General features: G+C 40.7%; 1 protein-coding gene across 1 annotated transcript; it reads right to left on the reverse strand.

Moving 5' to 3' along the window:
• Window positions 1–1,055: 1,055 nt before the first annotated feature.
• On the reverse strand, window positions 1,056–51,778 carry LOC131962007 (NLR family CARD domain-containing protein 3-like). The gene is made up of 18 exons (XM_059326951.1): window positions 51,753–51,778; window positions 48,055–48,276; window positions 46,348–46,550; window positions 44,207–46,181; window positions 33,614–33,787; window positions 26,320–26,493; window positions 24,287–24,460; window positions 22,306–22,479; window positions 14,709–14,882; window positions 10,191–10,364; window positions 9,778–9,824; window positions 9,197–9,336; window positions 8,249–8,304; window positions 7,707–7,924; window positions 5,599–5,864; window positions 5,116–5,232; window positions 2,539–2,680; window positions 1,056–2,423 (listed from the first exon to the last, which is right to left on the reverse strand). Exons 2-18 carry the CDS (start codon window positions 48,264–48,266, stop codon window positions 2,014–2,016), a joined length of 4,830 nt encoding a protein of 1,609 aa, XP_059182934.1. The 5' UTR covers window positions 48,267–48,276; window positions 51,753–51,778; the 3' UTR covers window positions 1,056–2,013.
• Between the last annotated feature and the right edge of the window lie 8,222 nt (window positions 51,779–60,000).

Genomic DNA, 60,000 nt, shown 5'->3' on the forward strand with positions numbered 1-60,000 from the left:
TTGATTGCTCTGCTCTGATTGGTTGCTGCCACCTGGCCCTGGTTGCTCAGCAACCAAAGCCTGCCACCCCACCCCACCCCACACACACACTAACTGAAAATTGTCAGTTTACACTAACGGACAATTTTTTTTTCTCATTTTGATTTAGATTTTTTTCTTGTGACTTCGAGAGTTTTTTTTTCGTGACTTTGACTATTTTCTCTTTATTTTGACGATTTTTTCTCTTTACTTTGACAGTGTCAGACAGACAGACATGTTGAAAGTTTGATCCGTCATCCCTCAGCAACAGTAGAGATAATAAATTGTAAATTACTCGGCAGAGTCAATAATGTATGACTGAGAGTCAACACTCTACATTTATTTAAAAATGTTCTAGTTATTATTATTATATATTAAATGTGTTCAGCAGTTTTCAGCAGATTTATTATTATATATATATATTTTTTTATTATTATTAGGTTTAGTTGGTCCTCCATTAGTAGCCTTGAGGATTCCTTGAGAAGACTGACTCATTCACCCTTTCACACACATTCATACTGGTGGCAGAGGCTACCCTAAACGGTGCCACCTGCCACCATTGGGAATTCATTCTCACACCGATGCATCAGGAGCGATTTGGGGTTCAGTATCTTGCTAAAGGATACTTCGACATGTAGGCTGCCATGGTCAGGGATGGAACCACCAACCCTTCGGTTGGGGGCCAACCAACTCTACCCGTTTTCAAGACCTTGGCAAGGATGAATCATCCTTCACATGGTTCTGGAGGAGATTCCAGGAGGCCTTGAACAAGTTGAACTGAATCCTCCTTGTGCAGGTTCTTTCAGACCTGGAGTCCTTGTGGAGGATGTTGATGTTTCCAGGCAGTGAGGGAGGATTCTTCAGTTTTTCAAGGATATTGAGTCCTTGAGAAGGATGGAACCATCCTTGAATGGGTTAGAGGAGGAGGAGGAGGAGGAGGAGGTGGAGGAGGTGGAGGAGGTGGAAAGGAAGTGTTCAGGTCACAACTTCCACAATAAAACAAATCAGACAAAATTCTGAGTCTCAGAATCAGTTTATTGCAGTTTAAGTCGGTTTGTAACATACAAAGAATTTGTCTTGTTGATTTGGAACATAACAGTAAAAAAAAACAAGAATATAAAATGGAAACGTGAAAAACGTGTAAAACAACCAGTTGTTGGAGTGGAACAGCTGGACAGTTTGTGCAGGAATGTGCGACCCTGGTTTGAAACCCTGATTCGCCTCACTGGCTGAAATTATTTCACCAGATTGACACCTGAGAGAAGAGTTTCCAGCTCAGAAAGAAACCGAGTGAAACTCTCTTTTGGCACTAAAGTTCCCAGCTGACGAGACTTTAATTAAAGGGGAAAGGTTTTCAGGTTCTGCCTTCTCAAGTCCACATCTGAAGACTGAACGTGTTGCAGCAGCTGCGTCCCTCAGCCCTGGTATATATGTTCTAACATGATGCTAATGTTAGGGGACAATTATTACCAAACATGGCTCCTAAACCTACAAGTACTTGGATTAGTCTTTGAGTATGCATCAACCAAGAAGCTCCTTTCTGTCTGCAGATAGAAAGAGACCAATGCAGCAGATGGACCGACTCTCTGATTATGTTACATTATTTACATCACATTCACTTTCTGATCCTTTGACTTAAGTTTAGTCATTTAGCAGACGCTTTTATCCGAAGCGACTTACAGGAAGAAAAAAGCAAACAATCAAGGCATAGTGCAGTTAGAGCCATTAGTGCATCAATAAGTGCTAGAGACAGTTTACTTTCCCCTTAAGATTTTTGTCACCACAAAAAGAAATAAAGATGCAAAAACAAAATAAACAAACAACATTGCCCTGAGCCAGAGTTCCTGAGAAGCTGTAAAAATCTAAAATGTGCATATCAGGCGTCCAATGGTCACTCAGAAATCTGCTGCAGAGACGTTCTGCCTCCATCTAGTGGCTGAAACAGAGAACAACACTCTGACATCAGTTTGGATCGTCACACTTCAGCTTCTTGTTTCATCTGAGCCTCAGCACTGTGGAAAGGTGTGGATCCAGCTCCCAGAGAGCCTCCATCAGGACTGAGCTGGCTGCTCTTCCTTTTCTTCTCACCGTGTCCATCACGTCTCGTGCTCTGTCTGCTCGGCCTTTCGCTCTGAGTGACTGCATTTCTTCATCATTTATAACGTGAAGCTCCAGGAGTTTATCCAGAAGCTGGTTCAGAACAGGATCAGAGACTCTTTTTACAAACTCTGTCCGAACCAACAACAGCTTCTCTTCTGGTGGGTCAGCGTCCTCTGCTGGGACGCTGTCCTCTGCTGGGACGCTGTCCTCTGCTGGGACGCTGTCCTCTGCTGGGACGCTGTCCTCTGTTGGGACGCTGTCCTCTGTTGGGACGCTGTCCTGTGCTTGGAGATTGCTTCTTGCACCTGGAAGATAACAGATGTTTGTTTAATAAACAATGGTTACGTTAAAACAGACTTAAAATATGTGTCTAAAATTAAAGTTTTTGTCTGCTCTGTAAATCAGCCCTGTCCTCTGTACCTGTCAGACGAACATTACGTTTCCAGACTTCTCTCCTCTCTTGGTCCTGAACAATCAAAGTCATTGTCTCTGGGATTGTATCCAGGAAAACTTCAAATGTTGGATGGTAATTTGGTCCATACTTCAAGCGAAATCTTGCACTCTGAAAACCAGTAGTGAAGCGTCGGTTTCAGGCCTGATAAAATGTTTATCTCAAACTTTCTTGACAGTTTTCCACATGCAGCCAATCTACAGTAGTGTTCAATATAATATCAGTCCAATGTGACTAACCAGATGAATCCAGGTGTTTAGTATATTTTTATTGCTACATGGCTAACAAGCTACCAGTAGGTGCAGTAGACTCTCATTAACCCAACCAGACCAGTAGTGGTGTCAACAATAATCGATTCGGCGATGCATTGCAATGCGGGGCATGCACGATTCAGCATCGATGCGGCAAAGTGCCATAATCGATTATGTGCGCATCAACACATGGCTCATTTGAATATTCTAATGAGCCATGTGTTGATGCAGGTTAGCTAGCGGGACAAGCTGTTTTGATATGTTGTGACTGAAGTATGTGGTAGTATTTGACAGAACTTAACATTTACGTTTTTATAGAAAGTACTATTGATAGGTAATTACCATTGTATTTGTCTATTTAAAGTCGACTCGTTAACGTTACATTTTTGCATCATGAAAACTAGCGATAGCTAGCTAGGTGGGATAGCGCTAACTCTTCCCTAGCTCAGGGACAAGGGCTCGACATTTAGCTGATGTAGATTTCACCTCAGCAGGTTCCTTTTTTATGGCAGGAGGAGGCATTTCTCTTTCCTTACTCTGAGATGAACTCAGGCAGGAGATTCATTTTGCTATCTTTTCAAAACAGGTTCATTTGTCATTTTCCAAAAAGGTCCTTTCTAATATATTTAATATATTGTGCATTAATGTTTCTTGGTGAATGAGAATGTTCAGGTATTAATCTGAAAGGTATTTAATGACATTTATGTCAAAGATACAGGAGAGTGATGATACACACATAGCAGCCAATAAAATCTATTGTTATTAGGCCTATCTGACTGCTTGTATTGCCTCATGACTGACGAAAAATGTCCCTTGTTGTGTGCAGTATAATTGTGACCAGCATTGGTGATATGCAGCTCTTAAGGCTGTCACATTGGGCAATTAGTTGAAAGGGGTGTGTTCAAAAATATAGCAGTGTCTGGCGTTGACTTTACAAACTCAAAACTATTTTTTACAAACTTTTTTTTTTCTAGGATTTATCAATCCTGTGATCACTAAACTAATATTTAGTTGTATGACCAGTTTTTTATAACTGCTTCACATCTGTGTGATGGATCAACCAACTAGTGGCTCCTTTCAGCTGTTATTCCATCCAAGATCCTCTAACAACATTCATCAATTCAGTTACATTTCTTGGTTTTGCTTCAGAAACAGCATTTTTGATGTCACCCCACAAGTTCTCAACTGGATGAAGGTCCACTCCATAACATCAATGTTGTTGGTTTGAACCAGATTCTGCTGGTTTACTGGTGTGTTTGGGCTCATTGTCTTGTTAAAACACCCATTTCAAGGCCATGTCCTCTTCAGCAGAAGGCAACATGACCTCTTCAAGTATTCTGACATATCAGACTGATCCATGATCCCTGGTATGAGATCAACAGGCCCAGCACCATAGTAGAGGAACATATCATGATGCTTCATGTCTTCACTGTGTTCTGTGGCTGAATTCAGAGTTTGGAGTCGTCTCACTAACTGTCTGTGGCCCTCCGACCCAAAAAGAACAATTTTACTCTCATCAGTCCACTAAATGTTCCTCCATTTATCTTCAGGCCAGTTGATGTGTTCTTTGGCAGATTGTAACTCTTCTGCCTTTTTTAACAGAGGGACTTTATGGGATTCTTGTAACTAGATTATCTTCACACAGACATCTTCTACCTGTCTCAGCACTAACAGGTAACTCCAGACTGTCTCTGATCATCTGGAGCTGATCATTGTCTCTGATCACCTGGAGCTGATCATTGGCGGAGCCTTTACCATTCTGCTTGTTCTTCATCCATTCTGATGGTTGTCTTCTGTTTTCTGCCACGTGTCTCTGGTTTTCTCTCCATTTTAAAGCATTGGAGATCATTTTAGCTGAACAGCCTATAATTGTTTGCACCTCTTTATAAGTTTTCTCCTCTCCAATCAACTTTTTAATCAGAGTACGCTGTTCTTCTGAACAATGTCTTAACGACCCATTTTCCTCAACAAATGCTGCTTCATCCTTAAATAGAGGTCACCTCATTCACACCTGTTGTTTCACTAAATTGATGACCTCACTGATTGAATATTTTTGAACACACCCCTTTCAACTAATTGCCCAACTGCACAGCCTTAAGAGCTGCATAGCACCAATGCTGGTCTGGTTGGGTTAATGAGAGTCTACTGCACCTACTGGTACCTTGTTAGCCATGTAGCAATAAAAATATACTAAAACCTGGATTCATCTGGTTAGTCACAGTGGACTGATATTATATTGAACACTACTGTAATTCAGTTGTGAAACATGAAACATGTTGAGGTGACCTGACTCACCTCAGGTTGTATCTCGAGGCCCTCAGGTTCACAGTGGACACTGTAACTTTGACCAAAGCTGAGAAGACAGTCGGAAGAGAGTCTGACATGCTCAGAGCCTCGCTGTTTCTTTTGAACCTTCAGGAAATGTATTTTCTTTAGTTTATGCTCAGATAGTCAACTTACTGTTTTTTTACCAGATGAAATGATGCAATTGTAGAGAAGTATGTACAAATATGTTTCTGGTAACAGGGGGAAACTGGTGGAAAGTAACTAATACAGATTATTAATATGTTTGCCTTTTGGAGCCCATTATTTAAAACAAATGTCTTGAATTACGCTGAGTGAGGGGTGATAAGGGAAATGGCTTCTTCATATTGTAAGTGACTACATTATTGTGTGTTTGTGATAGTGACAGAGACAGGGAGGGAAGGGGAAGGCATGCAGCAAAGGAACCAGAGCTGGACTCCAACCCAAGCTGCCACATGTGACAGAGAGCTTTACCTCATCTACCAGGACGTTGTCAGGCAGCAGTAACACATCCAGTACTCGGTACTCTGAGTTCAGAGGTCGGAGGAACAGCAGGACTTGACCCTCTATTGGCAGTGAGATGTTCAGGAACCTTCTAACTAAATCCCAGACCAGACCAAAGGCAGAGAGGTGAGGAACCTTCACCATCACATGAGTGTCTGAGACCTCCAGCGGCTCCAAGAAGCTCATTCCATCATCAGTGATGTGGACGACAGACAACAGGCCGTCAACACGCAACGCTGAGAGAGAAAACACATGAAGATAGTTTTAACTTGTAGTACACATGAATCTTTGCAGTTTTATTACTTATTTGGGTTGGTTGATGGTTGATATAAATCAATAAATAAACTGTACAATAAATATATTTGGGGAGTTATATGGATGAGAAAAGGTTGTGTTAACCTCTTACCATTAAAGTCCTTTTTATTGAGAATTGGGGGTTGTGGGCACTGGGTGTTTAGGGGGAGATAGCAGGTCAACAATAAATGCCAGTGGTGACATCATCTGAAAGCTGTGAACCTGAAGATTAATTAGAGATACAGCTCAGCACTGTGAGTGAAGTTGTTCTTATCAATCGATTGATTAACTAAACTAAATTAAGGTGTCTAAGGGTTCAGAACATCTGAAGTCCATTTCCATGTTCAACTATGAACCATAAGTTGTTGCAGCATGTTTTGGGTTGATACCATTTGTTAGACACATTTGATGCTGAATTGTGTAATTTTATTCATATGGAGAATCGATAAATACAACAATATGCCAAGACCTTTGGAACAACATAGAAGAATCCATGCTGAGATTTGGGTTCATGAACTTTGGTCATTTTGGAGATTTCTGTATTTTCTTTAAATAGAATACTAGCCGAGGATATTAAATGTTGTCTTCTGCTGTTTACTGTTATTATTATTATTATTATTATTATTATTAGCCAGTGGTGCTGCCCGAATAGAAACATTTCCAATCAGTCACACGCTCCTCTGACTAGGACATCATTATTAGTAAATGTAAAGAGGTGAATAATATCTCTCCATCATCATAATAGCAATATTCTGATATTATATAGATTATTAGGCTTTATATATCACCATGTAATTACTCAAACCTCTCCAGGAGTTTAATAGTCGGCTACTCTGCTGACAGCACCACTGATTTCCTTCTTTTTCACTTTTTAAGCTGCCAAACTAAACCAGTTTGTTGTGTTGCTGCTGTTGGACGTCAGCGTTTCACTTTCTGACTGAGAAATTCCTCTTCTTTTAGAATTAAAACTTACTTTAAAACATTGTTTACCTCCTTCAACCAAAAAGCTGAAAACTTCTAAGTCCGTGCTGCAAATGTAAAATATTCACTGAACTTGTTTGAGTTTATAACTATAAGTACTTTTATTTCATAAACCTCCGTCGCTGAGTATTTCTTTAATATGTCTGTATTGCCCCTGTTGTTAATTGTAACGGTGCACTTTGCTAATAAAGCTGACTTTAGAGGGTGAAAATATCCTCTTTTTGGCCGTATTGCGCCCTTCGGTCCCTTCGGTGTCGTAAATTCTGAAGGCGAGTCTTCTGAATCGGGTATATATTATATATATATTATATATATTAGGATGTGGTATTTAAATGACGCTCGTTTCGAGCCGCCACATTTATCAACAGCCGATCATTCTCACGCTGTGATTGGAGAGATACGATCGTTTGATAAATCACACGTGAACCCTGTCGTAACACAAATATACGCTCAGATCTGCACTCGTTTCTACGCTGGCTTGATAAATGAGGGCCACTGAATCCACAAGAGTCTCAGCTTTCCACTGATACCCAGTTTATGTCATTCAGCCTGTTTAGGGACCTCGTTATGCACAAATACTCAAATACAGTATCCATGAATGTGAAGAGGAGGCTTGTGGGAACACGGAGAGCCTGTTTTCATTCAGATAGCATGACGTCAGAGGTCACATGACCACTTTGAAAATCACCAAAATATCCTAACTTAGCAGCGTTATTTATATCCTGACACCCTTGGGGCCTATAGATTCCTTAGATCTTCTAGTTTCAGATGATACCAGTATCTCCAGTATATTCTGTCTTTACCTTCCTCTGTTTCACAGTGTGGCAGGTGGAGCTGACAGACAGCAGCATCATCTGAACTCTCGATTCTGAACAGCGGCCCTGCAGCCGTCCTGCCAGCTGATTGGACGAGGCTCTCGTCCCATATGACAGTGTTGTACTGAAGCTCCGCCTCCTGAGCCAAAACAAACACCAGTCCAGTCAAAGCACACTGGAACACACCTGGACCGGGACACCTGAACCTGTAGGACACAGAGGGACGATTACAACCAGCTGGTGCCTGCAAAGTGGAATCACTGAAAGGAGTTGAAGTGACAGTTGAAGTGTGTGAGGAGGTGTTTCTGAAGATGTTCGACCATCTGACATGTTGTTCTGATCGAGTATACTGCCGCCTCAAACACTGAAAGGAGGTGAAGTGTAGGTTAGAGTGTAGGAGCTGAAAGGACGTGAAGTGTAGGTTAGAGTGTAGGAGCTGAAAGGAGGTGAAGTGTAGGTTAGAGTGTAGGCACTGAAAGGAGTGGGCTTGGTTGAAGGTAGAAGTCTTCTACATTTTGTGATCTGGTTACCTGTATGAAGTCTTTCCAGACTCAGTCAGCAGTTCAGGTGTGAAACTGAACTTTTCCTGAATTGAAAAAGGAACAAAGTTCATTAGAAACGTTGAGACGGGAGCAGAAACTGGACACCAACTCTCCCAGTTATGTGCAGGAGCTGTTTTTGGTTTATTGTCTTGAACGCATCATTTTATAAACTGTATAAAATAAACTTTTTATGACTTGTGGTTTTTATTGTAGCTCATTAGCGAATAAAACTTCTGCTTTCATCAGAAAGTCTTACTCTGTTGGAAACTGATATAATTTCACACCACCGTTTCCTGTTGTGAATCAGAGCAGTCAGTTCAGGGAGACTGAGTCGTCACCTTTTACAGGGAAGACGTCAAGTTTGACATTGATCTCACTGTGTTGTAACTGGGGACGATTTTAAACATAAAAGCAGAAACTTTAAAACTAAACTCAGTGTGAAGCATCAGGACGATGAGCTAATAAACTTTAGTAAGTCTCTGAATGTGTTAATGACAAGAAAGCTCTTGAATTATTTTCTTTACTTAACATGTTAAACTTCTGTCTCCGCTGGTTCTGATTGTGATCAACCTGAGGCAGAAGTGGATGTTTTTTTGAATATGAGATGAAAGTATGCCTTGTTGGTCTTTACTTCTTTTATTGTTTATAAAATGTATTTTTTTAAGTTGTATAGAGGAGACAGGATCCTCACTGCTTCACTTTCTGCTCCACTTGCACTCTTCACTCTGTGTCATCACTTCACTGTCCCTCGTCAAAATGATAAATTATTGTTATTATTCAGTAAATGATCCTGCAGGACAGCAGCCAGTGGTTTCACAGACGAGAGGAAGAGGAAATTGTAGAAGAAAAGGAATATTAAACCCTTGAGGGGTCGACTTGATGAACCCCAGTCTGATCACTGACACATTCATGAAAATGTTAAAGTCAAAAACTGACGTTTGCATTGAGAGCCTCTCCACACACCAGGTGCTGCTTGGACTTCTCTGGATCATCAGGACACAGCGGATCCTCTTCATCCACACTCTCCTTCCTGCTGTCCTCAGACTCATCCAGGGTTGGGTTGGACGTGGACAGATCTGATGGGTGATTACAGCCGTCAGATGGACAGAAGACACAGCAGATGACAAACACACATTTGGACTTCCTGATGACCAAACATTCATCAACCTGGAACAACAACGTCCCAAGTTCAAGGTGATCAGAGCCCTTTGTAGCATTTCTTTGTCCCAAAGTCAACATGAACAAAAAACATTATGTTTATGTCGGGATCAAATCAAAAGGGGTCGATGCCAAGATAAGACTGAGTCCATACAATATAAATGACACCAAAATGACTCAGACAGATTGAAGACATCATCTTTCCCAACATTGAAACCAGAAGAGAAGAGAAGTAAAGTTCTGCTCTGGTTACTGGGATCAACCAGTGCTATAAAACACACAGCAGCCAGACTCCAGTTATGATCCTGCTTTAATGACAGAATATGTTTCTTTAAGGTGTTACAGTGGCTTTTACTCACGTCCTTCATATCTGTCAGGTGGAGCCCTGAATACTCCGTCATCCACCCTGAAGGGAGAAACACAAATACAGCAGTTATCTGATGAGTTAAATAATTCACCTGAATCACTCTTCTTCTGTACTTTATTTAATGTGTCAGGTGATACTGAGACACCTGGATGAATATGATTGGATGTTACTGGTCAGCTGGTGGCCAACAAGCTGATGGATGAGCTGCTGATCAGTTACTGAAAATGTGACTTCAGCCTGAACAAACTCGATGCTCCAATCTCCTCTCACACCTTCAGCTCAGACTCGGCAAAGCATCACTGCAGCTGGAAATACTCTGACTGGATGATAACTGTTTGTTCCAAAATACCACCTGGAACCAACACATGGGTCAACAGTACGGACTGACTCCAACCCTCTACTGACCTCAGAGTCTCCAGTCTGTAGTTTGGACTCTGCAGAAGATCACACAGCAGCTTCACTCCTGAATACTGCAGCCTGTTGTCTCTCAGGTCCAGCTCTCTCAGATGGGAGGGGTTGGACTTCAGAGCTGAGGCCAGAGAAGCACAGCTGATCTCTGACAACCAGCAGCCCTCCAATCTGAATAAAGAATAAATGATGTGACTTTAGAAGACAAAGTTCCTGCTTGAAATCATTCAGTGTTTAATCATGTGTTCAGAGCTGAAGAAGCTTTAGAATGAACAAGTTTATAAAACTCCAAACAGCTGAAGTCAACAGGATGCAGGTTAAAAACTGTAAGATAGAAAAAGAGCTCTCATTACTATTAATGACAAGGTGCTGCCTGTCTGTCTGTCTGTCTGTCTGTCTTTCTCTCTGCCCGTCTGTCTGTCTGTCTCTCTGCCTGTTTGTCTTTCTCTATGTCTGTCTGTCTGTCTCTTTCTCTGCCTGTCTGTATGGCTGTCTGTCTGTCTGTCTGTCGCTCTCTCTGCCCGTCTGTCTGTCTGTCTCTCTGCCTGTTTGTCTTTCTCTATGTCTGTCTGTCTGTCTCTTTCTCTGCCTGTCTGTATGGCTGTCTGTCTGTCTGTCTGTCGCTCTGTCTGCCTGTCTATCAAAAGCAGAACATGAGAAATTAAATAAATTTGGTTTCAAAAACACTTTTCATAGTTCACACTCCAGTGGTCGGAGAAGAGGAGCAGCAATACAAGCAATTGTGAAAGGGATGAGGGGCCAAACAATGTTAGTGAACATTTATGCTCCATGTGACAGTAATAAGGAATTCTTCAAATCTCTATTTGACACCATTGCATTGGAAGCAGAGGGCATATGTATATGTGGGGAGACCTTAATGTGTTAATGGATTATGACATGGATACATCTAGTTTTAAGAGAAATAAGAAATCAATCACAAAACTGGTCAGGAATACATGGGATGAGATGGGCTTTTTGATGTGTGGAGAGATCTACATCCACTGCAGAGAGATTTTAGTCGTTACTCAACAACACACTCAGTCTACTCCAGAATTAACTATTTTTTATGCAGAAAGAAAACAGAGATATTATTAAAGACTGTTGGATTGGAGTGGCAGATGTGTCTGACTATAGAGCCGTCTATCTGAAGATTCACTTGAAATGTAGACGGAAAGATACAATGTGGAGATTGAATGTGGGGATATTAAATAATAAATCAGTCGTTGAGCAAATAAGGCAGATATACAGACTTATCTGGAGGAAAACAATAATGGGGAAACAGATCCAGCTATATTGTGGGATGCTTTAAAAGCTGTGATATGGGGGAAATTGATTGCAATTACAACTCACAAATCACAAAAGAGAAAGAATAAATCAGTCTAAAATGTTTACAGCAGAATTGAGACATTTAGAACAAAAACATAAGGAAAAGGAAAAGTTGAACCAAAACTCAAACAATGAATGAACGAGGTGAGAAAGGAACTTAATAACCTACTCCAATATGAAACAGAACCAAAAGCAAGATATTTAAAACAGAACTATTATGAATCAGGTCCCAAAGCAATTAAATTGTTCACGAGAAGTTTACAGAAGCAACGGGCAGAAACTACAGTCAACAAAATACACGACCCAAAAACAAACCAGCCCAAATATGAACCAAAAGGAATTGAAAATATTTTTAGAGACTATTATAAAGAACTTTACACTGAGCCATCAGCTTCAGATCAGAATGAGATAAAGACTTCTCGACTCTCTGGACCGACCCTCAGTAGGAACTCAACAAGATGGACAGATTACAGCAAAGATAACTATAGATGAAATCCAGAAAGAAATACGAAAATTAAAATCCAGTTAGGCACCTGGTAGCGATGGATTTCCCTCCGAGTGGTACAAGAACTTTAGTGTAGAACTAACACCACTGCTCCACACTACCTTTAATAGGATTATGACTAATGATAGAACCCCCCCTCATGGACTGAAGCAGTTATTACAGTACTCCCCAAACCCTTTAAGACAAGGAGTACTGCCTAAATTATAGACCGATTTCTGTACTAAATGTCGACTACAAAATGTACACCTCAATTATATCAAATAGACTCCAATCACTGGTACCAGATTTAATAGATGAGGACCAAAGTGGGTTTGTTATGGATAGACAAACGCAAGATGATATTAGAAGAACATTGCATATTATACACAACTACATAAAGACAGCATACAAGCAGCTTTGATCAGCTTAGATGCAGAAAAAGCTTTTGATGGAGTCAACTGGGAATTTTTATATTTAACTTTGGGAAAATTTGGATTCAAGTCAAAGTCAATTGAATGCATCAGGTCTATCTATGACAAACCTACAGCTAGAGTAAAAGTCAATGGATCTCTGTCAGAAAGATTTGTCTTGGAGAGAGGAACCAGACAGGGCTGCTGCCTCAGCCCCACGCTGTCTGCCCGATATATCAGCCGTTAGCCCAGAAGATCAGACAAGACCGCTCAATAAAAGCTATAGAAATTAATAAACAACAACATGCAATACGTTTGTTCCCAGATGACATCATGACTTATTAAAAAAAAACACAACTGCAAATTCATTTAAACAGCTTACACAAATTCTTGAAATATTTGTTTTTTATTCCGGTTATCAAGTAAATACACTTAAAACTCAAATCCTCATGTTTAACTGTTCACCAAACCAAGAACTTAGGGAATGGCAGATAAACTGGGAAGCAAAATGAATCAAACACTTGGGCATGAATATAACTAAAGATCTTTCTAAATTATACAGTAGTAACTATGAACACATTGACAAAAACACAAGGGGAGATATGGACAGATGGTTCACTAACCCACTGGGATTAAATTACAGGATAAATGTGGTAAAAATGAACATCCTACCATGTCTGCTCTATCTGTTCCTATCTTTAACTGTGGATATATCAAAAGACCAATTTCTTAAATGGGATACGTGCATATCAAGATTTGTATGGAGAGGTAAACGGCCCAGAATACGTTACGCCACAGTACAATTATCTAAAAACAGAGGGGGAAGGGCACTCACACATTTAAAAGAAGACTTTCGTGCTGCACAACTGCTCCAACTAATCTCCTGGTGTGATGAGGGATATGTATCTCGATGGAACGATATTCAAATGTCTACATTAAAATACCCAATTCAATAAGAAACAGATACCCCCACTTATATAAAAGATCATAGAGCATAATTTCAACCCAGTGATATCCTTTACTTTAGATATATGGTATTCCACAGTGAAACTATTAAAAACAGGAAATGGGATTATTAAAATGGATTGCATTTGAGGATGAATTTGCACCAAGAAAATATGATGTTAGATTTAAATATTGGGCAGAAGAAGGAATTACAGCCACGTCTACAACTATTAAAAGCTTTTAAGAACTAAAGAATACACATGATCTAATGAATCAGGACTTATTTAGATATTTACAAATGAGGAACTATTATATCAAAAGTGTTAAAACAACTGAGGATAAAATACAGCCCATCATAAAGCTACTTGTCAAAGCTTATAGCCAAGCTCTTCCCAAGGCTGTGGTGGTTCTGTATCGATGTTTAATGGATTCTAGAACAGATTCAACATTATATGTTAAAGCCAAATGGGAAAGGGAGCTGGGTGAAGGGATTCCAGAGGGGATATGGTATGATATGAGGAAAACACACCAAATTACAACACAATCTCTGAAATGGAGGGAATTCAGTTGGAAGAATCTAATTCGGTACTTCATTACACCTAAAGCCAAAAGTAAAGTGATAAATGCTCAGCAGCCATGTTGGACATTATGTAACCACATGGATCCAGACCACACACACATTTTTTTGAAATGCACCAAAATACAACCCTTGTGGGGGAAAGTTCCTCAGTTCTCTGTGATGTTCTGGGATATGTGATTCCTAAACCCTGTCTTGTTCTCTACCTTGGTCATTTCGAGGGCACGGTGCATGGAGGTGACCAGGATTCTTTTGGTAGCTGGGAAGAAGACCATTACTAACAACTGGCTTAAGTCTGACACTCCAAGTTACAGACAGTGGACGTCCATTATAGAGGACATACTAGTGATGGAACAGCTCACAAATGATTGGAAATGAAAGAAGATGTTTTTATAAAAAGTTGTGGGAAATGGTTGACATATAAAGGAAGACATGATTAATCAGATGGCCGTAACACTTACTAACATAATTTCACACAGGCTCTGTTCTTTTTGTTTCTTTCTTTATTGTTGATTTGTCTCTTTTCTTTTCTTTTTTTTCAGTCCATACTATCATGAGAATGTCTTGCACAGTATTGTCAACACTGGAAACTAAATAAAGATTGTTATAAAAATTCCTAAAAATGAATAAATAAAAAAAGAATAAAAAAATATCTTCATATTAATGTTCAGTAAAATCAATAAAATATATGGACCAAAACATGTAAACATCAGTCAAAGATTTGAACTGAGAATAAACCAAAAGAGGACATAATCTACAGCTTGTGAACTGACCTCAGAGTCTCCAGTCTGCAGTTTGGACTCTCCAGTCCAGCACAGAGCCGCTTCACTCCTGAGTCCAGCAGGTAGTTGTTGCTGAGCTCCAGCTCTGTCAGATGGGAGGGGTTGAACTTCAGAGCTGAGGCTATGACTTCACAGTGAGTCTCTGAGAGCCGACAGTCAGAAAGTCTGTCATGACAGAGAAATGACAAAATGTTATTGTGGAAGAGGACACTTTCTATGTTCTTCATGCAGCTGATGATAAACCCTTTGACCTGTTTGGATGAACATTGGCTCTTCAAAGGTTCTGCTACTCTGATCTCAGTGTGTTTGAGATGAAACTAGAAGTCTGATCTCTCTCTCTCAGACCTGCAGACTTTTGTCTTTGTTTCTCTTTAATCTTGTCAGATGAAGGCTTCAATAACGCCAGCAGTCTGTCAGCTGGTCTGATCTCATGTCTGTCTCCACAAAGTTTACATGACACGTCTTCCCTAGAAAACCATGTTCAGAACTCAGTGAACAATGAGAGCTGGAAAGAGGATCTCTTTGTTAGCTTCCAGCTTCTGTCAGCTTCATTTACAGCATCAGACCTGTACAGCAGTAAATATTCATATCTGTCAATATTTTGGGACTAAAATGTATTCAGCAACACATTTGATGATGAATTTGCACCAAGAAAATATGATGTTAGATTTAAATATTGGGCAGAAAAAGGAATTACAGCCACGTCTACAACTATTAAAAGCTTTTAAGAACTAAAGAATACACATGATCTAATGAATCAGGACTTATTTAGATATTTACAAATGAGGAACTATTATATCAAAAGTATTAAAACAACTGAGGATAAAATACAGCCCATCATAAAGCTACTTGTCAAAGCTTATAGCCAAGCTCTTCCCAAGGCTGGGGCGGTTCTGTATCGATGTTTAATGGATTCTGGAACAGATTCAACATTATATGTTAAAGCCAAATGGGAAAGGGAGCTTGGTGAAGGGATTCCAGAGGGGATATGGTATGATTTGTGGAAAACACACCAAATTACAACACAGTCTCTGAAATGGAGGCAATTCAGTTGGAAGAATCTAATTCGGTACTTCATTACACCTAAAACCAAAAGTAAACTGATAAATGCTCAGCAGGAAGACTTCCGGTTATGGCGGCTCAGTGAACGGTCGGTTAAATTCAGTCCTCCAGTATACTTTGGGATTTAATAGCGAATGAGCTCTATTAGTAGCATTTGTGAAATAGAAGCTCACTAAGAAGAACACAATGTCGACACTGAGAGTCTGTGGACAAGGAAACCACGAAAAGAAACCGACCAACAACCCAAAGGATCCTAAAATGCCAGCCGCGGTTAGCAACAAGCCAGAGCTGACACCTGTAATGGCCGCTAACGACACACTACAGACATCTGAACCACCGTCTCGGTTCTCCGCTGAAATGCAGAAGTTCGCGGCAACAATTCAAACTTCCATTACGACCCGACTACACCAAGTTGACGCCGCACTGGAAAAGATGAGTGAAGCCATACACTCGACCAACACGAAAGTTACCGTACTGGAAGCTAAATGCTCCGACCAGAAAAAAGTGATGGAGCTGAAAGACAAACTGGACGATTATGAAAACAGACAGCGCCGTAAAAACCTGAGAATCGTGGGCTTCCCACATGGAGTCGAGGGGACCAACGGCGTGGACTTTTTGGAGGAATGGTTACCAGAAATCCTGGGACTCCCCGGCCCGATAGAGATAGAGAGAGCCCACCGCACGCTACAGAGACGCCCGAGCAAGCAGGGAGCCCCCAGAGCCTTCGTTCTCAAACTCCTTCGCTACAGGGATGTGACCCAGATACTAGATGCCGCCTGTAAGAGGGGAGAGCTACAGTATGGCAACTCAAAGATCATGATATTCCCCGATCTCTCGCCCAGGCTACACCAAAGGAGGATGACATTCACTCCCCTAAAGAAGCAGCTCCGACAGGACGGTGTAAAGTACGGGATGATATACCCGGCTACACTCAGAGTGGACATGCGATCGGGAGGAACCAAATCGTTTGACTCGGCGGAGGCAGCCTCATCGTTCCTGCGCAGGGAATACCCGGAGGTATTCTCATCAAGTTAAACGGGACATTCACGGTATTTATGTACATACGAAAACACACAAAACCCCATCAAGCACACACATGGTAGATTATAAAGGAGATCGCCTGTCAGGTTAAGTTTTGTGAATACTTGTTATGTATATCCGAAAGACTATGCCGCCGGACTGGGCTTTAATCCCGTTGTTAAAAGGACTACTAGGTATATATTTTCTGTGTCCTTAGACGCAATTACAAAGACAATCTTCCACATGTTCCACTAGGCAGGTTTTGAGAATAAGCTACGCCCTCCTAACGTGATTATGCGAACGGGGATTTTTTTTTTTTTTTGGATTATTGTTATTATTGCTGTTATATGGTTTGGGTTGATTGACAGCTTTCAAGTGGTTTGGCTGCACGTTAATACACTTGTCGTTCTTAATTGTTAAGGGTCTATTCAGGATTACATGTTCTTTTACTGGAGGGCTGATGCAGCCTAGAGTTTGTGATGCTTTCATCGCCGTGCAAGTTCAATGTAGGTAAAAAGACCTCAGCAGGGAATGAGGTCAAAGTGATAGGGGTTAGCTACTACTGGTCTATTTAGGATTCAAGGTTTTTTTCTTTTTTTTTTTTTTCTTTATTGTTGTTGTTGTTGTTGTTTTTTCTCTCTCTGGTATCACCTATATTACATCTTACCCGCTCTGCTGTACAAAAATTCAGTTGCCCCAGTCCCCACATTAATGTCAATTAAATGATGACAAATACACTCATGCAATATAGATGTTTAACCCTCAATGTTAAAGGTATCAATCACTGTATAAAAAGGAAGCGTATTATTAACTACTTGAAGCAACACCAGATTGATATAGCTCTACTGCAGGAAACCCACCTGAATGATACAGAACATGCCAAATTAAAACAAGGGGGTTATAACCAGGTGTTCTTCTCATCCTATATCTCGAGAGCTAGAGGAGTGGCCATACTAATTAATAAAAAAATCCCTTTTCGATTGACTTCCACCTATAGAGACAAAGGAGGGCGATGGGTTGTTGTACAAGGCTCCATTTTCTCCCAATCCATCACTCTAGTAAATATATATGCACCCAATTATGATGATCCCCAGTTTTTCCACGACATTTTTTTCAATTTAACAAGCCCCCCCGTTGAAACTTTTATTGGAGGAGATTTCAATCTAGTACTCGATCCTATCCTAGACGGATCATCAACCAAGAAGACAACTCTAACACAAGCAGCAAAAGCATTGAAAACAGAGCTCCGTAACTTTGGCCTCTGTGATATATGGCGTAGGCAGAACCATCTAACCCGGGAATACTCCTTTTACTCCCCAACCCACGACAGTTACTCAAGAATTGATCTCTTCCTGGTTCCTTTGGCTAAAGCCCATACAATTCCTTCATGTGAATATTTAGCAAGAACTATTTCTGATCATTCAGGGCTTTTGATCACAATCCCCTCCACTGAATCTTCTGTCTCTCTTAAAAGATGGCGCTTCAGTTCTCACCTACTGAATGATTCTGAATTTACTGAGTTTGTTAATAAGCACTTAGATCTTTTTTTTTTTTAGAAAAATCAGAACTCTGCCTCACCTGATGTTGTTTGGGAATCAATGAAGGCTTACATAAGAGGTCAAATCATATCATATACATCTGGCAACAAAAAAAACATAGATTAAAAGTGGAATCCCTAGAAAAAGAAATAAAACAACTCGAGAGGGAGCATCTAATCTCACAGAACAAGGAAATTAGACAAAAACTAAGGTCAAAGCAACTAGAATATAACACCACGACCACTCAGAAAATAGAGAATGCAATGAGAAGGATGAAGCAAAGATTTTACAAGCAAGGAGATAGAGCTGGCAAACTTCTTGCCTGGCAAATTCGTAGAGAAGAAGCCCAAATGGAAATACATATCTTGAAATCAGGCTCTAATACAATTACTAACCCAAAAGAAATAAACAGTGTTTTTAAGCAATTATATGAAGTACTCTATACAACCCAAGGTAGTTTTCCTGAAAAAACAAAATTATTTTTAGATAAATACGACCTTGAGAAGCTTAATGAGGGAGCAAGGGAAAGCCTAGAGGGAGTCATTACAGAAAGAGAAATATCAGAAGCCATTTCCAAAATCAAGTCAGGTAAATCCCCTGGCCTGGACGGTTTTCCTGTTGAATTTTTTAAGGCTTTTCTACCCAAATTGCTTAACCCCTTACTGTTAATGTATAATCATGCTATTGAAATTGGAAAACTGCCAGAATCTCTAGAACTGGCACTAATAACAGTTCTACCTAAACCAGGGAAAGACCCGAAATTATGTAGTTCATACAGACCGATCTCACTCCTATCTACAGATTTTAAAATATTCTCTAAAATACTCTCATTACGCTTAGGAAAACACATCCCAGATTTAATTCATTTAGACCAAACTGGATTTATCCAGAATCGCTCCCCAATTGATAATGTCAGAAGGCTTTTTAACATCATATATGCCTCTGAAACAGATAGTTCTCCAACAATAGCCATATCTCTAGACGCGGAGAAAGCTTTTGACCGCGTAGAATGGCCTTATCTTTATGAGGTAATGAATAGAATGAATTTCGGCCCCACTTTTTGTAAATTGGTTAAGATGCTATATAGAAGCCCTATGGCTCAAATTCAAACAAATAATGATGTTTTTCAAAATTATACTCTCACGCTCCACAAGACAAGGTCGTGGCCTCTCACCCTTGTTATTTGCACTAGCAATAGAACCACTAGCGGTGGCAATAAGATCTCACCCATCAATTAAAGGGAAACAGATAGGAGGGGCCACTCATAAAATTTCATTATATGCAGATGATGTCTTAATTTATTGAACGGAGCCTGGGTCATCAATACCCGCATTATTAGAAACACTAACTGAATACAGTGTTATTTCTGGATACAAGATAAATCTTAATAAAAGTGTAGTCATGCCACTTAACGCAGCTGGGACTAAAATATCAAGACACAGTATACCCTTCAATGGAGTCAAGAAAAATTAACATAGCTAGGCCTTCAGATTCCCAATGCACATTCAAGGACCTTCTCTTTGAAGTATTTACCTTTACTTAAAAAAACTGGAGCAGAACTCAACAGGTGTCTTTGATAGGTCGTATTAATTGTGTTAAAATTAATATCCTGCCAAAGTTTCTCTTTCTGTTTCAAATGCTACCCATTGTTATACCTAAACACTTTTTTAGACAGCTGAACTCAACGATATCTAGGTTTATATGGAAGACTAAGACCCCCAGAATCAAGTTAAGAGTCCTCCAGGGTACACCTCAGGAAGGGGGATTGAAACTCCCTAACTTTGAAACTTATTATTGGGCAGCACAATGCCGAACAGTCTGGTTATGGAAAACCAACCTACAGCAACCCCCCTCCTGGCTACAGATGGAACAACACGATATAAATTCTATGTGTCTTTTCTCAATCCCATATGTTCCCTCACTCAAACAGCTTCATACGCTGACAACAAACCCATTCATAAAACAAACTTATAAAACATGGTCTGAATTGCGTAAAAAGACCCAAAGTGATCAACCCCTATATAACCTTACCCCCTTTCATACAAACCCCCTTCTACCTAAAGTTCTAAGAGATGGTATCACCCATGTATGGTTTACAAAGGGCATCAAGACGTTCGGGGATTTGTACAAAGATGGGGCCTTGGAGTCATTTGAAGACCTTGCAGATAAATACAGCCTTGACCAGAGACACTTTTTCAAATTTCTACAACTTAGGCATTATATTCAATCGGAACAGGGTGGCAGACTTTTACCTATCACAACACAACCTGGGAGGTCGATCTATGTCACAATTTTGAAGATGATGACTGGATCGAGTTATGTGAAAAGGCCCAACGCTTCTCCTACAACAGTAAACACATAATAACTCAATACAACTTGATTCACAGAATTTATTATACCCCGGAGAGGTTGCATAATATAAGTCAGACAATCTCTCAATACTGTCCAAGGTGTAAATCGGAGGTTGGCTCTCTTATCCACATGTTCTGGTCTTGTTCACAACTGTCCAACTACTGGGAAACAATACTTAAAACCATATCCAAAGTAACAAAAATGAATATACCATCCGAACCAAGGTTAGCCCTGCTAGGGGACACTTCAATGCTATCTGTGGAGGGCAGTAAAGTCAGGTTAATGAGAATAGCTTTGACCATAGCCAATAAATGCATAGCTTTCAAATGGAAAAGCAAGGACGCGCCCCTACCCTCTCTTTGGCTTATTGAATTAACCTCCTGCATCCCCAGTGAGAAAATAATGTATAATCTAAAACAAAGACCGGACAAATTTGACGGATTATGGGGTAATCTGATTGAGCATTTGAATACAGCAGACATAGATAATTAAAGAGTGAAACCAAAATAAGACATAGTTGCTGATGAGCAAAAGGTAACTATTATTATTATTATTATTATTTATATATATAGAGAGAGAGATTTTTTTCATTCGTGACTTTACCTTTGGATTTTTATATACCTTGAGTTAATTTCCATTTTTATATTGGTTTATTTATTTATCTTATTGTATTTTATTTTATTTATCCATTTGCTTTTGAAGTTTTGATTGTCTTGCTGTTTTTTTTTTGTTTTTTTTGTTTTTTTTTTAACTATGTGTGTATATGTATGTAGATGTATGTATGTATATATGAACATATATGTATATGCATATCTTTATAACTATGTGTACCAGTAAAGGGAAATGGGGGGAGGGAATGGGAGGGGGGGGGCAGGGTAAAACAAAATAGGATGTTCAATATATGACTTGCCATGTTATAAATCCAATAAACACAATGTTCAAAAAAAAAAAAAAATGCTCAGCAGCCATGTTGGACATTATGTAACCATATGGATCCAGACCACACAAACATGTTCTGGGATATGTGATTCCTAAACCCTGTCTTGTTCTCTACCTTGGTCATTTCGAGGGCACGGTGCATGGAGGTGACCAGGATTCTTTTGGTAGCTGGGAAGAAGACCATTACTAACAACTGGCTTAAGTCTGACACTCCAAGTTACAGACAGTGGACGTCCATTATAGAGGACATACTAGTGATGGAACAGCTCACATATGATTGGAAATGAAAGAAGATGTTTTTATAAAAAAGTTGTGGGAAATGGTTGACATATAAAGGAAGACATGATTGATCAGATGGCCGTAACACTTACTAACATCATTTCACACAGGCGCTGTTCTTTTTGTTTCTTTCTTTATTGTTGATTTGTCTCTTTTCTTTTCTTTTTTTTTCAGTCCATACTATCATGAGAATGTCTTGCACAGTATTGTCGACATTGAAAACTAAATAAAGACTGTTATAAAAATCTGAATAAATAAAAAAAATATTAAATAAATGTCTTCACATTTAATCTCAGCAAAATCAATAAAATATATGGACCAAAACATGTAAACATCAGTCAAAGGTTTGAACTGAGAATAAACCAAAATAGGACATAATCTACAGCTTGTGAACTGACCTCAGAGTCTCCAGTCTGCAGTTTGGACTCTCCAGTCCAGCACAGAGCCGCTTCACTCCTGAATCCTGCAGGTAGTTGTTGCTCAGGTTCAGCTCTGTCAGATGGGAGGGGTTGGACTTCAGAGCTGAGGCTATGACTTCACAGTCAGTCTCTGAGAGCCGACAGTAAGAAAGTCTGTCATGACAGAGAAATGACAAAATGTTATTGTGGAAGAGGACACTTTCTATGTTCTTCATGCAGCTGATGATAAAACCCTTTGACCTGTTTGGATGAACATTGGCTCTTCAAAGGTTCTGCTACTCTGATCTCAGTGTGTTTGAGATGAAACTAGAAGTCTGATCTCTCTCTCTCAGACCTGCAGACTTTTGTCTTTGTTTCTCTTTAATCTTGTCAGGTGAAGGCTTCCATAACGCCGGCAGTCTGTCAGCTGGTCTGATCTCATGTCTGTCTCCACAAAGTTTACATGACACGTCTTCACTAGAAAACCATGTTCAGAACTCAGTGAACAATGAAAGCTGGAAAGAGGATCTCTTTGTTAGCTTCCAGCTTCTGTCAGCTTCATTTACAGCATCAGACCTGTACAGCAGTTAATATTCATATCTGTCAATATTTTGGGACTACAATGTATTCAGCAACACATTTGATGATGAATTTGCACCAAGAAAATATGATGTTAGATTTAAATATTTGGCAGAAAAAGGAATTACAGCCACGTCTACAACTATTAAAAGTTTTTAAGAAATAAAGAATATACATGCTCTAATGAATCAGGACTTAATTAGATATTTACAAATGAGGAACTATTATATCAAAAGTATTGAAACAACTGAGCATAAAATACAGCCCATCATAAAGCTATTTGTCACAGCTTATAGCCAAGCTCTTCCCAAGGCTGTGGCGGTTCTGTATCAATGTTTAATGAATTCTGGAACAGATTCAACATTATATGTTAAAGCCAAATGGGAAAGGGAGCTGGGTGAAGGGATTCCAGAGGGGATATGGTATGATATGTGGAAAACACACCAAATTACAACACAATCTCTGAAATGGAGGCAATTCAGTTGGAAGAATCTAATTCGGTACTTCATTACACCTAAAACCAAAAGTAAACTGATAAATGCTCAGCAGCCATGTTGGACATTATGTAACCACATGGATCCAGACCACACACACATTTTTTTGAAATGCACCAAAATACAACCCTTGTGGGGGGAAGTTCCCTCAGTTCTCTGTGATGTTCTGGGATATGTGATTCCTAAACCCTGTCTTGTTCTCTACCTTGGTCATTTGGAGGGCACGGTGCATGGAGGTGACCAGGATTCTTTTGGTAGCTGGGAAGAAGACCATTACTAACAACTGGCTTAAGTCTGACACTCCAAGTTACAGACAGTGGACGTCCATTATAGAGGACATACTAGTGATGGAACAGCTCACATATGATTGGAAATGAAAGAAGATCTTTTTATAAAAAGTTGTGGGAAATGGTTGACATATAAAGGAAGACATGATTAATCAGATGGCTGTAACACTTTTAAGATTATTTTTTGGGCATCTTTGCTTTATTGAAAGTGATAGATAGAAAGGGGGAGACAGAGGGGAGGACATGCGGCAAAGGGACCTCAGGCCGGATATGAACCCGGGTCCGCCGCAGGAAGGACTCAGCCTTAATGGTACGCGCTCTACCAGTGTGTGCCACCGGGACGCCCCCTGTTTCTTTCTTTATTGTTGACTTGTCTCTTTTCTTTTCTTTTTTTTCAGTCCATACTATCATGAGAATGTCTTGCACAGTATTGTCGACATTGAAAACTAAATAAAGACTATTATAAAAATCGGAACAAATAAAAAAATAATGAATAAATGTCTTCACATTTATTCTCAGCAAAATCAATAAAATATATGGACCAAAACATGTAAACATCAGTCAAAGATTTGAACTGAGAATAAACCAAAAGAGGACATAATCTACAGCTTGTGAACTGACCTCAGAGTCTCCAGTCTGCAGTTTGGACTCTCCAGTCCAGCACAGAGCCGCTTCACTCCTGAATCCTGCAGGTTGTTCCAGCCCAGGTTCAGCTCTGTCAGATGGGAGGGGTTGGACTTCAGAGCTGAGGCTATGATTTCACATTCAGTCTCTGAGAGGTTACAGCCAGAAAGTCTGTCATGACAGAGAAATGACAAAATGTTATTGTGGAAGAGGACACTTTCTATGTTCTTCATGCAGCTGATGATAAAACCCTTTGACCTGTTTGGATGAACATTGGCTCTTCAAAGGTTCTGCTACTCTGATCTCAGTGTGTTTGAGATGAAACTAGAAGTCTGATCTCTCTCTCTCAGACCTGCAGACTTTTGTCTTTGTTTCTCTGTAATCTTGTCAGATGAAGGCTTCAATAACGCCGGCAGTCTGTCAGCTGGTCTGATCTCATGTCTGTCTCCACAAAGTTTACATGACACGTCTTCACTAGAAAACCATGTTCAGAACTCAGTGAACAATGAAAGCTGGAAAGAGGATCTCTTTGTTAGCTTCCAGCTTCTGTCAGCTTCATTTACAGCATTAGAGCTGTAGAGTAGTAAATATTCATATCTGTCAATATTTTGGGACTACAATGTATTCAGCAACACATTTGATGATGAATTTGCACCAAGAAAATATGATGTTAGATTTAAATATTTGGCAGAAAAAGGAATTACAGCCCCGTCTACAACTACTAAAAGCTTTTAAGAAATAAAGAATACACATGCTCTAATGCATCAGGACTTATTTAGACATTTACAAATGAGGAACTATTATATCAAAAGTATTAAAACAACTGAGGATAACATACACCCCATCATAAAGCTACTTGTCAAAGCTTATAGCCAAGCTCTTCCCAAGGCTGTGGCGGTTCTGTATCGATGTTTAATGGATTCTAGAACAGATTCAACATTAGATGTTAAAGCCAAATGGGAAAGGGAGCTGGGTGAAGGGATTCCAGAGGGGATATGGAATGATATGTGGAAAACACACCAAATTACAACACAATCTCTGAAATGGAGGGAATTCAATTGAAAGAATCTAATTCGGTATTTCATTACACCTAAAACCAAAAGTAAACTGATAAATGCTTAGCAGCCATGTTGAACATTATGTAACCACATGGATCCAGACCACACACACATTTTTTTGAAATGCACCAAAATACAACCCTTGTGGGGGAAGCTTCCCTCAGTTCTCTGTGATGTTCTGGGATATGTGATTCCTAAACCCTGTCTTGTTCTCTACCTTGGTCATTTGGAGGGCACGGTGCATGGAGGTGACCAGGATTCTTTTGGTAGCTGGGAAGGAGACCATTACTAAGAACTGGCTTAAGTCTGACACTCCAAGTTACAAACAGTGGACGTCCATTATAGAGGACATACTAGTGATGGAACAGCTCACATATGATTGAAAATGAAAGAAGATCTTTTTATAATAAGTTGTGGGAAATGGTTGACATATAAAGGAAGACATGATTAATCAGATGGCTGTAACACTTACTAACATCATTTCACACAGGCTCTGTTCTGTTTGTTTCTTTTTTTTTTTTTAAAGATTATTTTTTGGGCATTTTTGCTTTATTGAAAGTGATAGATAGAAAGGGGGAGACAGAGGGGAGGACATGTGGCAAAGGGACCTCAGGCCGGATATGAACCCGGGTCCGCCGCAGGAAGGACTCAGCCTTAATGGTACGCGCTCTACCGGTGCGTGCCACCGGGACGCGCCCTGTTATTTTCTTTATTGTTGATTTGTCTCTTTTCTTTTCTTTTTTTTCAGTCCATACTATCATGAGAATGTCTTGCACAGTATTGTCGACATTGAAAACTAAATAAAGACTGTTATAAAAATCTGAATAAATAAAAAAAATATTAAATAAATGTCTTCACATTTATTCTCAGCAAAATCAATAAAATATATGGACCAAAACATGTAAACATCAGTCAAAGATTTGAACTGAGAATAAACCAAAAGAGGACATAATCTACAGCTTGTGAACTGACCTCAGAGTCTCCAGTCTGCAGTTTGGACTCTCCAGTCCAGCACAGAGCCGCTTCACTCCTGAATCCTCCAGGTTGTTGTTGCTCAGGTCCAGCTCTCTCAGATGGGAGGGGTTGGACTTCAGAGCTGAGGCTATGACTTCACAGTCAGTCTCTGAGAGCCGACAGTCAGAAAGTCTGTCATGACAGAGAAATGACAAAATGTTATTGTGGAAGAGGACACTTTCTATGTTCTTCATGCAGCTGATGATAAAACCCTTTGGCCTGTTTGGATGAACATTGGCTCTTCAAAGGTTCTGCTACTCTGATCTCAGTGTGTTTGAGATGAAACTAGAAGTCTGATCTCTCTCTCTCAGACCTGCAGACTTTTGTCTTTGTTTCTGGTAGTTAATAGTAAATATTCATATCTGTCAATATTTTGGGACTACAATGTATTCAGCATTCAGCAACACATTTGATGATGAATTTGCGTCAAGAAAATATGATGTTAGATTTAAATATTTGGCAGAAAAAGGAATTACAGCCACGTCTACAACTATTAAAAGCTTTTAAGAACTAAAGAATACACATGATCTAATGCATCAGGACTTATTTAGATATTTACAAATGAGGAACTATTATATCAAACGTATTAAAACAACTGAGGATAAAATACAGCCCATCATAAAGCTACTTGTCAAAGCTTATAGCCAAGCTCTTCCCAAGGCTGTGGCGGTTCTGTATTGATGTTTAATGGATTCTAGAACAGATTCAACATTATATGTTAAAGCCAAATGGGAAAGGGAGCTGGGTGAAGGGATTCCAGAGGGGATATGGTATGATTTGTGGAAAACACACCAAATTACAACACAGTCTCTGAAATGGAGGCAATTCAGTTGGAAGAATCTAATTCGGTACTTCATTACACCTAAAACCAAAAGTAAACTGATAAATGCTAAGCAGCCATGTTGGACATTATGTAACCACATGGATCCAGACCACACACACATTTTTTTGAAATGCACCAAAATATAACCCTTGTGGGGGAAAGTTCCCTCAGTTCTCTGTGATGTTCTGGGATATGTGATTCCTAAGTAAGTAAACTTTATTTATATAGCACCTTTCACAGACAGAAGTCACAAAGTGCTTCACATAGAAATCATACACATAACATAAAAATGTACATACAAGTTTTAAAAGACCAAAACAACAGCAATTTAAACAACCATAGCAGTCCCAAAACAATTAATCAAAAGCCTGAACAAATAAAAATGTCTTCAGTTGGCTTCTAAAAGTGACAACAGAATCTACTGAGGGCAGTGAGGGAGGGAGACTGTTCCAAAGCTTGGGAGCAACAGCCTGGGAAGCTCGATCACCTCTGGTTCGAAAACGGGTGCGTGGAACCATGAGCAGATTCTGATCTGTAGATCTCAGAGCCCGAGTGGGGGTGTAAGGCTGTATCAGGTCACATATGTAGGGTGGAGCCTGGCCATGTAAGGCTCTGAATGTTAAAACCAGAATTTTAAAATGTATTCTATAGGAGACAGGGAGCCAATGTAATGCTTTAAGAACAGGGGAAATGTGAGACCACCTTTGCGTGCGGGTCAGAATTCTCGCTGCAGAGTTCTGTACTACTTGCGGACGCGACAGCTCATTTTTGTTAAGACATGAAAACAAACTATTGCAGTAGTCTAGCCGAGAAGACACAAATGCATGAATAATGATTTCTAGGTCATTATGCGACACCATTTTTCTGAGTTTGGAGATTTTTCTCAGTTGAAAAAAGCAATTTCTAGTGAGCTGTTTACAATGCTTTACTAGGGACATGTCTTTGTCAAATATGACGCCCAGATTTCTCAGGGTGGGTTTAGTTGACTGGCTTAAATCACCCAAGTACTTGTTTATATCTGGAATTAAGTCCTCTGGGGCAACAACCAGGGTTTGGGTTTTATCAGGATTTAGCTGTAAAGAATTTTTACACAGCCATTGTTTCACCTCCACTAAACACTGGACTAAGGAGTCAAGCTTCTGGACCTCCGTAGGCTTAAAGGAACAGTAAAGCTGTATATCATCGGCAAACAGGTGGAAAGAAACATTGCTAAACCTTTGGATGACCTTACCCAAGGGGATCAAATACAACAGAAATAATATAGGGCCCAAAACGGAACCTTGGGGGACACCACATAACAGGTCCGCTGAATCAGACCTTATTTGGTTTGCTGAGACACTAAAACTACGACCAGTTAAATAGGAGGAGAACCAATTTAGAACCAGCCCTGACAGTCCTACTAGGTCCCTCAATCTTCTCAGCAGGATGCGGTGATCAACAATGTCAAAAGCTGAGGACAGATCCAGGAGAACTAAAACAGAGCATTTACCAGAGTCAGCAGACATCATAATGTCGCTGGACACTTTCAGTAAAGCTGTTTCCGTAGAGTGGAGTTTGCGGAACCCAGATTGGAATGTCTCATGGATGTTATTTTGATCCAGAAAAGATGACAACTGTTCAGAGACCACCTTCTCTAAGACTTTAGACAAGAACGGGAGCTTGGAAATAGGCCTGAAATTTTTTAGGTCTGTCGGGTCTAAGTCTACTTTTTTGAGTAGAGGCTCCACCATAGCATGTTTAAAAGCACTGGGAAACACACCAGTGGAGAGAGAGAGATTCACCATTTTGGTAACCCAGGGGACAATTACATTGAACACAGAATCAAAAAGCCTGCAAGGAAGGACACAGGACACAGGGGCGGGATCTTATCCTTAATTGTCTTAATTTTGTTTATGAAAAATCTTTAAAAATCATTGCTATCAGCATCACAGGAAACAGGGAGAACTGGAGCAGTAGGATAGACAAGACAATTTATAGTGTCGAACAACACTTTAGGGTTTCTCTTGTTTGCCATGACCAACTGACGGATATAGTCAGATCTGGCATTCTCCACCATCTCATTGTATGAGAACATGAGATCCCTGAGATAAAGCCTGTGCACCTCAAGGTTTGTGGATTTCCACAGACGCTCAGTCTTTCGACAAAGTCTCCTGAGATTTGAGATGCGTTCATTGATCCAAGGGCACCTTTTCTTCTGAGATGACAAACTGGATTTGACAGGAGCCACCTGATCCATGATTTTTACACAGTGATCGTCAAAACAATGCATGAGATTGTCCAGATCAAGGCAGTCCGTGAACAAGAGAGGGTCAAACAGGGAGGAAAACCTGTCTGCAGTATTAGCAGAGATAACACGTCTCTGGGACCTCACTTTTGGAGACCTGGGCTCAGGGCGGAAGAGCAAATCAAACAAAACAATACTATGATCACTCACATGGACATCATTCACAGACATATTAGAGATGTCCAGGCCAAGTGTAAAAACTAGGTCCAAAATGTGGCCTTTATTGTGAGTGGGCTTAGAGACATGTTGTTCAAAATTAAAAGCTTCAGTCAGCGATAAAAGTTCCATTGCAGAGCGGGATGAGCTGTCATCAACATGAAGGTTAAAATCCCCAAGGATTAAAACAGATTCCAACTTTAATATAGAACATAAAAAGTCACTAAAATCCTTTAGAAAGACAGCAGCGGGGCTAGGAGGACGGTAGATTAAAACACAGTAGAAAGGGTTTGAAGAGCCCACTTTAATCATCAGTGATTCAAATGAGGTGAATTCTTGGGCCTGGATCACTTGACAGGTGGAATTATCTTTATAGACAAAGGCAAGCCCCCCACCACGACGAGAGGGGCGGGGCTTCCCAACAGCAGAGCAGCCAACTGGGCAGAGTTCATTTAGATGAATAAACTCTTCCTGTCTCTGCCATGTCTCTGAAAGGCACATAATATCCAGTTTTTCACGTGTACAAAGCTCATTCAAGGAAAATGATTTGTTCGCAATTGAACGGGCATTTAGTAGGCCGATATGAATCACCGGTGCAGAGGCCATGTCCACAGAGCACGGTGGGATTGGTCGCAGTAAACTGAAATCCACCCCACGTTTTCCAGGCTGCCGCCCCAGAACTCCCGGGCTGCAGTTTAAAAGTCCTGGTACGCCGCTCTTCTGATGACGAGACAGATGACGCAGCATGTGCGCGCCAGAACGAGCCGCAGTCCACAGGCTTGGAATCGAGCCATCAGCCCCCGTCCCGGAATAAACAAACTGCCGCTGTAATCGCCAAAGAGGAGTGCCTTGGCTTCTAGCCTGGCGAAGGTATGCCTTGACTCGGACAAGCACACCGGCACGTTTTCCGCGCCTCCTAGCGCGTCTCTTCTTAGGAGTGCATGAAGATCTCCAAAGAAAGTCCGGTATAGACGCCAAAGTGGACGAGCGAGAGCTGGACATCTGGCCTCCAAAGGTGCGTTTTAGAAACAGATCGTGAGACACTTTGATCTCAAGCAGTGACAGGCGATCGTAGATAATTGTCTAGGCTGACAGGTCAATACAATAGTAGCCAACTAATGAACAGAAAATCACAAATAAGGCAGACAGACGGAGCGCCGAGCACAGTGCTGGCGCCATCTTGCTGCTAAACCCTGTCTTGTTCTCTACCTTGGTCATTTGGAGGGCACGGTGCATGGAGGTGACCAGGATTATTTTGGTAGCTGGGAAGAAGACCATTACTAACAACTGGCTTAAGTCGGTCACTCCAAGTTACAGACAGTGGACGTCCATTATAGAGGACATACTAGTGATGGAACAGCTCACATATGATTGGAAATGAAAGAAGATGTTTTTATAAAAAGTTGTGGGAAATGGTTGACATATAAAGGAACACATGATTAATCAGATGGCTGTAACACTTACTAACATAATTTCACACAGGCTCTGTTCTGTTTGTTTCTTTTTTTTTTTTAAAGATTATTTTTTGGGCATTTTTGCTTTATTGAAAGTGATAGATAGAAAGGGGGAGACAGAGGGGAGGACATGTGGCAAAGGGACCTCAGGCCGGATATGAACCCGGGTCCGCCGCAGGAAGGACTCAGCCTTAATGGTACGCGCTCTACCGGTGCATGTCACCGGGACGCCCCCTGTTTCTTTCTTCATTGTTGATTTGTCTCTTTTCTTTTTTCTTTTTTCAGTCCATACTATCATGGGAATGTCTTGCACAGTATTGTCGACATTGAAAACTAAATAAAGACTGTTATAAAAATCGGAATAAATAAAAAAATATTAAATAAATGTCTTCACATTTATTCTCAGCAAAATCAATAAAATATATGGACCAAAACATGTAAACATCAGTCAAAGATTTGAACTGAGAATAAACCAAAAGAGGACATAATCTACAGCTTGTGAACTGACCTCAGAGTCTCCAGTCTGCAGTTTGGACTCTCCAGTCCAGCACAGAGCCGCTTCACTCCTGAATCCTGCAGGTTGATTTTGCTCAGGTCCAGCTCTCTCAGATGGGAGGGGTTGGACTTCAGAGCTGAGACCACGACTTCACATTGAGTCTCTGAGAGCCAACAGTTAGAAAGTCTGTCATGACGGAGAAATGACAAAATGTTATTGTGGAAGAGGACACTCTCTATGTTCTTCATGCAGCTGATGATAAAACCCTTTGACCTGTTTGGATGAACATTGGCTCTTCAAAGGTTCTGCTACTCTGATCTCAGTGTGTTTGAGATGAAACTAGAAGTCTGATCTCTCTCTCTCAGACCTGCAGACTTTTGTCTTTGTTTCTCTTTAATCTTGTCAGATGAAGGCTTCAATAACGCCGGCAGTCTGTCAGCTGGTCTGATCTCATGTCTGTCTCCACAAAGTTTACATGACACGTCTTCACTAGAAAACCATGTTCAGAACTCAGTGAACAATGAGAGCTGGAAAGAGGATCTCTTTGTTAGCTTCCAGCTTCTGTCAGCTTCATTTACAGCATCAGACCTGTACAGCAGTAAATATTCATATCTGTCAATATTTTGGGACTAAAATGTATTCAGCAACGCATTTGATGATGAATTTGCACCAAGGAAATATGATGTTAGATTTAAATATTGGGCAGAAAAAGGAATTACAGCCACGTCTACAACTATTAAAAGCTTTTAAGAAATAAAGAATACACATGCTCTAATGAATCAGGACTTATTTAGATATTTACAAATGAGGAACTATTATATCAAAAGTATTAAAACAACTGAGGATAAAATACAACCCATCATAAAGCTACTTGTCAAAGCTTATAGCCAAGCTCTTCCCAAGGCTGTGGCGGTTCTGTATCGATGTTTAATGGATTCTGGAACATATTCAACATTATATGTTAAAGCCAAATGGGAAAGGGAGCTGGGTGAAGGGATTCCAGAGGGGATATGGTATGATATGAGGAAAACACACCAAATTACAACACAATCTCTGAAATGGAGAGAATTCAGTTGGAAGAATCTAATACGGTACTTCATTACACCTAAAACCAAAAGTAAACTGATAAATGCTCAGCAGCCATGTTGGACATTATGTAACCACATGGATCCAGACCACACACACAGTTTTTTGAAATGCACCAAAATACAACCCTTGTGGGGGAAAGTTCCCTCAGTTCTCTGTGATGTTCTGGGATATGTGATTCCTAAACCCTGTCTTGTTCTCTACCTTGGTCATTTGGAGGGCACGGTGCATGGAGGTGACCAGTATTCTTTTGGTAGCTGGGAAGAAGACCATTACTAACAACTGGCTTAAGTCTGACACTCCAAGTTACAGACAGTGGACGTCCATTATAGAGGACATACTAGTGATGGAACAGCTCACATATGATTGGAAATGAAAGAAGATGTTTTTATAAAAAGTTGTGGGAAATGGTTGACATATAAAGGAAGACATGATTAATCAGATGGCTGTAACACTTACTAACATAATTTCACACAGGCTCTGTTCTGTTTGTTTCTTTTTTTTTTTAAAGATTATTTTTTGGGCATTTTTGCTTTATTGAAAGTGATAGATAGAAAGGGGGAGACAGAGGGGAGGACATGTGGCAAAGGGACCTCAGGCCGGATATGAACCCGGGTCCGCCGCAGGAAGGACTCAGCCTTAATGGTACGCGCTCTACCGGTGCGTGTCACCGGGACGCCCCCTGTTTCTTTCTTCATTGTTGATTTGTCTCTTTTCTTTTTTCTTTTTTCAGTCCATACTATCATGGGAATGTCTTGCACAGTATTGTCGACATTGAAAACTAAATAAAGACTGTTATAAAAATCGGAATAAATAAAAAAATATTAAATAAATGTCTTCACATTTATTCTCAGCAAAATCAATAAAATATATGGACCAAAACATGTAAACATCAGTCAAAGATTTGAACTGAGAATAAACCAAAAGAGGACATAATCTACAGCTGAACTGACCTCAGAGTCTCCAGTCTGCAGTTTGGACTCTCCAGTCCAGCACAGAGCCGCTTCACTCCTGAATCCTGCAGGTTGATTTTGCTCAGGTCCAGCTCTCTCAGATGGGAGGGGTTGGACTTCAGAGCTGAGACCACGACTTCACATTGAGTCTCTGAGAGCCAACAGTTAGAAAGTCTGTCATGACGGAGAAATGACAAAATGTTATTGTGGAAGAGGACACTTTCTATGTTCTTCATGCAGCTGATGATAAAACCCTTTGACCTGTTTGGATGAACATTGGCTCTTCAAAGGTTCTGCTACTCTGATCTCAGTGTGTTTGAGATGAAACTAGAAGTCTGATCTCTCTCTCTCAGACCTGCAGACTTTTGTCTTTGTTTCTCTTTAATCTTGTAAGATGAAGGCTTCAATAACGCCGGCAGTCTGTCAGCTGGTCTGATCTCATGTCTGTCTCCACAAAGTTTACATGACACGTCTTCACTAGAAAACCATGTTCAGAACTCAGTGAACAATGAGAGCTGGAAAGAGGATCTCTTTGTTAGCTTCCAGCTTCTGTCAGCTTCATTTACAGCATCAGACCTGTACAGCAGTAAATATTCATATCTGTCAATATTTTGGGACTAAAATGTATTCAGCAACGCATTTGATGATGAATTTGCACCAAGGAAATATGATGTTAGATTTAAATATTGGGCAGAAAAAGGAATTACAGCCACGTCTACAACTATTAAAAGCTTTTAAGAAATAAAGAATACACATGCTCTAATGAATCAGGACTTATTTAGATATTTACAAATGAGGAACTATTATATCAAAAGTATTAAAACAACTGAGGATAAAATACAACCCATCATAAAGCTACTTGTCAAAGCTTATAGCCAAGCTCTTCCCAAGGCTGTGGCGGTTCTGTATCGATGTTTAATGGATTCTGGAACATATTCAACATTATATGTTAAAGCCAAATGGGAAAGGGAGCTGGGTGAAGGGATTCCAGAGGGGATATGGTATGATATGTGGAAAACACACCAAATTACAACACAATCTCTGAAATGGAGGCAATTCAGTTGGAAGAATCTAATTCGGTACTTCATTACACCTAAAACCAAAAGTAAACTGATAAATGCTCAGCAGCCATGTTGGACATTATGTAACCACATGGATCCAGACCACACACACAGTTTTTTGAAATGCACCAAAATACAACCCTTGTGGGGTAAAGTTCCCTCAGTTCTCTGTGATGTTCTGGGATATGTGATTCCTAAACCCTGTCTTGTTCTCTACCTTGGTCATTTGGAGGGCACGGTGCATGGAGGTGACCAGTATTCTTTTGGTAGCTGGGAAGAAGACCATTACTAACAACTGGCTTAAGTCTGACACTCCAAGTTACAGACAGTGGACGTCCATTATAGAGGACATACTAGTGATGGAACAGCTCACATATGATTGGAAATGAAAGATGTTTTTATAAAAAGTTGTGGGAAATGGTTGACATATAAAGGAAGACATGGTGAATCAGATGGCCGTAACACTTACTAACATCATTTCACACAGGCTCTGTTCTCTTTGTTTCTTTGTTTCTTTTTTTTTAAAGATTATTTTTTGGGCATTTTTGCTTTATTGAAAGTGATAGATAGAAAGGGGGAGACAGAGGGGAGGACATGTGGCAAAGGGACCTCAGGCCGGATATGAACCCGGGTCCACCGCAGGAAGGACTCAGCCTTAATGGTACACGCTCTACCGGTGCGTGCCACCGGGACGCGCCCTGTTTCTTTCTTTATTGTTGATTTTTCTTTTTTATTTTCTTTTTTTTCAGTCCATATTATCATGAGAATGTCTTGCACAGTATTGTCGACATTGAAAACTAAATAAAGACTGTTATGAAAATCGGAATAAATAAAAAAAATTATAAATAAATGTCTTCACATTTATTCTCAGCAAAATCAATAAAATATATGGACCAAAACATGTAAACATCAGTCAAAGATTTGAACTGAGAATAAACCAAAAGAGGACATAATCTACAGCTTGTGAACTGACCTCAGAATCTCCAGTCTGCAGTTTGGACTCTCCAGTCCAGCACAGAGCCGCTTCACTCCTGAATCCTCCAGGTAGATGTTGCTCAGGTCCAGCTCTCTCAGATGGGAGGGGTTGGACTTCAGAGCTGAGGCTATGACTTCACATTGAGTCTCTGAGAGCCAACAGTTAGAAAGTCTGTCATGACAGAGAAATGACAAAATGTTATTGTGGAAGAGGACACTTTCTATGTTCTTCATGCAGCTGATGATAAAAGCCTTTGACATGTTTGGATGAACATTGGCTCTTCAAAGGTTCTGCTACTCTGATCTCAGTGTGTTTGAGATGAAACTAGAAGTCTGATCTCTCTCTCTCAGACCTGCAGACTTTTGTCTTTGTTTCTCTTTAATCTTGTCAGATGAAGGCTTCAATAACGCTGGCAGTTCGTCAGCTGGTCTGATCTCATATCTGTCTCCACAAAGTTTACATGACACGTCTTCACTAGAAAACCATGTTTAGAACTCAGTGAACAATGAGAGCTGGAAAGAGGATCTCTTTGTTAGCTTCCAGCTTCTGTCAGCTTCATTTACAGCATCAGACCTGTACAGCAGTAAATATTCATGTCTGTCAATTCTATCTGGATTCTAGAACAGATTCAACATGATATGTTAAAGCAAAATGGGAAAGGGAGCTGGGTGAAGGGATTCCAGAGGGGATATGGTATGATATGTGGAAAACACACTATATTACAACACAATATCTGAAATGGAGGGAATTCAGTTGGAAGAATCTAATTCAGTACTTCATTACACCTAAAACCAAAAGTAAACTGATAAATGCTCAGCAGCCATGTTGGACATTATGTAACCACATGGATCCAGACCACACACACAGTTTTTTGAAATGCACCAAAATACAACCCTTGTGGGGGAAAGTTCCCTCAGTTCTCTGTGATGTTCTGGGATATGTCATTCCTAAACCCTGTCTTGTTCTCTACCTTGGTCATTTGGAGGGCACGGTGCATGGAGGTGACCAGTATTCTTTTGGTAGCTGGGAAGAAGACCATTACTAACAACTGGCTTAAGTCTGACACTCCAAGTTACAGACAGTGGACGTCCATTATAGAGGACATACTAGTGATGGAACAGCTCACATATGATTGGAAATGAAAGAAGATGTTTTTATAAAAAGTTGTGGGAAATGGTTGACATATAAAGGAAGACATGATTAATCAGATGGCTGTAACACTTTTAAGATTATTTTTTGGGCATCTTTGCTTTATTGAAAGTGATAGATAGAAAGGGGGAGACAGAGGGGAGGACATGCGGCAAAGGGACCTCAGGCCGGATATGAACCCGGGTCCGCCGCAGGAAGGACTCAGCCTAAATGGTACACGCTCTACCGGTGCGTGCCACCGGGACGCGCCCTGTTATTTTCTTTATTGTTGATTTGTCTCTTTTCTTTTCTTTTTTTTCAGTCCATACTATCATGAGAATGTCTTGCACAGTATTGTCGACATTGAAAACTAAATAAAGACTTTTATAAAAATCTGAATAAATAAAAAAATATTAAATAAATGTCTTCACATTTATTCTCAGCAAAATCAATAAATTATATGGACCAAAAAATGTAAACATCAGTCAAAGATTTGAACTGAGAATAAACCAAAAGAGGACATAATCTACAGCTTGTGAACTGACCTCAGAGTCTCCAGTCTGCAGTTTGGACTCTCCAGTCCAGCACAGAGCCGCTTCACTCCTGAATCCTCCAGGTTGATGTTTCCTCTCAGCTCCAGCTCTGTCAGATGGGAGGGGTTGGACTTCAGAGCTGAGGCTATGACTTCACATTCAGTCTCTGAGACGTTACAGTCAGAAAGTCTGTCATGACAGAGAAATGACAAAATGTTATTGTGGAAGAGGACACTTTCTAACCCTTTGACCTGTTTGGATGAACATCGGCTCTTCAAAGGTTCTGCTACTCTGATCTCAGTGTGTTTGAGATGAAACTAGAAGTCTGATCTCTCTCTCTCAGACCTGCAGACTTTTGTCTTTGTTTCTCTTTAATCTTGTCAGATGAAGGCTTCAATAACGCCGGCAGTCTGTCAGCTGGTCTGATCTCATGTCTGTCTCCACAAAGTTTACATGACACGTCTTCACTAGAAAACCATGTTCAGAACTCAGTGAACAATGAGAGCTGGAAAGAGGATCTCTTTGTTAGCTTCCAGCTTCTGTCAGCTTCATTTACAGCATCAGACCTGTACAGCAGTAAATATTCATATCTGTCAATATTTTGGGACTAAATGTATTCAGCAACACAATGAACATTAAATTTTTTTACATTACATTACATGTCATTTAGCAGACACTTTTGTCCAAAGCGACTTACAATAAGTGCATTCAACCTGATGGTACTAGACATAGACCATAGGAATCAAGTAAGTACATAACTTTAAGAGCTAACTGTCATCGCTAAAGGAGTGCTATATGTTAAAGAAGAAAAGAAGAGAAAAGAATAAGAATTTTCTTTTTTTTTTTTTATATGTCAGGTGACCATGACTTAACCGAGGTATTGTTGGAAGAGATAGGTCTTCAGCCTGCGGTGGAAGATGTACAGGCTGTCTGAGGTCCTGATGTCGGTAGGGAGCTCTTTCCACCATTTGGGAGCCAAGACAGAGAAAAGTCTGGAAGTGGTTTTGAGGCGAGTTGACCCACGCAGGGTGGGAGTCGCCAGCTGTTTGGCTGATGCAGAGCGGAGAGGACGGGCAGGGGTGTAGAGTTTGACGAGGTCCTGGATGTAAGTAGTACCTGTACCGTTAGCAGCAGAGTATGCCAGAGCTAGAGTCTTGAAGCGTATCCGCGCAGCCACCGGTAGCCAGTGGAGGGAGCGGAGGAGGGGTGTTGTGTGTGAAAATTTGGGAAGATTGAAGACCAATGGAGCAGCTGCATTCTGGATGAGTTGTAGAGGTTGGATGGCTTTGGCAGTCAGACCTGCCATGAGGGAGTTTCAATAGTCCAGTCGTGAGATGACCAGTGCCTGGACCTGGACCAGGACCTGAGCTGCCTTCTGAGTGAGAAACGGGCGGATTCTCCTGATGTTATGCAGCAAGAATCTGCAAGATCTGGTGGTGGCGGTGATGTTTGTGGAGAGGGACAGTTGGTTGTCAAGAGTTACGCCAAGGTTTTTGGCGGTTTCTGTGGAGACAACCACTGTGTTCTGGACAGTGATGTGGAGGTCAGTGGTGGGGGAGCCCTTCCCTGGGAGGTAGAGTAGCTCAGTCTTTGCCAGGTTGAGTTTGAGTTGGTGCGAGGACATCCACTGGGAGATGTCGGCCAGACATGCAGAGATACGTGCTGGTGCCTGTGTTTCAGACTGGGGAAATGAAAAGATTAGCTGGGTGTCATCGGCATAGCTATGATAGGAGAAGCCATGCGAGTGGATGAGGGAGCCAAGGGAGTTGGTGTATATCGAGAAGAGGAGCGGACCAAGGACAGAGCCTTGAGGGACCCCGGTGGTGAGTAGACAGGGTTCTGAAACAGAACCCCTCCAAGTTACACGGACGGTGCGGTCCTTGAGATAGGATTTGAGCAGAGAGAGGGCAGAGCCCGATACTCCAAGGTGGTGAAGGGTGGAGATGAGGATCTGGTGATCCACAGTGTCGAAAGCTGCAGAAAGGTCCAGTAGAACCACCACAGATGAGAGAGAGGCCGCCTTCGCCTTGTGAAGCTGTTCAGTCACAGCGAGAAGGGCAGTCTCTGTTGAGTGGCCCTTCTTGAAACCAGACTGGTGAGGGTCAAGGAGGTTGTTTCCATGCAGATAGGAGGACAGCTGATTGAAGATAGCCCGTTCCAGAGTTTTGGAGAGGAACGGCAGGAGAGAGACGGGTCTGTAGTTGTCCACTAAGGATGGGTCGAGGGTGGATTTCTTTAGGAGAGGATTCACCCTTGCTGAACAAAGTAATAGTTGAATTGTTGTGCATGTGTGTATGAGATGTCTTAAAGAGTCTGAACTGGACCATTGTGCTCTAATAAACTCATCAGAACTCTGTTATTGGTGGAAGATGTTCATTTCCTGCTGCTTCTCTTCTCTACACCAACCACAGACAGAAAACTACACTTTCTGTCTGTCACAATCTGTCTGCTAATGTGGCTAATGCTAATGTTAAACTTTACACAGAATGGATTATCATTCTCTACTTATGCTACCAAATTAATGTTATAGCATTCAGCCTCATCACATCACTGTCACAGTGGCTGCTTCAGTTCATCTGCACTTTAATAAGAAGAATATTAATAAAAATAACAATACTACTGCTACTAATACTAAGAAGGAGAAGATTTTATCAATACAGATATGGTAAAAAACGAGTTAACAAAGTGCTTTAAAGACATAAAAACTAAATAAGAAATCATTAATTTAATCAGTTTGTCAAGCTTTGAATATGTCAAGCTCAAATATTCTGAATCTCTCTGAATATTTGCTGTGATCAGCCTAAATCTGCATTCCTTTCTGAATTCTGAGAATTCATCTCTGTGAGGGCAAGTGAGCAATTAAGTGGCCATCTAGGGTTGGTAACAACCCCCAGGGTTGTTACCAACCCTAGATGGCCCAGGGTTGCCCAGGGTTGAGCAATTTTGCACTTCAATTGGAAATTCCAACCATTGACAGCTCTAGCAGAGGGCGGTCTACACTTGTCACAATCAGCCTTAATTATTACGGCTTACACAAACCACCTTTCTCTTCAGCTCCTTGCTCTCACTGAGACCTGGATCAAACCTGAGAACACAGCCCCCCCTGCTGCTCTCTCCACCAACTACACCCTCTCCCACACCCCCCGTACTTCTGGGCGAGGAGGTGGGACTGGCCTGCTGATCTCCAATAAATGGAAATTCACTGCTACATTCCATCAGATATGACACTTTCGAATACCATGCCATAACAGTAACTGCTCCTGTTAAAGCCTACGTTGTGGTCATTTACCGTCCACCAGGCCAGCTGGGTGGCTTCACTGATGAGCTAGATACCCTGCTCTCTTCCATACCTGATCATGACTGTCCGTTGCTTGTCCTGGGCGACATGAACATCCACTTCGACAGTCCAGACTCTAATAACTTCATGACGTTAATTCATTCATTTGACCTCCAGCTGGTCCAAAGTCCTCCTACTCACAAAGCTGGCAAGAACCTTGACTTAATTCTCATCCGTAACTGTGCCACAGATGCACTGGTGGTAACGCCTCTCCACCTGTCAGATCACTTTTTTATCCAGTTTAATGTGGTTCTACCAGAGCAACCCTCTGCTCCTGCACCAATGGTTACGTTCCGTCGTAACCTCCGGAACTTATCCCCAGCCCACTTCTCCTCTATTATTGCCTCTGCCCTACCTCCACTCAGCACATTCTCCTCTCTGAAGGCTAATGATGCCACTGACTCACTCTGCTCTACTCTGAACTCATGTCTGAATAGGCTATGTCCTTTATCTACAAGGCCTGCTCGACCCAACCAATCCCACCCATGGTTGACTGATACCCTTCGATCACAGCGTACCAAGCTCAGAGCTGCTGAAAGGAAATGGCTCAAAACCAAACTTCCAGACGATCTCATAAACTATCAGACACTATTGTCCTCATTCTCAGGCAGCATCACCGATGCAAAGACTGCTTTTTACAACGACAAAGTCAACAGTGTCACTGACACCAGGAAACTCTTTTCCACCTTCAAATCACTACTCAACCCTCCGCCTCCTCCTCCTCCTCCTACCTGCCTCACCGCAGACACATTTGCATCCTTCTTTACAAGCAAAGTTGCAGGAATTAGCAGCCAATTCTCTGACCCCCACCCGACTCCTAATACTGTGACATGTAGAAGTCCTACTACATGTCTTTCTGTATCTCAGCTGGGCGGCACTGAATCAGTTGCTAGCACCTCATTTTCTGGCTTTACACCCCTCTCTGAGAGTGAGGTATCCAAACTGTTGACATGTAGCCATCCTACTACATGCTCGTTGGACCCTATACCAACAAACCTTCTTCAGTCCATCAGCCCAACCATCACGCCAGCTGTCACACATGTGATTAACGCCTCACTGTCCTCCACCACTCTTCCCACCGCATTCAAAGCAGCTCGGGTAACACCTCTTCTCAAGAAACCCTCTCTCAACCCTGCTGAAGTCGAGAACTATCGTCCTGTCTCACTTCTTCCATTCTTATCCAAAATTATTGAACGGGCGGTCGCTAAGCAACTTTCAGAATTCCTCCTACAGAACAATCTTCTTGATCCAAATCAATCTGGTTTCAAAAGCGGTCACTCAACTGAAACTGCTCTGTTGTCTGTGACAGAAGCCTTAAAAGAAGCAAGAACAGCAGCAAAGTCCTCAGTTCTCATTCTGCTTGACTTGTCAGCTGCATTTGACACAGTTACCCATCATCCTCCTCTCTACTCTCTCTAAAATGGGCATCTCTGGCTTGGCTCTGTCCTGGTTTGATTCCTACCTCAAAGGACGCTCATTCAGTGTATCCTGGCATGGACAGTTGTCTACTTTGTCTTGCCTCACCACAGGGGTTCCCCAGGGCTCAGTGCTGGGACCCCTGCTATTCGCTATCTACACCACCTCTCTGGGTGAGGTTATCCGCTCACATGGCTTTTCCTATCACTGCTATGAAGATGACACTCAGCTCTATCTGTCATTTCCTCCTGATGACCCATCGGTCTCTGCTCGGGTCTCTGATTCCTCTCTGACATAGCCACTTGGATGAAGGCACATCCCCTCCAGCTGAACCTTTCAAAAACTGAACTGCTGGTCCTCCCTGCTAAACCCACAATACACCACAACATCAACATCAAGATTGACTCCCTGTGTCTTTCACCCACCAGGTGGTGCGAAACTTAGGGCTGATGATTGATGACCAACTCACCTTTTCCAGTCATGTCGCCTCAGTTACCCGGTCATGCCGCTTTGCACTTTACAACATCAGAAAAATCAGACCTTACCTAACTCAACATGCCACTCATCTCCTGACACAGGCTGTTGTCATCTCAAAACTTGACTACTGTAAACCTCCTGACAGGCTGCCAGCCTGCACAGTAAAACCGCTTCAGATGATCCAGAACGCGGCGGCGCGCCTGGTCTACAACCAGCCAAAAAGGTCACATGTCACTCCGCTGCTCATTGAGCTCCACTGGCTACCTGTTGCAGCATCAAATTCAAATGTCTAATGCTGGCCTGCAAAGTTGTCTCCGGTACTGCTCCTACCTACCTGAACGCCCTGATTCAGACATATGCTACCTCACGTAGCACCTCACCTGAGCTCTTCCAATGAACGGCGCCTGGCTCTGCCCCCCGTTGGTCCAAGGCAATCCAGACTCTTTGCACTTCTTGTTCCCCGCTGGTGGAACACACTACCAGTTCCTACAAGAGCAGGGGCGTCCCTCTCTACCTTTAAAAAACTCCTGAAGACCCAGCTCTTCAGAGAGCATCTTCTCTCCTAGACCACATGATAAGTCTACTCCTCAAAGAATTGTCACTAGCACTTATTGATGCACTAATAGCTCTTATTGCAGTATACCTTGATTGTTTGCTTTTACTCTTCCTGGAAGTCGCTTTGGATAAAAGCGTCTGCTAAATGACTAAATGTAAATGTAAATGTTGACAAACTACAACATTCTCTTCTCATTCTGATATTAGTTCTCAATTCAGACAAAACCAAATACATGATATTCTCAAGAGGTAGAAATATTGTAGAAGATGGTCTACATATCACCCCTTTAACAGGTCACAGCATTGAAAGGGTTTCACAATACAAATATCTGGGTGTCTGGTTAGATCAGAAGCTCACATTCAGATTTAATGTTGACATAAATTAAAACAAAGAATCAGATACTTCTAGAGAAACAAATCAAACTTCCCTCTGTTCTGTAGGAAACGGATCATTCAGGTCTTTTATCACTTCTGGATTATTCTGATGTTATCTATAGACATGCTTCTGCCTCCACTCTCACCTCACTGGACTCTGTTTATCACTCATCACCCATCATTGACTCCTATACAACGAGGTGGGAAGGGACCTTCATCTATGAGACTGGAACTGTTTTAGTGTTTTCAACTGTTTTGTCTGTTGTTGTTTGTTCTTCATTGTGTTTTCTCTCTGTACTCTCCACATCATTGTAAATGATTCCTCGAGAAATAAATAAATTTAAAATAAATTTAAAAATGAAATTTATAACCTTCATGTGTGATTACATGAGACACGTTGCAGAACCGACTCATGTAATAATAACTCACTGATAACTGTAAAATATTCAGTCCTTCATTTGTTTTAGAAGGTTTGCATGTTTCCTCCATCATCCAAGGGAAGATGAAGTGAAGAAAAATGGATCAATTATGAGAAATAAACATAATAACTGTGTTCATTTACTTGACAGCTGGAAACAGAACCAGCTGAAACAGCTCAGGAACATCAAGAACAATGTAATGAACACGTGGAACACTATTTAATAATAATACAGGACGTTATTGATCATATATCACAAGTTATATTTAAATTATTAATCTATACTGATCTATAATGATAATCACATCTAGACTTACACAAACTTTCTGCAGTTCCTCACAGCTGGAATCAGTCTCCGTCGTCCCTCCAGTGATGTGTTGTACTTGTCCAGGTTCAACTCATCCAGAACCTCCTCTGACATCTGCAGCATGTAGGCCAGAGCTGAGCAGTGGATCAAAGAGAGTTTCTTCTCTGATCTGTTCTCTGACTTCAGGAACTCTTGGATCTCCTGATGGACTGAGAGGTCGTTCATCTCCGTCAGACAGTGGAAGATGTTGATGCTTCTGTCAGGAGAGATCCAATCAGTGTTCATCTCCTTCAGGTGGTTGATGGCTCTCTGGATGACTTCTGGACTGTTGTCTGTCTGACCCAGCAGGCCTCCTAACAGTCTCTGGTTGGACTCCAGAGAGAGGCCATGAAGGAAGCGGACAAACAGGTCCAGGTGGCCATTTTCACTTTCAAGGGATTTCTCCATGGCTGCACTGAGGAAGACATCCAGAGATGGGTAATCATCATCATCATCATCTTCTTCATCATCATCATCATCATCTTCTTCTTCTTCATCATCTTCATCTTCTTCTGCTCTTTTCCTCTGGAAATCCCTTTTATATGCTTTTTCTTCTTTTTTCCTTTTCCTCAGGAAGTCATCACTCTTTTTTTTCTCACAGTCATCCAGAGATAACCCCCAGTATTTCCAGTCTGTCCCCAGAAAAGCCTCCAGTACCTCTGTGTTCCTGGTGGTGTAACAGTGGAACATGTAGACTGCAGCCAGAAACTCCTGAACGCTCAGATGAACGAAGCAGTAGACTGTTTTCTGGAAGATCACACTCTCTCTTCTGAAGATCTCTGTACAAACTCCTGAGTACACCGAGGCCTCTGTGACATGGAGACCACAGCGCTCCAGGTCTTCTTGGTAGAACATGATGTTTCCTTCCTGCAGCTGTTCAAACGCCAGCCTCCCCAGCTTCAGAAGAACTTCTCTGTCAGCCTCCATCAGCTCCTGTGGACTCGTCTCATGTCCCTCATCATACTTCTGTTTCTTCTTCTTGGTCTGAACCAGCAAGAAGTGTGAGTACAGGTCAGTCAGGGTCTTGGGCAGCTCTCCTCTCTGCTCTGTAGTCAACATGTGGTCCAGAACTGTAGCAGTGATCCAGCAGAAGACTGGGATCAGACACATGATGTGGAGGCTCCTGGATGTCTGGATGTGTGAGATGATTGTGCTGGAGCGCTCTTCATCACTGACCCTCCTCCTGAAGTACTCCTCCTTCTGGGCGTCAGTGAAGCCTCGTACTTCTGTCACCCTGTCGACACACGCAGGAGGGATCTGATTGGCCGCCGCGGGTCGGGAAGTTATCCAGACGAGAGCCGAGGGAAGCAGATTCCCCTCGATGAGGTTTGTCAGCAGCACGTTGACCGATGACTTCTGTGTGACATCAGACACAACCTCCATGTTGGTGAAATCCAGAGAAAGTCTGCTTTCATCCAGGCCGTCAAAGATGAACAGAAGTTTAGAGACGGCGAGCTTCTCTGCTGGGACCTTCTGTAATGTTGGATGGAAAACATGGAGCAGCTCCAGAAGACTGTACTGCTCATCTCTGATCAAGTTCAGCTCCCTGAACGAAAGCAGAACCACCACATTGACATCTTGGTTCTCCAAACCCTCTGCCCAGTCCAGACTGAACTTCTGCACCGAGAAGGTTTTTCCAACGCCAGCGACGCCGTTCGTCAGAACCACTCTGATGGGTCCCTGTTGGTCAGGTAAGGCTTTAAAGATGTCCTGGCACCTGATTGGAGCGTCGTGGACGGTCTTCTTCTTGGAAGCTGTCTCCAGCTGCCTCACCTCATGTTGGGTATTAACCTCTTCACTCTGTCCCTCTGTGATGTAGAGCTCAGTGTAGATCGTGTTGAGGAGGGTTCCACTTCCTGTTGCATCACTTCCTTCAGTCACACGTTCACATCTCCTCCTCAGACTGATCTTATATTCATCTAAAACCTCCTGCAGACCAACGTCCCCTGTAAGACAATAAAGAAGCTCTAATTATAAATTGTGTCTTCAGTCCCAAACAAAGATTTTAGAATAAAAAGAGAAGGAGATTTTTAAAATGTAACAAATGCTGCAACACAAGAAGAATCCTGTTTTCAGACATGAAGACATCAGCAGACAGAGGGACAGTCTTACTGGTTCTGGGTCTTTGTCCACACTGGGGACAGGAGGAGTCTCCTGGTGAAGCAGACTGGTCCCAGTATGAGCTGATGCACCGTCTGCAGAACCAGTGTCCACAGCTGGTAGAGACGGGATCCTTCAGGACGTCCTGACAGGAAGCACAGCAGGACGGCTGCTCCTCCTCACAAACAAGCCTCCTCTTCTTCTCCTCCTCCTCTCTGTGGACACAAAGACATTTACTTTGAAAGAAAAACCTTCGTGTTAAAAACACATGTATAACATCAACAACAAGTTATAATGACAATAACAAAAATAACAATATAAAACAAATATGAACATGATATAAAAGTGTGTTTGTGTGTGAATTAGCATGTTAAAACAGCAGTTAAATGGGCTTTGAGACATCTTTTAAACATTTTATAGAGATGGAGTTCTTTGGTTTTCCATCATTTAGTCCCTAGATTTATCAATAAATTGACGTCTGCATGTCAGAAATCTGGAGGATGAAGATCTAAAGATTGACGCGTTGAATAAGATGGAACCTGAGAATTACATTTAAAATAAGTCTTAAAGGGCTCTGTAAAGTTTTCATGATGTGAATATAAATAAAAGCAGATATTAGAGAGATATTGATGAACAGTATCTGAAGGTCCAGATGAGTTCTGGGACTCAGATCTGGTTCATCCTAACAAAACGTCTCTGAAGAACCAAAACGAGATGAGAGATATGGATAAATCCAACTATAATAAAGTGTACGAAGGCAGTTTGTAGTAACCAGAGTACTAATCCTCCTCATTATACCGATAGATTTATGTATTTTTTTGCTGACTCAGTGTATTTGTGCTTTCCAACTCAAACTTTCCTGGGAATCTTTGTTGATGAGACTTTTAGCATCTCAACAGACTGAATTATACATTTACAAGAATCTCTGAAGTGATTTTCTGCCACAAAATATTATATAGTTAGATTTTTTTATTTTCAGAGATCATTAATTTATTAGAACCATGTAGCATATGTAGTTAAACCGACGTTGACATTTTGAACATCTTTCCACATCTGTAGTTACAGCAGGATGAAGACAGACTAACTGCTGCACTGTCAACAAACAGTTATTGCTCTCTGGCTGTCACAGGGTAATACTTTTCTTTTGTTTATTGATGTTTTTAAAAAAATGTTCATGCTTTTCAGCACAAGACAATGATTTAGAGTTAAAGCCAGAGGTTTTTATTTCATATTTCTACCTGCTACAGAGGCTGAGAAATGTGATGTTTTTTCCTTTTCTATGATGTTGATTATAGAATTATTTTTAAATCTTCATGAATTTAGGAGAAAGGCAATTCTCTACATTAAAGTGAAGCGTTTAAGCTTTTAAATGTTTTTCATTTCATGTCTCTATCTGCATCAGAGGCTGATGAATAAATAATTAGGAAACGTTGACATTCTGTGCAGTTCTTCAGGTTTTGGGAGGTTGTTTTGAATCAGTGCTGAGTTTTTAGAGGGACTTTTTCTAGGAGGACTCAGGTCTTAATGGGTTAAAGACACACAGCTGAATCTAGCAGTTAAACTGGTTGGTGACATGTGCTGCTGGAGGAGTGCAGAGGAAGCAGCTTCTGCTCTTCATTCATTGTGAAAGAAGGAGTTTGAGTAGAATAAGTGGATTTAAAGTGGATAAAAGCTGGTGAAGCTGGAGCCTCCTCATATCCAGTAGAAAGAGTCTCTTACTTTGTGTCTGAGGGTCCAGGTCCATCACTGAAGTCTGGAGGAGGATCTTTGGAGCGCTCAGTCTTCACAGACTCAGAGCCGAATACTCCAGACTCGGGTCCAGGTCCATCACTGAAGTCTGGAGGAGGATCTTTGGAGCGCTCAGCCTTCACAGACTCAGAGCCGAATACTCCAGACTCTGCTCCGTCCTTCTCCTCCTCCACATCACTCATCTTCTCAAGTCTGACAAGAGACACGATAAACATTATGTTGCTATGACGACATCAAGGACGCAGTGAGCCTGACCTGAAGTACAATTTAATAAGAAAGATACTCCACGGCCTCTCACATTTAACAAGAATAACTTCAACATGTGTTCCATGGTTGTATTTCTGGTGAATATTCTCATCAACACATCACAATCTTTCTCTGTGACCTGTTGTTGTCCTCCATCCATTCTACTCTCTCATTTATAATCACAGTTTGTTTGGCACCTTTTTATGAACCTGCAGGAACAAGAAGAGGGAGTAAAATCTGTTGAAACAAAACCAAAAGTGAACTTTGAAGTGAAAGGATGAGGGGCATGAAGAGGAAAGAGGAGTCAGGACAGTAAGGTGAGCCTGGTTTGACCTGTCTCCTGTCATGTAGAACCCAACGCTGAACAAAGAGCTGAAATATTTACAACATTTCATCTCTTTCAACATTAAATATCTTGTTGTGAACTCTACTAAAAAGTTCAAAGGATTCACAAATCATCGACTGATTTCTTCCCAACGTCCAGACTCGTGCCCTTTTCTTAACAATTATATTAATTATTATATTATCCAGTCAGATTAGTCAGAGCGGATCTGACTGGATCATTATTGGATGTGGAAACAACAACAACAATGCAGTTTGTAGCTGCTTTCTCAGTCCAACACTCTCTGCATTTTATGTTCCTTTAAATGTCAGAAAATGACTTTTTAATATACATTTTCTTAGCATAACATTATCATTATAAAAGTCTCAACAGAAGTATTTAGGACTCCTGCTATAATCAGCACCTGATATTAACTCCACAGGTCCTACTCGTATTATATCTGTTTCCTATTGCTTCAGTACGACTCCTGCAAGTCTTTGTTCTAACAAAAATAAATTAATATCAAAATTAAGATAAAGGACTTTTTATAAACTGCACGACTGCAAGTCACTGAACGGCACATGAATATCAATATCCAGATTTATGAGCAACGGTTTAAGTGATGTATTGTTAATAACTGAAATGATCAACATGAGATCATGTTGATCATGTGATCAGTTTTTTTACCTGAACCAACCTTTGTCAGCTTTATGCAGCTGCATCTCATCACATAACATAAATAAAGTCTGTAAACTGTGAAGTGTGCAGGCTGCAGCCACTCCTTCATAATGACACTGGTCTGACTGGTGTGACTGGTGTGACTGGTCAGACTGGTGTGTTGGTTGCTGTTGGAGTTCAGATGGTGTCAGGTTACTGAGAGTTTATCCACATAGAAGTCTTAACCCCAGCACCAGCCGTTCCACTAGCAGTGGAAACAGCCTCCTGCTCTGATTCAACAGTTCCAAGCTGAAGACTGATACGCCTCCAGACTGTCAACAGTTAAACATTGATTTATTTGCTCTGAAAGCTGGATGGAGTCAGAGGGACTTTAGGACCCAGCAGAGCTCAGGTGTGCTGGAGGGTATTTCCTGATAAGCCCTGTGAGAAACTCACAGACAGAAAGCCGATTCAGACGTGAACACGAGTGTTCAACACATCGACAAGCAGAACAGTGTGATGAGTGACAGCTGTGGTGTTCCACTGGGCGTGTCTGACTCCATCACCACACGTCACAGATCAGACTTCACTTCAGGACTGGTTCATGATATTTATCAGCTGAACACCACCACTCACTACAAACTCAGGCACAATGTGTTTCCAAAGTAACAAACATAATTTCAGACAAAACTCAAGTGTGCACAAGATATAATGTCATGTAGTCTGCAGGTCCTACACTTTAGCCACTGACCCGTTTCATGTCATTATATACAGCTCTATATGAGGGTTGCACGTCTCTCTGTGATAAACGGTTCGAGTCGCGTCTTGATACACAAGTTACACGTTACGATTCAAAAACAATATTCTTTTATTACAAACCGATTGGACAAGAGTCTATACAGTGTAAGAACGAGTCGATTTGATTCTACGGTTAATATTTGTTGTAGATATTTTATAGTGTGTCACTCACAAGTTTTATATTTTATTTACCTTCTGATTCGCCATGGAGTTAAAAATCTGTTTTATTGTGTCTGAACAACGAAAACACCACAAACATCTTTCTACATTTATAATAATGTAAAGAAAAATCGTTCTAGAAGCTTTTTTTCCTTTCATGATCTGTTACTTCCCCCATTCAGATTCATTATGGATATTATTAAATAAATAAAAACTGTAGAGAGTCTGTCAGCTAGAAACACTTTTACATCGTTTGTTATTTCCATCAGTCCCACGTGAGGCGGATCATTGCTGAGTGACATAATTTACATTTTACCTTCATCATCCAACCTAATGAAACATTGGCCGGTGTTCAGCGGACACAATCATGTTCTGGGATATTAAATAATTCATTTATCACCAGGATCGTCTATATACAGACGCAAATAATAATCCAAAAATAAATAATATAAATGTGCATTCACAACCAAATATCAATTAAATGTTTTTGTATTTAACAAAATAAAGATGTGCATTTACCCTTTTCTTAATAATAATAATAATAATAATAATAATAATAATAATAATAATATTATAATGAAATATTCTGAATATTATTGGATTATTATTACTGATGCATTCATGCCAGCAGCATTCTACTGTATAATTATTAAAATATGTATCTATATGCAGCTATGTGAATGAATTCCCAATGGTGGCGGGTGGCACCACTGTGCCCTGGTAGCCACTAACACCAGTATGAATGTGTGTGTGAAGGGGTGAATCAGTGCAGTCTGTAGTGTAAAGAGGTTTGGATAAAATCACTATATAAGTGCAGTCCATTTACCATTTTACCATTAACTTTAAATACATTCAATGTGTTTTTCATGTTAAATTTTGACCTGAAAGTAACTGAAGCTGTCGGCTAAATGTAGTGGAGTAAAAAGTAGAAAATCTACCTGCAACATGTAGTGGAGTACAAGTTACTTATGGAGATATGTATGTTTATTTATCCATAAGGCATGTAGACATGGAGCAAATATATATATATATAGATATCTAAATGTGAAAGGCAGATTTTGCATTTTCACCAATAGAATAAAGGTTTAAAACGTGGAAATGGTTTTCAGACACACACACAACATTAAGAGATAAAAACAGGAAGGATCAATCACTCTGATTGCCTTCACTGTCACACACACACACACACACAGAGTCATTTCCTGAACAAGTGGTTGTCGTGTTGAGACATGAAAAACAAGTGATGTTTCAAATATTACAGAAACTATGAATGATATTTGGAGTGAATTAATCAACGTGTTTTCTTTCTGGAATAGTTTCATAAGTTTGCTGTGAGTTCTGTCTGTCCTCCACTGTGAGCTCACTGAGGCAGCTTCCTGTTTGTTTAACTGCCAGTAAAGTTCAGTCAAAGTCTCACACACACAGTTTACAGTGTGACAGTCAAATAATAACAATATTAATAATAATAATGTTGATGAACACTCACCCGATCTCTTCTTTCTGCTCTCTGAACCGACGAATGAACACTTCCTCATTTAATCATTTCCTCATGATCCTCCCTCTGACCCAGATCTGACATGTACAAACAGGTACAAGCAGGGCGTCAACACACACACACACATACACACACACACACACACACACACACACACACACACACACACACATATTTATAATAGAGCAAATATGTAACGAGTCTAACAGATACTGAGCTTTCTATGAGAATGGGAGGAACAAGAGGAAAGAAAGCCTCTGCTGAAAAACAGATTTTAAGCCAAAAACATCAAATTGGTACAAAATCAAAAATACACACATGTATTTACCTTCTGCAGATTACAATAAGTCCTCAAACAGGTGGATTTATTCCAGAGGACTCAAAAATAAGATGATAGGTCCTTTAAAACACCTCAACTTCTCCAAACTGCTTGACCTTTTGGTCTTTTATGTACGATCCTGATTCCAAACAAGTTGAGATGTTGTTTCAAACATTTGCTGATTATTTTAGACATAAACTGAAAGAGAGAACTCTACAAAGACGACATATTTAACCTGTTAAAGCCCAGCTGCCTGCCAGTGGGTCAGAGTAGAACTACTTTGTGTTTGACCTAATAAGCTAATTCCTCCTATGTGAAAAGCTTCTTGGCAATAAAAAAGATTTTGTTGTGTTGTGTTTTAGCCTCATGCTAAACAAGCAGAGCTGCAGAAACCTTTCTTACCTTCTCCTCCCATTGGCCTCCTGTCTTGTGTTTGACAGAAAGCCTGAGGATGCAGCCACTGCCATCTTGTTCTGGTGACGTCTTTGGAGAGTCAGTGCAGTAGAGATCGAGCGGTGGAGTTCTGCCAACACACCCACCTGACCAACTAGTAGTAGTAGAGTAGTTAGCTGACAACCAGGGGAGCTAACACATAAACATGGTTATCTGGGAAGAGTAGCTAGATGACAGATAAAATAACACCTTCCCTAAATATAGTTATACTAGTAAGAATATTTAGCTGACAGACAAACTCACCAGCTAGCTAAACCAAGTTATGTTAGTGCTGTTTTATCGTCTCCGTGGCTACAGACCGCAGTATTATAGGAATATTGTTGACACTTTACCATCAGACAACCCTTAACGACGGGACACTGAAGCCGTTATATTCATATATGCTCTTTTCAAAGCCGACAGGATATGCAGGTCACCCACTGACCTGATCAGATAGTTAGTTTGCTAGTTTTGGTATTTTAAACAACAGCTTGAGAGCTAATGGCCTGATTCACCAAAATAAAACACACAGACAATGTTAGTTTGTACCATAGACTGTATAAATAATGGACGTAGTGACCGTGACGTCTCGTTGGTTTGTGGCCCGTTTGAGGCATCAGTTCAGCGTTAAACTGGTCTCCATCTTGTTTCCGGTACGGGGATCAGACCATATCTGGACTGTGGAGGAGGAGAGGGATCTGATCACTGACTACAGCCTCTCTACACCTCAACCTGACTCACTCATGTTAGCATTAGCTGTTAGCATTAACTGGGATGTTCATTTTGGCTAGCAAAACACAAAAATAAAATGTATGTTACTGACCTCAGAAAACTGAGCAGCGACTCCTTGGAGTGTCTGTTAGTCCAACCAAACGCTGAACAAGACATTTAATGAACAAAACGTTCAGATAAACTGTCATTAAGTGAAAATACAGTGAAAGGCTCAAAGTTATGCGACCAAACCGGTAAACGTCCTTTTTTATAACGTTATATATAACTTTATTGACACGTTGCCGTGGATACGCATTGTTCTGCTTCTCTCCTGATGACGGCTCGCCTTGTTAGTGACCTGTCAATCAAAGGTAGCCCCGCCCCAAATCATACGATTCTTTATCTTCTATTTTCTTCTAAATGGGGCCATTATTTACACTGTTAACATCAGATTGTCTTGAAGAAGATGTTTTACTAGCTAATATATAATATATTATAAATCAAGTGAGAAGTTTTCTCATTTTGTATTGAAATGAATGGACAGAAATGCTTTTGCAGTTGCCATCAGCACCCCCTGCTGGAGTTTTTGGTAGAATGCGGCTGGTTGCCTCACTGCTCAGACCCGGAGGTTGCCGCCTGGTTTGTACTCACAGTGTGTTGGCTGTTACCTGAAGCATGGAGGCAGATGGAGGACACGGAGGAGGATGAATGGTGGGGAAAGGCTGTGAGCAGATTTCAGGCTGAACACATCTAGATTATTATTATATTATATTATATTATATTATATTATATTATATTATATTGTACTCCTCACAGGGTCCAGGAGGAGTTTCATGGTCCTCTCTCTGATGAGCACAAACGTCTCCTCTGTGACTTTAATCAGACAAAGCCTCAATATATTTAATCATACAGATGTAGTTTTATCTTTAGGTTTAAGCTAAAAACACAAAACACTTCAAATACACAGTAACATGGACTGACACCACACTGAGAGCTAAGCTAATGTCGCTAGCATGCTAACGCACCAATCGCGATTAGCATCACAACCTTTACAAATTACATCAAATTTGAACAGTATTGAATACACACACACACACATGTATTTACCTTCTGCAGATTACAATAAGTCCTCAGCCGTATGGTTTTATTCCCTGTTGGCCGAAATTATAGAAATATTCGCTAATTCTCTGTCAACATCAACTGACTTCACAAAGCTAATGCTAGCTAACGTTAGCTGCCTCTGCTTGAGGCCTGACGAGCCTGAAGCTCCAACAGCTGCTGTTATTTCTACAACTCGGCTAAAACATTGATTAAACAGTAAAATAGTACTTACATGTCTTAAAGAAAGTACCGTTATAATTCCTGGGCGACTTGAACTGAACTGACCCCAACAAGGAAAGTTCCTGCTAGCTCAGCAGCTCAGACCGGTTCAGACTGGATCAGACCGGTTCAGACTGGATCAGACCGGATCAGACCGGTTCAGACCGGATCAGACTGGTTCAGACTGGACTGTTTGTACTGAATAAACCAACTTTTATATTGAAAGATACTAAAATACAGATATTTCCTAGCACCACTGTGTGTGTCAGTGGTGGAATAAGTAGTCAGATTACTTCACCATAGTCAAAGTACTAATACCACCCTGTGAAATTAATCAAAGTGAGGTTTAATTGATGACAATGTCTAATCATTTTTAATTTTCTCATGTTTTTTAATGATAAATCTCGACCTGAAAAGTAGCTGAAACTGGCAGCTAAATGTAGTTGAGTGAAAAGTACAATATCTACCTCAAAACGTAGTGAAGTAGACATAAAATGGAAATACTCAAGTAAAGTAGTTTTGTGTCACTTTACAATACACCCAATACACTCTTGTGTATGTTTTTGCTGGGAAAAGCTGTAGGCCTATGGAGTAAAATTTAAAATACAACTCAGTTTGGAGATGCTCCTGCAGGTGAAAAAAAAAAAGAATGACATGGTGTTTTTTTAAGTTAATATATTTTTTAACAAATTCTGCTTCATGGAAAACATATTTGTGAACTTAAGGTAATAAATAAAAGATTTGGGAATCTAATGTTGGTGGGACACAGTTTGTCTCATTTTATTGAAGTGATGTTTATTTTTTTAATGATTTATGGATTTCGGCACTGACGCGCTGCAGGAAACTAATGAGTTTGTTGTGTTTAAAGGTGCAGTGTGTAAGATGTGTCCAGATTCTTAGTTTTAATAATTTTAGAAACAAGTAACAGTGTTCACATCAGAGACGTAAAAGATCGAGATAGAGCGAGTCCTGCAGCTTCCAGTCTGGTAGACCCAGCTGCACCACATGGATCATGATAACATTCAGTAAAAAAATGCATAAGGAAACACCACATTTCTCCCAGTGGCTAATATCGGTATTGCAGTAAAAGATTCACTTTCCCCCACAGACCACTTACCTGGGTGTACCCATGCTGCCTTGCACGCTCGATTTTGTTTGGAACTGCAAGGCGGCATGGTGTCCATGTCTGATTCTCAGCCCTGCTTTTGGTATCCAATCACAGAACGGGGAGGGACGGCGAGACGATGACGCGTACTACTGGACAGACGGAAGCTTGTAGTTTTCTTACGGATCCAACATGGCTGCAGCAGACGCCAAGCTCTAGACGGATCTAGCTGTAGACAGAGTTCTAGATAGTTTAGAGACAAAGTTTATTCTCTTAAAAGAAGAACAATGTTTGGCTTTACACTCCTTTATCACCACCAAGCCTAATCTACCAACTAGGCCCGCTCGTGGCTAAGCTAATGGGGTTTAGCGAGACCCTCATCGTTGTGGTCGTCTTGCCTTGATGGAGGGTTTTTGGAAAAATATATGACTGAAGAATGTGGATATGTGGAGTGTCCTTCTTCCTTCATACATATCTTTCTGCACAAACGGCAATAATCGTTCGGCGCCATCATGTAAACATCAGTCGTCTTCTTTCTCGTCGAATTTCTGTCGCTCTACATACGTCATCTGGTATAACTGATCTGATTGGCTAAGAGCTACATACAGACGCTTATGATAGACATTCGTATCGCCCAATAAACGGCTCTGGAGGGTCGTGAACCACGCCTCCTCTACGGAGAGATGAATGGGTGGTCTCCAGACTAGATCTCATTTGTGATCTAGTCTGGTGTTAGCCAGGCTACAGACCACTACAGTAAAAGGAACATCTGTCAAAAAGCAAACAAGCTCAATATTGTTGCTTTCTGTAAGGAATTTTTGATAAGAATAAGAATAAATATAAGAAAGATTTTAACAATTACACAAGTAAAAAATATTTTTTTAAACTTACTTGTGCTTGTACTTAACTTACAATTTAGACACGTAGGAATGTAAAAAGTATAAGTGTTTATAGTTTAGTGATTGTCAATGTTCCAGTAAAGTTTCATGTTTTTAAAACTTTTCTCCAGCTGAGAAAACAAAAAAAAAGGATGCCAGCGTTGTGTCCAGTCTCTAGTTCTCAGTGGTCACCGACGGGAAGGACTGGGATGTGAAAATAAACTATTTAAACCTTATAATTAAGACTCCTAAATCTTTTTATAATAATATGATTTACCACTCAAATATTCATTCTTATAACACTCGAGGGGCGAATAGTGGACTGATGACTCTACCTGAGACTGTCTCTATGAAGTTGTCAGTATTTTATAGGTAAATCACCCTTTGGATCAGTCTTCCAGGTTCGTGAAATTAAGGGAAAAGCTGGTTTTAAAAAAAGATTTGATGTATTTGATGTCATCACCTTAATTATATCATCATATAATGCTTTCTTTTTCTTTTGTTATTTTTATAATGACTTGACTTTGTAATGCCTGTGGTACTCTATTAAAAATTACTGTCTGTCTGGTCCACAGTCACAAAGCCAGAGACTTTACACCATGGGTCTCAAACTCGCGGCCTGCGGGCCAATTGTGGCCCTCGTGACGATATTTTGTGGCCCCCACCTTGATATGAAAGTTTAATGAGAGTTTTATATGAATGGCACTTTACCGTGTTGTGTGTGGAAGGTCCCTTTAATTACTGTCTTTTTCAATAATTTTGTGTCTTTTTGGTAATTTTGTGTCTTTTTGGGGTTATTTTATGTCTTTTAGGGGTTATTTTATGTCTTTTTTTAATAATTTAGTGTTTTTTCAGTCATTTTGTGTCTTTTTAAAAGAATTGTGTTTTTTCAGTCATTTTGTGTCTTTTTTGTAAATCTGTGTCCTTTTGATCATTTTGTGTCTTTTTTGGTAATTTTGTTTCTTTTTAAAATAAATTTGTGTCTTTTTTGGTAATCTAGTGTTTTTTCAGTCATTTTGTGTCTTTTTTGTAATTTTGTGTCTTTTTTGGTAATTTGTGTCTTTTTTGGTAATTTGTGTCTTTTTTGGTACTTTGTGTCTTTTTTAAGTAATTTGTTTTTTTTTTGGTCATTTTGTGTCTTTTCTTGGTCGTTGTGATTCTGCCTCCAGCGGCCCCCAGGTAATTTGAGTTTGAGACCCCTGATTTACACCATTACACAAATGCTGATTCCAACATTGAAAGAGATTTTTTTTATCTCAAGGAAACTAAAAACGTGTTCAAAAGTAAAATCATGAAGTTTTATTTATTGTTATTTATTAACAGCAACATAAACATCACATTTATAAAAACACCTGATACAAACTGATGATTTAAAGTTTAAAGCTCCCAATAAGGACCTCACTTCTAAAGAGCTGCAGTCGTTTTCAACCTTTGGGGATAACTCTGACCATGGACGGTCCAAACTGTGCAGAGAGCGCCCCCTACAGTCTCACTGTGAACTACAAAATGTGGATCCATCTCCAAACACAACTATAAATACATTAAGTTAACAATAAAATCTACTTTTGTAGCGATTCATTTTAAAATGTGACGGCAGAATAACAAAACAGACTTGTGATTCTTCTTCGTATCTCTATAAAACAATATCAGTACAGTGTTTACATAAGCAGAGTAACATTATTATTAATATATATATATATATATATATAAGAACTGTTGTAATCTCAGGTACAGCAGATAAATAATGGTTCAGTGATATCTGGAATAAAAACTATTATTAATAATGATCTAAAACTATCTGTCAACCAATCAGACACTGCAGCTGAAATGCAGCATGACCAGGTGCTGGCCCCGCCCTTTGTGACATCACAGAAGGCGGAGTCTTTACTGCAGCGTCCTAAAAATAAACAGTGATGATTTCTGTAATAAATAATGTTTTTACACGTCTTCTTTCTTATAATTATAAATAATGTTTCGTGGCTCTTCAATCAGATTGAACACTTGTGACGTCAGTCCCTGTTGATTTGGTGACACCTGGTGGTCTCCGCTGGTAACAGCAGCGGTTTATTATTCAGGTGACCGGCAGCAGAACACGAGTCCGCTTAAAGCACAACAACATAGTCCTCAGATGTGACATGGCATTTCCTGTGGCTACTTTAAAAATAAAAGCCTCTGTCTTTGTCCCTTGCACCGTCCTTTAAAAACTTTGCTGGTTTTAGACCTGATCTGGCAACTTGCGAGGATCTCATTTGGATCATAGTTCAGAACTGGTTTGGATCTGGTTAGGATCTAATTTGGATCTGGTTAGGATCTGATTCAGATCTGGTTAGGATCTGATTTAGATCTGGTTCAGATCTGGTTAGGATATAATTCGGATCTCATTTGGATCTGGTTCAGAACTGGTTTGGATCTGGTTGAGATCTGGTTTGGATCTGGTTCAGATCTGGTGAGGATCTGCTTTGGATCTGGTTCAGATCTGGTTAGGATCTGGTTTAGATCTGGTTCAGATCTGGTTAGGGTCTGGTTCGGATCTGGTTCAGAACTGGTTCATAACTGGTTCGGATATGGTTCAGATATGGTTCGGATCTAATTTGGATCTGGTTAGGATCTGATTCAGATCTGGCTAGGATCTGATTTGAATCGGTTTGGATCTGGTTCAAAACTGGTTTGGATCTGGTTCAGATCTGGTTTGGATCTGGTTCAGATCTGGTTAGGATCTGGTTTAGATCTGGTTCAGATCTGGTTCAGAACTGGTTCGGATCTGGTTAGGATATAATTCGGATCTCATTAGGATCTGGCTAGGATCTGATTTGAATCCGGTTGGATCTGGTTCAGAACGTTTTCGTTTTTTTTTATTTTGAATGGGTTAGAGTCTAGTTTGGATTGGTTTTAGACCTGATCATGACGTCTTTTGGACCTTGTGAGGATCTAATTTGGACCTTGTTTAAAGCTCATTCAGATCTGGTTCAGATCTGGTCTGTAGCTGGTAACTTTGGGTAGCAGAAGATGCCGAAGCAGCTTCAGACTCTTAACTTCCTGCCTGGCTGCAAAGGACGCTGGTTTGGACCTGGTTTAGGATCTGGTTGGAACCAGTTTCAATCCAGTTTGAAGATGGTTTAGAATGAATTCAGTTTGGATGTGGATTTCTTCCATTAGGATCTTTGTTGGACGTGCTCTGGATGTGTTTTGGATCATTTGTACCTTGTTCACAGCTGGTTTGGATCTGGTTTGGATCAGGTTCAGATCTGGGACCAGGACATGTGGACCAGCAGCAAACCTGTTTCTAACGTGTCTCTACTCAGACTCACACTGGGTTCAACACGAGTCATTTCCTGGACGAGTTTACCTGATAATTCTCATCTGAGGATTATGTTTATTCAGTTAGTTTTTGTTTAAGGGGAGATGAAACTCCTTTTCTGTGATCAAAGTTAAACCAATGAAAGACTCCTGATTGGCTCCAGCACATGTCAGTCA

This window comes from Centropristis striata, chromosome 23 (assembly GCF_030273125.1).
Source record: "Centropristis striata isolate RG_2023a ecotype Rhode Island chromosome 23, C.striata_1.0, whole genome shotgun sequence".
In the NCBI taxonomy this organism is placed as follows: Eukaryota; Metazoa; Chordata; class Actinopteri; order Perciformes; family Serranidae; genus Centropristis; species Centropristis striata.

Bases quoted from the DNA above. Each gene is read 5' to 3' on its own strand.
- LOC131962007 (XM_059326951.1), bottom strand. From the start codon at position 48,266: ATGAGTGATGTGGAGGAGGAGAAGGACGGAGCAGAGTCTGGAGTATTC. The intron at 10,365-14,708 runs GTCAGTTCACAA...TTCTTTATTCAG, and splicing joins TGCAGACTGGAGACTCTGAG to ATTGGAGGGCTGCTGGTTGT. The intron at 9,337-9,777 runs GTGAGTAAAAGC...ATCACCCATCAG, and splicing joins ACCTGACAGATATGAAGGAC to ATCTGTCCACGTCCAACCCA.